Genomic DNA, 72,089 nt, shown 5'->3' on the forward strand with positions numbered 1-72,089 from the left:
GTAAAATTTTAAAAGAATAAAAAGATATACCGTGAAAAAAAGTATGTCTTCTTCTTTCTCAAGTCACACAATTCCTTTTCCCATAGACAACCATGGACACCAATTTCTTGATGTAATCTTCCACAGATATTTTATGCCTATACTATATTCATATGGCCTTCCAGAGATATTCTATGCAAATATAGGCAAATATGAATATTTCTATTTCTCTTCCCACAAAAATGGAAGGATTCTGTACATACTGCTCATGTTCTTTTTAATGGCTGCATAGTATTCCATTATATGTATGCATCAAAATTTATTTAACTTGTCTTTTATTGATGGTGTTTGGGTTCCTTCTAATCATTTCTATTATTCACAATGTTTCAAAAATGTATCTTGAACATACATAATTTGGCATATGTGTGGGTATATCTTACTACCCTTGAACCAAATTTTAAACCCAACTGAGAGGCTGCAGGAGGGAATGCTCTGGAATGTTATAGCTTAATTTTGCCTCTCTTTACCACTTTGCTTCTTTCCTTGATCTTCAAGCTGATGCATCTAAGTGCCATTCTGGGACATTAGAAGAAGTCAAAGCCTGGTAGGGGTCTAACCCAAATTGGCTAACAATGTGCCCATTGGCTAACAATTTCTACTTGGTCAAATTTTCCCCCCCTTGAACCACTTAAGCAGCAGCGGGATGATAGACTGATTTTAGAAACCAGATAGAAAATGGAAACCCATGAAATGACCTGCATGTAATATGATAAAAGGCCACTGACACCTCTCTTCAGTGTTAGGGACTACCAAATGGGAAGTCGTGGGGCTGATGCTGACCAGGAGAGAACACACCACCTACAGAGGGCAGATTCAATTCCAGCTGGCAATGGTGGCCCAGTACTTTCAGATCTTCCAAATTGTTAAGAAGCTAGAAATATGGATTATATGTGAACTCTCCTCAATTTATATAATAATAATGATAACAATAGCAAATACTCATACAGCACTTACTATGTGTCAGGCACCATTCTAAGTGCTTTAAATATCATAACTTACTAGTAGTATTCATTGTAACTCTATGAGGTAGAGTACTATTGTTTATCTCAGTTTTACAGATGAGCAAAGTGAGGCACAGAGAATTTAAGTAACCTTTTCAGAATCACACAGAATAAGTAACAGAGTCAGGATGCAAACCAAGGCAATGCTGTTAGTGACTATACTCTCATTGAACTTTTATTAAACTGAATGTCTTATTGAGGAAATATAAGTCAAATTTAAGCATTGCACCAAATGACACTGACTGCCAAGCCAAACAAAATGCCTCTGAAAGCCTCTAGTTGGAGACCTTGGTTTTGCGAGGCATCTGACTGGAGGCTGGCTATTGCTCTGCTGGTTCTACAAACTTCAATTGAGTCCCCGTGCCATTTAGACCCAGGCCAGGGATCAGCCTAGGAGGCAGGTGAAAGCCCTTTATGCTGCTTCAGTTACACTGCCTGAGTTTATATTCACTCTTGAGAACAGAGTGAGGGTACAGGGCTGGTTGGCCTAGCTTTGACTTCTCAACAGGTCATGAAACTGTGGGTGAAAAGACATTGGCACTAATCTTGGAGTTGGAATTCTTGGATTCTAGTCCTGGCTTTTTGTGCTGAGGTGTGTGTTTTTTTAAGTTTTTCTTTTTTTTTTAAAGTTATTCTTTTCTCATTAACCTTGGTTTCTTTATCTGAAAACACAAAATAATAATCCATACTACACAGGGTTATTTTGAGAAGCAGTGAGACACTGTATCCATGTGTAGTACTCATGGAAAAGGAATAGTCGTAGCAGTAGAGTTTGTTCAGGGGACAGAAAACTGTAATTTCCAGGAAAAGCTACCCCAAGATGGAGTCAGAGAAGATGAGCTGTCTCCTCTTTGCCCACCCTTCTTATGGTTATGTTTTTTATTACAAGCTCTTTTGTCCACCAGGCCACTTCTATGACTATAACTGAGCCATATTTAACTGGGAACAGATTCCTGGAGTCCAGGGGTGCAGGGCAGCCTTAAATTGACCATTAGTGCTTTGTTTGTCAATAAATCTGCCTTTGCCAATTTTCCTGTTCACTTGTATGCTTTTCCATATTGATTTACCTGTTTGTGTGCTGGATTCAACAAGGCTAAATTCAAATTCCGGTGTCTCCAACCTTTGCTCACGAAGAGCTACCCATAGTCTTAGCATCTGTGAATATTAGGCTCCTTAAGAAAAAAAAATAAACCTTCTGAAACTGAAACTCAGCATTATGGAGAAACCTGGTCATGCATGTCATCAACCACTTTGTGAAATAATGTTCTGTCCTTGTTGATAAAAAGCCTCATGCACCAGCAGGAGGATTATAGGAGAGTGGGCAACATGGATGGGAGAGGGACAGGGAGATTGCAGGAGAGCAGAACAGATCCAGGGGATGGGGAGACAAAAAGAGGGGTCAAAAGAATAAACATGGATGAGCTCCTGTGCTCTAAGGGAGGCAGGCTTTGTGTTCTCTGCATCTCTGCAGTCTGTGAACATGAGTTAGGGCTGTCCAAATAGATGCCTGTGGAGCCCTGTACTGTGTTCAGTTCCTGTTCTAGCTCTTCTACTCAAGCAACCTACCAGGGATAGGCCTTTTATTTCAGATTTGAGTAGAAGTGAGGCCAAAATGGTGAGGTCAGAGTATGCAGAGTCTTGAATGCCAGCTTTAGATTTTCCACGCAATTGAGCCATTGCTGGGGTATGATGCCAGGCCAGTGCTCCAGGAAGCTGCCCACACTGTGAGACGAAGTCTGGGGCTGGAGGCTGGAGGCAAGGGAGGCCAGGATCTGGGCAGTGACGATGGAGGGATCAGCTTGACAGCTGTGGGCAAACTACAGCCCGGGGGCCAGATCTGGCCCGTTTGAAATGAATAAAACTAAAAAAAAAAAAAAAAAAAAAAAAAAAGACCGCACCCTTTTATGTAATGATGTTTACTTTGAATTTATATTAGTTCACACAAACACTCCATCCATGCTTTTGTTCCGGCCCCCTGGTCCAGTTTAAGAACCCATTGTGGCCCTCGCGTCAAAAAGTTTGCCCACCCCTGGCTTAGGATATGGACTACACATAGAGAGAGAGTTAGGATTATCAGGTCATATAGTAGGGGAGTGGAAGGGACCAAAGCGGGAGTCCCAGATGACTGGCTTCTTGCTCTAGAAGCCAAGAAGAAAGGCAGTGGTATTAACATAAATGGTAAGTTGGCCCTTAATGGCTCAGGCCCCTTTTCATCAAAAGGCTGCCCCTGCAGCCCTCACCTCCCTTTAGTTCGGGCCTGGCTGGATCCAGCGTGTCCTTGGAGTCCAGGGAGGCCTGAGGCCTGGATGATTTGAAAAGAGAGAGCCATATGGCCCCAGCAGCTCCTGTGTCCTGTTCGGGCCCCCATCTCTGGCCCCACTTTGGTCTGGAGGGTCAGAAAGCCAAGGATCACCAAAGAGAGAGGGAAGCAGGCAATGGGGATGGGGTGGAGGTGGGGTGGAGCGGAGGCTGGAACTGGCTTGAAACGCCTGGCAGCACGGAAATGGGAGAAAGAGGCCAACAAGAAAGAGCCTGCTTGGCAGGCACACAAGGGGACCCCGCGCCAGGTCCCGTTAGGCGGCTGCTCCTCAGCCTGCCTGGTGTCTCCATCCTGGGTAAGAGGAGCCACAGCGCCACCCAGCGGCCGGTGGCGGGGAACGGCAGTCAGGGCTCTTGTGTGGCCCCAGAAGAGTGGGGGAGCTGAATAGAATGCATCCTTCAGATCCTCCGTGGAAGGCCTGGAGGCAAGTGAATGTAAAGGTGGAGCACATAGTAGTTGATGGACCCTTAAAGCAGGCCATCCATTCATTTTACCCACCAATCCATCCGGCACATGGCGTTAGATGAATCTTACTATAGATCAACTAATAATATTCCTCTTAAGCTCAACAATCTTCCATGGCTCCTAGTGGGTCTCTGTATAAAACACAAATTCCCTAGTTTGACTTTAAAGGCCTTCCATGTTTTGACTTCAAGCCATCTGTCAAGCTTCATCTCTTGCCACCCACTCCACATCCTGCCACCACTCACTTCTGCCCAAATAAACCTCTACTCCCCTGCATCCCCATCCATTCATTGAGTGAACCTTTACTAAAGCACTGGGGAGACAGAGAACACACAGATCTTTGTCTGCTCAGAGCTTATTCAAATAAAGAGGCAATGAACAAGAAAACCAATGTATAAACAAGCTCATTTCAAATAGTTACCAGCACTAGATCCTATAAAAATCTGGGCAATATGATAGAGTGTCCAGGGCAAGAAGGGCACTACCATACATACCTAGAATAGTCAGGAATGGCCTTTCTGAGAAAATAACATGTGAGCTGAGATCTGATAATGAGAAGGAGTGAGCCTTGGAAAGAATGAGAGGGGGGTACATTTCAGGCTTAGCAAGGGCACATACAAAAGTCTTGAAACAGGAACAATTCTTCTACATCAGAAGAAAACCAATAAGGCAGGGTGGCTGGAGGATAGTGAAAAGGATGTTCTGCGTGAGATTGGAAAGCAACAAGTCATGTAGGGCAGTATGGGCCATGGTAAGGACTTCAGATTTTATTCCAATCAAGATGGGAAATTACTGGAGGATTTTAGCAGAGGAGAGAAAGGATTTGATTTGCAGTTTTTAGAGATAACTCTGGGTGGAATGTTGGGTTGGTGGGGTGTGTGTGTGTGTGGGGGGGGAGATGGATTGGAAGCAGGGAGACCAGTTAGGAGGCCATTGCAGTGCTCCAGGAGAGAGTTGGTCTAGATCAGTGGTCAGCAAACTGCGGCTCGTGAGCCACATGTGGCTCTTTGGCCCCTTGAGTGTGGCTCTTCCTAAGCCTTAAGAGTACCCTAATTAAGTTAATAACAATGTATCTACCTATATAGTTTAAGTTTAAAAAATTTGGCTCTCAAAAGAAATTTCAATTGTTGTACTGTTGATATTTGGCTCTGTTGACTAATGAGTTTGCCGACCACTGGTCTAAATGATGACAATGGAGTGAAGAGAAACTGTCAGATTCTAGAGGTATTTTGAACAAATTTTGTTCATGTGTTTTCTTCCCAACCAACCCAGGAATGTGTTTCCTTTCCAACCAACCCAGGATCTTACTGAGGGCAGATTCCCTGTCTGAGTGATCTTTGGATTTTAATACACCTGCACAGTTAGTCTACGCAGTTAGTCTACGCCAGTGGTTCTCAACCTTCTTAATGCCGCAACCCTTTAATACAGTTCCTCATGTTGTGGTGACCCCCAATTTCATTGTTACAAATTGAACATAGTTAAAGCATAGTGATTAATCACAAAACAATATGTAATTATATATGTGTTTTCCGATGGTCTTAGGCGACCCCTTTGAAAGGGTTGTTCAACCCCCAAAGGGGTTGCGACCCACAGGTTGAGAACCACTGGTCTACGCAGTTAGTCTAATAGATGCTCGGTGTTTGGTGCATCTCCACAGAGAATATGACAAGAGGAAATGGCAATAAGACAGAAACTTTAGCCTGGGACAGATGTCCTGGGTCTTCTTTCTAGTTACACTGATGCCCTTCTCCCTTTTTTCTTCTTTGTCCTTAGTGTCATTTAAAAGAATCTAAAAATGTTTAGGGAGAGAAGGCAAAGCAGGAATTATGAGTTCTTCTTCTGTGCTAGGAACTGTGCTTAACACTTTCACATATATTATTTCATTTAAGTTAATTTATTTAATCTTTATAACAACATATAATCCTATCCCTTCATTTTAAAGATAAGCTGATAAAAATCCACAAAGGAAAAAGGACTTTATGAAAGGCCAAAGTTGTCATAGCACAAGATATTTTGTATCCTCCATAAGTCCCTCCCTTCATACCACACCCTAATACTATTTATCTATACCCATTATTTCAGCCTTTTGTTAATTGTTAGCATTATACAATGCAATAAATTTCAGAATGAAACTGTAGGTTTTGAAATAGACCTAGGTTTTCATGAAGTCAATGAAAGTGATGCTGTAGAAGAGGGTATAAGGGGAATAAATGGTGATAGGAAAAAAATCTTGTATTCTCAAAAAAAGTGATATTGAAGACCATCTCTAATGTCATGTAAAGTCCTTGGTAAGTGGGGATTTGGAAGAGATAGATCAGTTACCACAGGAAGAACAGAAAATTGACCTGGGTAAAGACAGGATCAAGGCTTCAAAGAGAATGATTCAACTCTTAAAAGATAACAAGAGGCCCTTGGAATAATTGAAGAAGCTCTCTAATTTTGGAAAAACAAAGCAAGACTATTCATGATTGAGTTACAACCAACACTGCAGAAATACAAAGAATCATTAAAGAATACTATGAACAACAAATTCAACAATCTAGAAGAATGGGCAAACTTCTAGAAGCGAGTAACCTCCCAAAGAACCAGGAAGAAATAAGAAAATCTAAACAGATGGATTATTAGCAATGAAATTGAACCAGTAATAAAAAAAAACTGATTATGTGATCATGATTGTATGTCAAAAGTCAATGTTGTGTTCTCATGCACTTTGGTCAGGAAAATTATGTTATTTCCCGAATGCTTGATTCCATTTTTGTTCATTCTAAGAATTAGTGCATATTTGCAATTATTCATTTTAAATTTAAACAAATATTTTCCACATTTTTAATTTTGTTTCTCAAGGCAAAGTCCCAATCAAACCCTTTCCTCTTTCTTTCCCCTATTCTGTTGTGAAATGTCAATCTCTGCTTCGAGTAGATTTATGGCAAGTGGCCTTTTTCTAGCACCACTTATCCTCAAATAACAAGAACTTCATGTAGCTCCAGCCTTCTCTTCATCCATGATTGGCAAGCCTGGTTGCACATTAGAATCACTGTGGAGTTGTTAAACAATACTGAAGCTGGGACTCCAACCTCGACTAATTAAATCCAAATCTCTGCTGGTAGGGCTAGAGTGAAAACTCTCCAGGTGACACTGTTGCACTTGCAGGATTATGAGCCACTGCCATCATCCTTCCTTGCAATGCTGAGGCTGGGAGACACTGAGACTGTCTGCAGTTAGACAGAACTAAAGGGAGAACATTAAGGCCTGGGCCTGGGTCGAAGGGGTTGCTCAGAGGGGTGGCTGCAAGGGTCAAAGGGCATGTGGCTGGTAGGGCTACTTCCTTGGCACAGCCATTGTGCCCTTTACTGCCTTAGAACTATGGTTATGCAGCCACCTCCAATTCCTTACATCTCTTCTCTATCCCCAAGACCAAGAAAGCTTGGGTCTCCTCATGGACATTTGGTGAGATAAAAACTTCAATGTTCTAGTAAGCATATCATGGTTGCCAAATGTATAACATCATGTTATCTTGTGGATCCCCAATATGTTTCTTTTACTGCTGTATTCCAAGCACCCAGCACAGTGCTTCACATACAGTAATAGCTCAATAGGTATATTGTAAATGAATGAATGCCTAAGTTGAATACAGGTAGAATGTAATAAGTGCCACGATCAAGGCACAAAATGTTATAGAAGTACAGAAGAGGATGAAGTTGTTCTCAGCTTGGGAGAGGGGGAATGTGGAAGTCTTCATAGCAGAGTGGTCATTTGAGCTGGACTTGAAAACTGGGTAAGGCAATGATAGGCAGAGATGGAAAGAAGGCATTAAGGGCAGAAGAAACAATGTGAGCAAAGGTCTTATGAGAAGGTGCAGAGCTCATTAAGTGAATGACCAGCAGTGAAATGTGGCTGGGACAAATGTGTGATAGCCTGTGGTGGAAGATCAAACTGGAAGGATAGGATCAGAATACTAAGAGCCTTGACAGTCATGCTAAGAAGTTTACACTTGAATCTACAGGCCATATGGAGCCATCTGATGTTCTTGATCACTGGAGTAATATGTTTGCTTTAGGAAGATGAGATGTATACTTTATGGCAGCAGTTCTTTCAACAAAGTATTTGTTGAGTGTCTCCTAATAGCCTAAGTGCACTGTGCTGGGTGAAGGTGGATTGGAGCCAAGTAATTGAACATGAGATTACTTGGTAGGTCATTGCAATAGTCCAGGCAGGAGCTACTGAGGGCCTAAAGTGGCTGAGTGGGAGTGGGGGTAGAAAAGAGAAGGACTGGCCCTTATTACAGAGGTGGAATTGATAGAACTTGGTGACTATTTTAGGTGGAGGTGAAGGAAAGAGAAGACATATTATGATGATGATAATAACCATCAGTATTTGAATAACCAACCATTGTTGTATTTTGTGTACATCATCTGATTTTCACAATAACCCTTTTGATAGATGAAGACATTAAGGCTCAAAGAAGTCAAGGAATTTGTGCAAAGTCATATAAGTAGGAGATGGTGGTACTAGATAGTGAACTCAAACATTCTGGTTGTGGAGACCAGTAATTAACCTCTATGTTATGCTGACTTTGGAGAGCTGGGGGATTTGTCTTTTCTTGGCAAAGGAATTCAGCAGTTCAGTGAGGACACCAGTTTCCTCTGAACTCATGCTCTCCTTTTCCCTGTTTATGTGAAGAGGTAGTTGTGGAGGGTTCTGCCTGCTGCTCTTCCATCAGTTCTTCCTGAGCCCCTTTCACTCCTGTGGTGGGAGGATGGGCCTGGTGAAGCAGTATAGGAGATGAAGCTGGAAGACTAGAACCAAAGGCTGAAACAAATGTACAAAACTGCTCATCCCCAGGCTATTTGGGGCCTGCAGATGTGTTTAGTCCCCTCAGAGGTTTGTTTGTTTTTGACTCAAACCAACATTTAGAAATTAGAAAGCTTCACGTAAAAACCCTGAGTCCTGATTTCCCCTAAAGAATGAGATCTGGCAACATTGAACCCACATTCCCAAAGACAACCTTGGGCTTCGGCTGCCCCTGTAGCCGGCAGTGCCCTTTATTCATCACCACTCACAATGCTGGGGTCTGCACTTCACCCCTTCCCACCTGATCCCGGCAGGAGGTTGAGTTTGTGATTCATTGTCTATAATGGCCTACTACAGAGTTTGCCACCCCTTGGCCCCCAACTTGAGCCATCAAGGAGCCAGGTACAGTGTCAGCATCCTCTTGTCCCACCTCCTCCCCAAGCCATAGACTTTTCCCTCTGGTAGCACTTGATTTCACAGAACACAACCATGAAGGAAGAGTTATCATCAAGTCTTACAATTTATTTCTTTATGGGGTTAAACAAGAGCAGAAAGGCCTCTGCTCCACAATGCAACAAAACAGAAAGCAGTACACATACAGAGACTCTCACCGAAACACAGAGGCGGGGAAAGGGGGACAACTGAATCAGCCAGGTAAGGGAGGAAGGAACAGGGGACTACTAGGAATCCAGCTTGGAGACTCAGTCATAGAAACTAGTGCAAGAAAGTCCTACTCATGAAGCACAGTGTAGAAAATGGCGTAAGAAAGCTGTCCAGCTCTGCTGCCTGTGATGGAGGGCAGGGCAGCTTGAGGAGTAGTGTAAGATCTGGGTGGTGGGGTGGATAGGGACAATCAAATGACTTTGAGGTGGAGTGAGGTGCCCCTTTCCCCTGCCACCGGGCAAGGCCCTGGGCTAGTCTGAGCCAGGGGTCTCCTGGGCACTTGGTGAGGGGGAAGAGAGGATGGGAGTCTCCAAGGATCCATTCCCTAGGGCCCTTAGGTCCCCCTTTACTTCCCAGTCCCCTTTTCCCCTCCTGAGGATGCAGGAGTTAGAAGGCAGTACCTAGGGTCTCTCATGTCTACATAAGCATCTCTGGAAAGGAGCCAGCACCTCTTTCCCTCCCCAGCTGAAAAGAGCACTCTAGGGATGGGGTATGTGGCTAGGCCCAAAGTGCTGAGGGCCAAACAGGGGAGTGTGTGGGCAGGGCATATGGGTGGAGGAAGGGGGCATGCTGTGAGAAATGAGAAAACTGGCAGGGAAGGACTCCCCACTCTCATGAAGTCTATTTGGGACACAACTGAGGCCCTTGAATGATTCCTTCTCTACAAGGGAAGTCTCCCATTTATCCCCCAGCCAATCAATTTCAGCTGTCCTCTCTCGATTCCCTTCTTGGTTTTACCTAATGTGGCTCCACGGCTACCCATCCCCTTAATTCACTGGCATCACATCCTAGGACACAGATTCTTCTGGCACCAAAGCCGCTTGGCCTGTTCCAGAACAGTTCTGGCTTCCTATTGGCTTTGAGATGTCCAGGCAATGTGGTCTCCCACTCCCAAGAGATCAGCACAAGGCTAATGGCTCCCAAAGGGCTCTTGATGACTCTTCTCTCACTCTGCCCTCTAACCTGGCTAAATAGTTCAAGTCTGTCAGCCAACAGATGACAGCACATTCTCTTTATTCAGTGGGTCCTTTTTGCCAGTTTCTGGATGTTCTCCAGCAAGGAGTAAGGGTGGCTGGATCAGCGGACCAGGTACAGGGTGAGGAGGAGTCTGGTTGTTTCACTATTGGAGTAGTGTATCATGGGGTCAGAGATGGGAAGAGATGAATACTCTTTGGTAGGCTGGGGATGGGGACAGGGTAGGGATGGGGGGTGGGGACTCATCTCTGGAAAGCCCTGGGGCAATGCCACCAGATTCTCCATCATGGAGGTCTGGGCTAGGGCAAGATGGGGGAGTATGGGGATCCAGGCCAGGTCTGACCTACTTGGGCTTAAGTCCCTCCTCCCTATGGAGATCAGAAATGGAAATGTCTTTGTCCTCAAGGCTAAGATCTCCAGGGCAAGAGCGGCCCTTGGGAGTATGTGCACCTTCTGTAAGATATGGCCCTCCAGACAGCGGCAGTCTGACCATATGACCTCAGCCTTCTGTTTCAAGGCCCAGCAACCCATTTCCTGCACTTTCCCCCAACAGGGCTCCTTATACATCATTTTTTGATTTTGGGAGCTGTCTTTGAGCCTGCCTCAACACTGATCATCCACCTCCCCAAAGCCTGGTAGCAATAGCCCATTTAGCCATCTCTCTAAGCCAGTGGTTCTCAACCTTCTGGCCCTTTAAATACAGTTCTTCATGTTGTGACCCAACCATAAAATTATTTTCGTTGCTACTTCATAACTGTAATGTTGCTACTGTTAAGAATCGTAATGTAAATATCTGATATGCAGGATGGTCTTAGGCAACCCAGTGAAAGGGTTGTTTGACCGCCAAAGCGGTCATGACCCACAGGTTGAGAACCGCTGCTCTAAGCCCTCTGCCTACAACTCTCCTCTCCCTCTTTCCTATCTCTACTCTCTCACCATTCATTCTGCATCCCATTCCTACCCCTCATTGCCTAGGGTGGTGGGGCAGTTAACTGGAGTCCTGACCCAGCTGTGACTGTGCGCACCTCATCCCCCAGCCTGGCACTTCCCTACTGTGGTCTCATGTGGGCCAAGGTGAACTGGAGGAGGGCCACTGCACCGTCCGTGTTGGGGTATGGGCAGAAGGGAATTAAGGATCTTGGCAACAAAAGGAATGTGAAGGGGGGAAAGAACTGCTCCTTTCTGGGCCCCCCAACATTCCCTGCAGGGCCAATGCCGGGATAGCAGCCTCTTTCCCTGGGGTGAGGGTCCTCAGCAGGGGTGGACAATGCCAGCCCCCACTCTACCCCTTTTTGTTTGCTAAGCCCCATAAATGGGGGCCTAGGATGGGGCGCCTGCTGCTCTTGCCTTCTCCTGGATGAGTTTTGCAGCTCCCTGGGGCCCTCTGGCCATTCTGCTGGGGCTGCTTTTGGAGTGGGAGTAGGTTGGGGACCATGTGTAGTCCCTCATTTCCCCCCCCAACCTGGTCCTATATCTCCCATGGGAGGAGCCCCCTCCCGCTGCCCCTGGGGGAGCTGGAACTGATGTCAGTGTGTGGTGGAGGTCTGTCTTCCCTCCCTGCTGTCACTCTTCCAGAGTCAGGCCCTCATCTAGGGCAGGCAGTGCCTCCAGCCCCAGTCCCCCACCACTCTGGTTGCTGGAGAAGGACACCATGGTATGGAGGAGCATGAGAACAAGGACATAGAGCCGGATCCTGCTGGGGCTGAGGCGGGAGCCCCCAGAGACCGGCAGCAGGGAGGGCTTGTGGCTGATACGGCCTGGGGGGTCATGGCGGGGATGGTAGTGGCGGTACTGTTTGTGGTAGTGGTGGAAATAGGAGTGGTGGAATTGCTGGTGGTGGGTTTTGGGGGCCTCAGACTCCTTGAACTTCTTCTTTTCCGACTCACAGGAGACCCACTGCACGTCACAGCACTTGCTTTCCAGCTGCTTTGGCGAAGTATCCAGCAACCCTGCCAATGGATAAGGAAGGTGTGGTGGGGTGCTCAGGGGGCTCAGGCTTAGGCCTTTCCTAGAGATGAGCTTTTCAAAGCTGGGACTGACTGCTCAGGTAGCCGTGCCCAAGACTCCTTTCCCCCTGCCCCTTACCACTTTCCTTTTCTGGAGTCTTCTCTCCCAGGGACTCCAGATCATTTCTCTGGGATAGCTCCCTGGATGGGCATGATTTGGATAGAGAGGACCACTCTACTCTCTGCCCCTATTCCACTTGCCCTTATCCCAACCAACTTGGGGACCTCATTGCCCGCTCCTCCAGCCACTTACCTTCTTCTAATCTGACTTCCCTGGTGTCCTCCCTGCTACCACACCCCGGACCTGGTGCTGCCCTGGGCTCTGGCCTCCTCCCTCCTCCCCAGTGCCCTGCCTTTACCTGTACAGATAAAACCAGGGAGCCCTCCGTACACCATTTCTTCATTGTCAGGGAGTATAAAGGGGCACCGGGTCTGCACCTCCAGGCAGTACTGCTTGCAGGGCACCCAGCGCTGGCATTCCTGCTGGGTCACGCTGAAGTATTCTGAGCACAGCCAGGCCTTGTAGACAGCCTGTGGGGAAAGTAAAGAGCATCAGCCCAGGAGTCAGCCCCTTCCCACCTCAGACAAAAGGGATGAGGAGGGTGTACTTGTACTCTGGGGAGGGGATGTATGTGCTCACCAACCCAACCCCAGGATCCAGGAGAAGAAGAAGGGTTTGGGTCAAGACCACTACATCCTACCCTAAGGTCTCCCATCTCATAGCCAGGACTCCTGAGTCCCTGAGTCTGCAATAATCCAAGACTTAGAATTTTTTCATTGGTAAAATCACAAAATGACTCCAATGCCTGAACTGGAATGGGCCTTACCAATCATCCCATCCAACCCTACCATTTTACAGTTGGTCCAAAGAGGTGTCCTGACTTGTCTGAGGTCACCCATAATGGGGTCAATTTGAGTTATATTCAATTCAGCAAACATTTATTTGGCTGTTGATGGTTAACTTTCAAGAAAGAGATATAATAATCCTTGCTCTACCTCATTAGGGTGTTATGTGGATCAAATAATATGACACAGCCCAGCTGTATGGCTCAGTGGTTGAGCATTGACTCATGAACCAGAAAGTCATGATTCCTAGTCAAGGCACATGCCTAGATTGAGGGTTCCATCCCCAGTAGGGGGTGTGCAGGAGGTAGCTGATCAAAGATTCTCTCTCATCATTGATGTTTCTCTCCCTCCCTCTCCCTTCCTCTCTCTCTGAAATCAATAAAAATATATTAAAAAAACAATATAACTCATGAAAATGTTTGGTAAGTTCTAAAGTGCAATACAAATGTGAGGGGTTATTTTTTATTTTGTGAGGGGTTATTTTTAATAAAAACAGGAATCTGCCTTACCAGGCATTACATGTGCCTTCAAGCTCTATTTAATCCATGCTAAACCCTGGTGTAGGGCAGACACCATGCTTCATTTGGAAACTTTGCTTTGCAGTTTCACTTCATGGGTATATTTCCTGTCCCTTATCTAGCCCACTCCTATCAGGTGCTGGATCTTAGCCAAGAAAGGTTCCCTGCTCTATACTCTTTGGCTATCATCAAGCCTAAAGTTTCTCAACAGTGACACTACTGACAGTTTAGCTGGGATAATTCTTTGTAGTAAGGACTGTTTTGTGCATTGTAGGATATTGAGTAGCTTCCTTTGCCTTTATCTACTAGTTGCCAGTTGCACCACCCAACTGTAATGACCAAAAAATATCTCCTGCCAAATGTCCCCTGAAGGGGGTGGGGGGCAGTGGCAAAATCATCTCCCATTGATAATCACTGATCTGCTCCTTGCTACTGAAAGTGTGGACCCAGGCCAGCAGCAATACTATCACCTATCTAGAAACTTGTGAGAAGTGCAGAATCCCTGGTTCTTCCCTAGACCCAAGTCAGCATCTGCAACTCAAGCTTAGGGTTACAGTCTTGCCCACACTCAGTCCTCATCTCTTCAGCACCTTCTCACAGCAATGGTTGCTTCTCACAGCAATGGTTCTCAGAGAGAATCCCTGGGGCACCTGTTAATATGCAACTGGCCCCTCCAATTAACCTTCAAAAGGACTGAGGTGGGTTCAGGGATCTGCATTTTGATAAGGATCTAGGTCAGTGATGGGGAACCTTTTGAGCTCGGCATGTCAGCATTTTGAAAAACCTTAACTCTTGTGCCTTGTCACATATAGAAATTTTTTGATATTTGCAACCATAGTAAAACAAAGACTTATATTTTTGATATTTATTTTATATATTTAAATGCAATTTAACAAAGAAAAATCAACCAAAAAATGAGTTCGCGTGTCACCTCTGACACGCGTGTCAAAGGTTCGCCATCACTGATCTAGGTTATTCTACTGCCTAAGGCCTTTCACTCACACTCTGAACAACATGGTCAGAGCTTCTCACACCGGATTTCAAACATTTACACTAAAATACAAATAATTCCACTGTGAACATGGACTCTGGCAATGTAATTTCACATTGGTCTTTTCCAAAGCCATCAGTGATGGGTAGTAGTGGGTTATGGTGCAAATCAACCCCGTGAAGAACAAAGCATTGCTTGGGACTTTGATATTTCACCGGCATCTGAAATTTAACATGCTCTAAATCTTAAAATGAAATTCTCTATTTTCTTTTTCATTCCAAATCTCTCTCACCCCAAAGTCTTGGCCATTTCAGGTAAGTACCACAACCATCTACCCGGATGTCCAAGCTGGAAACCTAGGTGTAAGCCTTCATTCTTCTTTCCCTGAGTCCCCACATGCAGTCTATCCTCTTGAACAGCTTTATGAAGGCCACTGTCATTTGTCACTTGGATGACAGTTTCCTATCTGGCCTTCCTGCCTCTACTCTTGGTCTTTCCAATCCACTGTTCACACAGGATTAAGAGTGATCTCAAAATGTCATTGCATCATGTTACTCCCTTGCTTCAACTCTTCAAAGCATCCTATATAATCCTATATAATAAGAGAGAAATATGCTAATTAGCCAGGACGCCCTCACGGATAATGTCTGGCAGGAGCAGGTGGGTGTGGCTGCATGCCACAAGAGGCCGGGCTCCTGAGGCTGCATCATATAAAATAAAATGCGTTTACATGCCTGAAGACGACAGGGTTCAAGGAGGAAGGGCTCCAGTTTCGTTTTCTCACACCCAGCTAGGAGGACTCCCTGGGGCGGCTCTCCCCTTGGAACCCTGAGCAGGACAGGTGCTCCGCTCCGCCTGGAAGCCCTGAAGGGAGGCGAAGCAAAGTGCTTTCCCTCCAGGACCCCACTCTCCCTGGGAGTCTGGCACGGAGGGCGCTCTCCCTGGGAACCTGGAAATCTGACTCCCAGGGCGACTGCACAGCAGCCAGGCCTGGCGAGCCACAGAGAGGGCGACCTACCTGGAGGCCACGCAGCTGCCATAGTTGAAGTCGCCCTCGATGGAGGAGCGGGGGTAGCTGGGATCAGAGTCAGCCATGTCAGCAATGGAACCCCAACTCCCTGCCGAAGACTAGAGCACACGGACCTCAATGGTCCTCAGTCACTTCCTGAGCAGCAGTCAGCCTGGACTGGGGATCAAACCCAAAACCTAAGTAGGTGCCCTGACAGAATGGAACCCCAAACCTTTGCTGTGGCAGAGGAGCTCCAGCCCACAGCAGGGGCTAGGGCAACCAGAGGGGTTTTGTTGAGGGGCCCTGATAGGCAGTGCACAGCGCAGTGGATTAGATCATCCTCCTGATACAGCAAGGTTGTGGGTTGGATCCCTGGTCAGGGCACAGACAAGAAGCAACCAAAGAGAGCATAATAAGTGGAACAACACACTGGTGTTTCTCTTGCTCCTTTCCTCTCTCTAAAATAATCAATCAATAAAAATTAAAATAAAAAATAAACCCTCTTGTATGCATGCATATAAGCCTAACCAATGAACACAGACAACAGGGGGGTGAGGGCATAAGTGGAGGGGTTGGGAGTAATAAGGGGATAAGGACACATATGTAATATCTTAATCAATAAAGAAATTAAAAAAATAAAAAAGACAAAAAATTAAAACAAAATAAACCCTCTGGCCCTAACTAGTTTGGCTCAGTGGATAGAGCATAGGTTGTGGACTGAAGGGTCCCAGGTTTGATTCCGGTCAAGGGCATGTACCTTGGTTGCGGGCACATCCCCAGTGGGGGGGGGGGGGGTGCAGGAGGCAGCTGATAGATGTTTCTCTCTCATCGATGTTTCTCTCTATCCCTCTCCCTTCCTTTCTGTAAAAAATAAATAAAATATATTAACAAAATAAAGTAAAAATAAACCCTCTGGCTTGCAGAGTTGCTAAAACAGTTAGAAAGTGAAGTCCCATCCCTTTCCGTTCATTCAACAAGTACTTCATATGCTCCTTCAATAATCACACTGGGAATGGGTGTTTGTTTGTTTGTTTGTTTTGGTTAATCCTCACCTGAGGACATTTTTGTATTGATTTTATTTATTTATTTATTTATTTATTTATTTATTTATTTATTTATTTAACAGAGAGTGGAAGGGAGGGAGAAAGAAACTAATGTGAGAGACATCAATTGGTTGCCTCTTGCTGAATCCCTGACCAGGGCCCTGGATTAAGCCTCCAACCCAGGTACGTGCTCTTGATCGGAATCCAACCCAGTACCCTTTAGTCTGCCTGCAGAAGCGAACCAAACCAGCATTTTTTTTTTCTTTTTAAGTCCTCCTCTAAGGATATGTCCTTTTCATTGATTCTAGAGAGAGAGGAAGGGAGAGGGGAAGAGAAAGAGAAACATCAATCAGTTGCCCAAGCAATCTGACAGGGATGGAACCCACAACCTGTGTATGTGCCCTCACCTGGAATCGAACTCATGACCCTTTGGTGTGTGGAAGGACACTCTAACTACTGATCCACACTGACCAGGGGCTGGAGGTACATTAAAAAAACTTTTTTTCAGATCTTCCCTGGCAAGGTGGCTCAATTGGTTGGAGTCTCAACCTGTACACCAAAGGATTTCTTGTTGGATTCTAGGTTAGGGCACATACTTAGGTTTAGGTTGGATCCCGCTGGGTCAGCAGGTACAGAGGCAGCCTACTGATATTTCTCTGTCACATGGATGTTTCTCTCTCTAAAAATCAATCTTAAAAACATCCTCAGTTGAGAATTAAATATATGTGTGTGTGTGTGTGTGTATAACACACACACACACACACACACACACACACACACACATACACACACACTAGAGGCCCGGTGCACAAAAATTTGTGCACTCAGGGGTGGGTCCCTCAGCCTGGCCTGTGCCCTCTCACACGCAGTCTGGGACCCCTCGGGGGATGTCCACCTGCTGGCTTAGGCCCGCTCCCCCAGGGGATTGGGCCTAAGCTGACAGTCAGACATCCCTTTGGCAGCCCGGGATCCCTTGGGGGATGTCCACTTGCCAGCAGGGACCAGGCCTAAGCTGCAGTTGGACATCCTTAGAGCTGCTGGGGAGGCGGGAGAAGCTCCCACCATCATTGCTGTGCTGGCAGCCATCAGCCTGGCTTGTGGCTGAGCAGAGCTCCCCCTGTGGAAGCGCACTGACCACCAGGGGGCAGCTCCTGCATTGAGCGTCTGCCCCCTGGTGGTCAGTGTGTGTCATAGTGACCAGTCATTCCCAGTTGTTCTGCTGATAGGGTCAATTTGCATATTACACTTTTATTATATGCCTGGTGCTGGCTGGTTTGCCCTGAAGGGTGTTCCGGATAAGGGTGGGGTCCCGCTGGAGTGCCTGGCCAGCCTGGATGAGGGGCTGAGGGCTGTTTTCAGGTTGGCCACACCCCCTTCAGGGACAGGGGTCCTGCTAGGGTGCCTGGCCAGCCTGGGTGAGGGGCTGATGGCTGTTTGCAGGCTGGCCAAGCCCCCAAGCAGAGACCCTCACCCCATGAGGGTGTGGCCATCCTGGGTGAGGGGCTGATGGCTGTTTTGCAGGCTGGCCACGGCCCCCAGCCACCCAAGCTCCCAGTGGAGGCTGGCTGGAAACAGGTATCTGGGATTTATTTATCTTCTATAATTGAAACTTTGTTGCCTTTAGCGGAGGTCACAGTGGGCCAGGGCAGGCAGGAAGCTTGGCTTCCTCCATAGCCAGGGCAACCAAGCCTCCTGCTTGCTCCAGCTCTGTGGCTGCCGGCCGCGATCTTGGTTGGGTTAATTTGCATATAGTCGCTCAGATTGGCTGGTGGGCGTGGCTTGGGGTGTTGCAAAGGTATGGTCAATTTGCATGTTTCTCTTTTATTAGATTAGCTATATTTATTTTAAAAAATTCAGATCTAAAATTTTATTTGGTTCTTTTTTAAATTTTATTTTTCATTTACAGTTCACATTCAATATCCTATCTTATATAATAAAACCCTAATATGCAAATCGACCAAATGGTAGATGACTGGTCACTATGAACTGCTCAACATAGGAGCTGCCCCCTGGTGGTCAGTGAACTCCCACAGGGGGAGTGCCACTCAGCCAGAAGCCGGGCTCATGGCTGGTGAGTGCAGCAGAGGTGGCAGGAACCTCCGCAGCAGCACTAAGGAGCAGTTAGCCAAGCAGTAGGGAGCAGCAAGCTGGTGGGCGGTAAGGAGAGAGGGGTCCTGGACTATAAAGAGGGCACAGGCTGGGCTGAGGGACCCTCGCCCCCACCCCCAGTGCACGAATTTCATGCACCGGGCCTCTAGTTTAGAATAATACTCAAACTTTTGACCACAGACCTCAAACCCCTGCAAAACTTGACCCCTCTGTCTCTCCAGCCTCATTTTCTACACCTCTCCCTTCAAGCTCATCATGCTCCACATGGAGAGATTTTCTTTTTCTTGAACATGACCTACTTCTTCCCAACTCAGGGCCTTGGCACATACTGTTTTCTTGGCCTGAAATGCTCTTCCCCCTGCTTTTGCCATAGCTAGGTCCTTCTCATTTTTCAGACCTCAGTTCAAATATCACCTCCTCAGAGGGGGTCTCCCTGACTAGTCTAGCTAGGATGCCCCCTCATCATTCTCCCTCTTTCTTAACTGTTCACCACAAGTATGACTTTGGCTTCATCCTTGTTTTGTTTTTTCTGTCAACCTTACTAAAATGTGAGATGCATGAAAACAGACATGGGTTTGTCATATTAACCATTGTGTACTTAGCAAAATATATGTAAAAAATGTCTGTTGATTGAATGAACAGGACAAGTAAATGAGGACAAGTCCCTACTCTCAGAGAAATTCCATTTTCATGGATAGACACATTTAACTTGAATCTCTGGCATATGATCCATACTATAGGAGAGGTTAAACGTTGGTTAAACATTGGAGGGAAGAAAATAGAAAAGTTGGTATTTTAGCTATTGAAAAAATTTTAAACATTTTTTAAAAGTATAAAAAAACAGAAAAGAAAAAGGATAGAAAGAAAAATATATTTCAGCCAGAGGACAATAGGACTCACAGTAGGATTTTAGATGGTTGGGTAGAGATAAGACAAAAGGGAATTTCAGGCAGAGGCAACAGCTTTAACAAAGCAATGGAGGTGAGTGAACACATGGTGTGCTAAAAGAACAGAGAATGATTTTGTATGAATGGAGTGAAAATGGTATCAATCTCCCGTGGATGGACATTTAAGTTATTACTAAGTGTTCACTATTATACTAAAGTATACTATACCAAAGTATATTATAGTAAACAGTGCTTCAGTGAATATCTTTGTACACATGTTTCTTGCATACCTGTGTTACATTTTATTTATATGAATGAACAGTGAAATTATTGGAATAAAAGATATTTACAAAGGAATGAGAAGGGTGTGAGAGGAAGGTGGAAAAGAATAGCTGGATGTAAGAGGCAGGGAAAGAGAGAGCTGGAGGTTCAGAGATGGGGACCAGGGGTAGGAGAGAGGGCCAGTGGGGTAAGGGAGTACAAGGATGTGTAAGAAAGAGAGAATAGGAAAGAGTATGGAATTTGAGGGTAAGAAATAGTGGTGATAACAGGGGTAGGAATAAACAGGGTTAAGGAGAAAGAACATGGGAATAAGAGATGGAGGGTGTACGGAAATAAAGAGGTACGGTGAGAGTGAAAGAAGATAAAGATAAGAAAGCAGAGGGTAAGAGGATGGGGTTAAGAGTGAGACTGTGAAGATGAGGGCCAAGAAAGAGAGAGTAAGAAAGATGGGGGTAAGAGTGAACAAGGGAAGAAAAATGGGTGAGGAAGATGGGAGTACAAGAAAGCAGGGGTAAGAGAGAAATACAAGAGCATAAGGAGACTAGGAGAAAGACATAAAAGTAAGGCAGGAAAGAAAAGAAAACCCCTAGAGTTAAGGGCCCCAGTACCTCAGAGACCCCTGCCACCTTTTGGGCCTGAGAGTGCCAAGATGAGGCTGTTTACACAGTCTCTGCCACAATCTCTACAGCATGGAACCAGAGTCCACCTCAAGCCTCACCCCAAACTCTGTGGAATCACCCCCTCTTCCACCAGAGGGGCTCAGAGACCCCTAAGGGATTCTCCCTCAGCTCTTCCAATTCAACATTTCTTCACCTAGGTGAGGAGGTTCCAGCCCTCCTCCCAGAAAACTGCAATTAGCCTAATGGCAAGCTGTGGTGGCTGGGCTCTCCCCTCATTTGCTAGGGGAAAGAGGGAGGAACGAAAAGTGAAATTATTGGAATAAAAGGTATTTACAAAGAAATGTAGGGAGAGAGGAAGGCGGGAGCAAGAGATGGATGGCTTGACGGTGGGAGTGTGACCTTTCTCCTTAATTAGACGACCCTCTATCAAACCCCACACCCCCAGCCAGAGTCACCATGGCAACAAGTAGGCGAGCAGATTGCCTGAGGAGGACACCAGGCTTGTGGGTGGTGAGGCAGGAACAGGCAAGGAGCTAATGAGGGGAATGGAAGAAGAAGATCAACAAGGGTCTGAGAGGTAATTCAATTCCTTGGTCCCACAGACAGCCATCTGAGGCCATTGCTGGCCCATCTGCTTCAAGGGTGGCCTGGGGTCCTTCTCAGATGAAAAATCTGGCTCTCAGTGCTACCACCTGGGCAGCCTCCTTAGTCTCTGCAGCCCTCTCCCCTAGATGGGCCTAAGTAGCTTGCCCTGTCTCATCAGTGTTAGGACTGAGCCACAGTGGGCTGGCTGACTTGTTTGCATAGGCACAGAGACCCTGGGCACTCATCCACAAGGATGGAGAAGAGCCAGGTTAGGAGAGCTGTGGTGCTTGTTGGAGTTGGGGCATGCAGGGAAAAGGAAATGTCTTAGAACCAGACAATAGGCAGTTGAGAGACCCACTGAGCCAATACTCGGGGCCAGAGGGTTGGATAATTTTTTTGCTTTCTAAGATGAAACTCTGGCTGCATATCAGAATCATTCAGACAGTCTTTTTAAAATGCTCCTGCTTGGCCCACATCACACTCCAGACCAACTAAGTCAGAATCCTTGTGGGTGGGGCCCACACATCTGTAGTTTCTCAAAACATCTGGGGTTATTTCAGTATGCAGAGAACTATCAGCTCAGCCCTAGTACCCCATTTTAGAGATGAGGAAACAAAGGCCTAGGAAAAGGGGGAGGACTTGTCTACAGTCATGTAAAATAATGGCAGAGGGAGAAAGTTGAAACCTGGTTTCTCCACTCCAACTCCAGAGTTCCTTCTACTGAGCAATCCTACCAGTGACTTTGAAGTTCAAACTCGGGGGGGCAGGACACAAGGGTATGTGTAGGTGGAAGAGTTAAAAACCAGGCCTGCCTGGATTTTCCAGCTCTTCCAACTCCAGCTGTGGCAGTGAAAGACTTCTTCATCAGGCCCTGTCCTCTGAGCTTACCCATCCTGGATCCTTGAGGTAGTGGCAGAGGATGGGAAGGGGTAGGAAGCCTTGGCTTGGCAGTGCCCTCCTTTCCCTATAGAACCCCTTTTCCCACTTCAGTCAGGCCACCGCTGGGCTCAATCAAGTTCTGGCTGCTACAGACAAGTTGCTATGGGAACTGAGATGGGAAGGAAGCAAGGAATAACTAGAGGGAACACCAATTAACCCAAAAAGGAAGCTGGAAAGGCTGTCCCACCACTCCTCCCAGTTGGGCTGTTAAGCCACTCTTGAAATGAGAGCAGGCAAGATGAAGGGGATCCCTACCCCTCTTGGGCTCTGTAGCTGCTAGTTTAGGGAGGAGCAGGGGACCTGGAGAGCCTCACCTTTCTGCTCCCTATCTCAAAGCCCTGGACAGGGCATTCTCATCCCTATCCTCCTCTGGAAAGAAGCGCCTGACTTCTGGCCCCCAGGGTGCTGCATGAATGCACACAAGTGCATGTGTATACACAGCCCAAAGCCAAGACTCAGGGCCAGAGGGTTTAGAAAGAGGCCATCCTGGACTTCTTGGTTTGGAGTCTGGAAAAGCCTGTAGAGAGGAGAGCGTCAGTTCTTGCCAACAAGGAAGTTGGAAGTTTCCTTCTTGGATTCCAACAAGCTCTCCTCCTTAAGGCCTGTTTCCCTATCCAAATCCTCCCTACAGACCTTCCCTTCACGGCTGCTTGCTTTCTTAATGCACCTCTGGGATCCTTGGCCAGGAGCTGCAGCTGCAGAGCCTGTGGAGGCAGAGCAGCAATCTGGGCTGGGCTTGGGAATGAAACTCACTGTCCACAGCACAGAAGTAACTACCCCACTCTCAGATTTTACCTAGGGGGAAACTGAGGCCCAGAAAAGCCAGGGCTGGAAGGGAGGTACTCTGATGATTAATCTGATGTCTCTTTGCACTGCATCCATCAGCACACCTAGAATTGTGCACCTACTCCTGATTCTGGACTTTCAAAGAGTTGAATCAGAACAGGGTAAAGTCAAAGTCAGTCTCTCCAATCCAGGGGAGATCATGGACATAACTCTGGTGACAGCAGTTCACTGGGATTCGCAGAGTCATTCTGGGATTAGAGGCATTACGAAGCAAATCCAGATGCATGACATGACTTTACTTAAGTGGCTATAAAAATAAGCAACAGCTTTCTGAGAATGAGCAGTCCTGAGTCAAAGTGATCTGGCCTGGTTTAGAGGAAAGGTGGGGAAGATGGCTTGAGAGGTAGGTGACAGCCTAGACCAAGTACAGTTCCAGAGAGCCCTAGTGCCTTCAAGCCCCTTAGGCCACCTGTTCAAAGGCCAGTGGCTGGGTGGGCCTGGCCTGGCCAGTGTCAGCCTGGTTAATGGAGAAGCAGTGTCCCTAACACAGGGGCAGCTCTTAAGGGGCCTAGATGATCCATATCAATCAGGTGAGCAGAGGAGGCAGGTCCATGAACACTCCAGAATGGAAGGGACTTAAGAGGCATCACTCCACTTCTCTATCTGCTTTTGGAATTTCCACTCCAACATCACCACAAAGCTCTATCCAGCTACTTATTGTGAACCTCTTGTCACAGTGCACTCAATGTCTCCTAGGGCAGCCCATACTTTCAGACAACTCTAGCAGTTAAATAAGTTCTTCCTCCTTCTGAGTTGAGAGAATGCCTCTGTGGCTTTACTCATGGCTCCTAATTCCTCTTCCAAGACCATACAGAATAGTTGGCTTCCTGTCCCCCATGCCAGCCCTGTAGATATTTATAAACTTATCTGAAAAATGTCTTCCCATCCATTTGTCCATGCAATGATCACTTTCTGAACATCTTCTGAGTACCTGACACTGTTCTTGGGAGCTATAGATCACAGAGATGAGTAAGACAAGATTACCATCTTCAAGGAGCAGGAGGGACAACCATGGAAGGCCATGCCCATATTATAATATGCTCTGGATGCTGAGGAAGAGCTGGGTTTCTCCCCTATAGGCAAGGGGAACCTTTAACAAGTTTTAAATAATTGCTTCTTAAAGATTGCTTACCACTTCTGTGACTAACTTTTCAGACTATATGGGGACTTTAGGCATCAAGATTGGTTGAGACCAGTTAGGAGACTATTACAACAATCTGAGGGAAAGGTGCTGGGGATCTCAATGAAGGCAGCAGCAGCAGAATTCAGAAATTGAGAGAAGGGGGTGGATAGAAGGAGAGATGTCAAGGAGGTATAATCAACATGATAACTTCTAGATGTGGGGAGTGAGGGAGAAAGAGGGGTCTGGGGTGACTACCAGGTTTCTGGCTTCAGTGGCAGGATGAATAGTAGTTTCATTCATTAAGGGTAGGAATCCAGGAAGAGGAATAGATTTAGGAGTGAAGAAGATGAATTCCGTTTTGGTCATGTTGACTTTGAAGCATATGTAGGTCAGCTAAGTAGAAATGCCAAGGAGGCCGTTGGACATACTGGTGTGAGCCAGAAGGAGGGTCTGAACTAGACCTCAAAATTTGGGAGTCATCAAGAATTAAGAGGTTAATCATTATGAACACAGTAGGGCTATACTTTCCCACACTCTTTGAAGTAGGCATGACAATGAAATGTGAATTGAAGTAACATGGATAACTCTTGGAAGAAGCTTTAAGAGCTGGTATATAACTGCTGCTGACTGTGTAAGCAGTGTTGAAATGAATCCTTTACTAGCCTGGGTCTCTTGGTGACTATCATGAGCACTGGTCCCTGCTGACGTGTTTTGGACATGTATTGTTAGCAAGCAATAACTGTTTGTTGTGTTAAGCCTCTGATATTTGGGAGTTGTTACCAGAGCATAAACTAGCCTTCCCCCTCCCTGCCCCAACTGATAAAGCAATAGTGAAGGCCAAGAAAGTTATGATATTGTCTAGGGATAGTGATCACAGTGAGAAATAGGATCAACAGTGAGTCCCTGGGAAACACTAACATTTAAGGGGCAGATGGAAGAAGGCAATCTGATGAAGATGGAGGAGTGGTTTAAGAGATTGGAAGAGAAACAGAAGAGAGTGACATTCTGTAAATTAGGGGAGGAGTTTCAAAGAATAGGGAATGGTCAACAGATAAGGACTTTGACAGTATCATGTTGGTAGTCTCACCATGGTGAGATCAGTTTCTGTGGAGCAGTGGGGACAGAAACCAGACTAGCCAATATAAAAGGGAGCATGAGGGAAGAAAAATGTATATAGCTAAATGTAGACTACTCTTCCAATAAGCCAAAGATTCCCAGTTTTTTTCTCAACTATTTCATGGAACATGGTTTCCAGTTCACTCTACACTGGTTGCCCACAGTCAGACGAGTTCCTATTTTCCTGTGTCCCTTGCAACTGTGTCCCCAGATAGAGTTTATCAACCCAGAGTCAAGTAGAATTATCAACCCTCCTGTCGACAGTACTGTTTTCTTCTGGTATTCATTTGAGATTGAGAGGGGAAGACCTCCCTAGAGAAGTGGTAGGCAAACTGCGGCTCGCAAGCCACATGCGGCTCTTTGGCCCCTTGAGTGTGGCTCTTCCTAAGCCTTAGGAGTACCCTAATTAAGTTAATAACAATGTACCTACCTATATAGTTTAAGTTTAAAAAATTTGGCTCTCAAAAGAAATTTCAATCGTTGTACTGTTGCTATTTGGCTCTGTTGACTAATGAGTTTGCCAACCACTGCCCTAGAGTATGGGATCAAAGACAGTTCGGTAAAAGTCCCTGCAAGAAGCCCAAGCCTTCTGATGAGATATCTGTATAAATTAAACATCCTTGAGACTGTAGGGTCCCTGAAGATAGGGATTGTACCTTATTTATCTGTGCATTGCCCTCAGCATTTCACACTGAACTGGGTCTAAAGAAGAGGTGTTTGCTATGTACTTGAAATCCAAGTACTTAAAAACCAAGCCTCTAGCATTGAGCCCACACTGGAGCAAGGTAAAGAGCTCCAAGAAAATGGTGGAAGTAATGGGTCATTTAATGTGTTTGCATGGATTTTGATAGCTCTGACGAAGACACTGGGGATGCACTAGCAAAACATCATGGGAAACAAAAAAAGAGGCAATTATTAACTCCAGAAAAACAAGATGACCAAGGAAGGAAATGTAATCACAGTATTCTACATGACTCAACTGCAAACAATACTTATAATCTTAATAATGTAAACATGGACTACTGTTAAAAAAAGAAATTGTGATACATCCATACTGGATGTCTAAGGGGAGGCGAAGTATGTGTGCACATATGATTCTGCTTGTAGTAAGACTGCTAAATCCTTTTAATAAAATAAAGTCAACAGATATTTAAAAAAATTAGCATTCCATTTTGAGTTGTTGAGGTAAATATCAGAAGTAACAGCTAAGAGATTTGGAAGTATTTAACTCTGAAGAGTGAGGCTCAGGGATGGAGCATAGGGCTTTTGTTTTAATTATAAGCACTGAGATCTATATTTATTATTTAAAAGATAGGTACAAGCTACAAGGATACACAGCTATCCCAAAAAATGTACACATACTTTGAATGATTATAAAGTCAGTGTTTATTAACATACAGTTCATTTTCAAAATTTACAGGAATCTACAGAATTAAAAACTTTTTTTTGTCAAGCCTGTTTTCTTTATATATATATATATATATATATATATATATATATATATATATATATATATATTTTATTGATTTTTTACAGAGAGGAAGGGAGAGGGATAGAGAGTTAGAAACATTGATGACAGAGAAACATCGATCAGCTGCCTCCTGCACACTCCCTACTGGGTATGTGCCTGCAACCAAGGTACATGTCCTTGACCGGAATCGAACCTGGGACCCTTGAGTCCGCAGGCTGACGCTCTATCCACTGAGCCAAACCGGTCAGGGCTCGCCTGTTTTCAAACTGATGACTATCTGGTCTAGGCACTGCTGATAACGCGAAACAATGGAATAAAAAACCTCAAGAATAATTTCGTTTGGTTTTTGGGAGCCCTCAATTCCTCGGCTGTTACCAGGTTTATGCCATAAACTTTATCTTTTATGTATCCTCATAAAAAAGTCTAGTGGCACTTTAGGATAAATTTTCTTTGTGGAAAGCTGGTAGCCTGGATTCACTAATTATTTCACATCAGTTAAATCTGAAAAGGAGTGAAAATTAAGTGAGTTATCAGCTGTTAAAGTGTGTATACATTTTTGGGGACACTCTATGTGTCATATATATTAGCACATATATATGCTAACAAGGATATATATAGGATAGATATACACATGTGTATATATGTATGTGTGTATACACACCCACATATACACACCCAGATATTTAAAACAGAAAAGCCAAGAAATAGGAGTACTGGTAGAAACATTGAGATAAATATCAAAATAAAAAGCTAAGAGAGTTTCAAATGTTTACTCTGAAGAGTGATTATATATATGTAGCTTATACATATCTTTTAAAATCATGAAAATATATCACTCTGATAAAATAAAAATATGAACTGTTTAACAGCCATGTACCTCAAAAACAATAAAAAAAATCCCTAAATCCCTAAGACTTGACCTGACCAATCTCACCAGACTCAGCTCCAAAACCCTAAAGCCCCATGTCCTGTACTGCCTGCCCAGTGCTGGATCAGTGCTCCATCACCACTCTCTGGACCACAGGCTTGGGCCAGGAAGCTTAACACACCAAGAGAATGAATGAGTGGTCCAATATCCAAAGAAAGGAAGTAATATGAGGGAAGAGGAGCTTTGGGGGTGTCTGTCCAATGGCTGTGTAGGCCACCACAGGAATGGTGCCTGTGTGACAGTGACAACCATCATTTCCTTTGAGCTGCACACAGATGTGCCTGGCATAAAATCCCAATGCCCATTCCAGGCATACCTGTCTGCCATGCATTGTGCATTGCTAGTCCTGAATCAAGTTCCTGGAAGCAATCTCCAGTCTTCTGCAGGGATCATCATAAAATAAGCTTCCTCTCTTTGCCTTACCACCTTACTCAAATGCGGTGCCTTGCTAGACAGATGAGAGGCTGGGGAGAGTAGAGACCTGATAACAGGACCTGTCAGCTGTGCTTGTCTCTAGGGGTTATGTAAATCAGGGGGGTAGGTAAATCAGTGGGGTAGGTAAGTCAAGGGGGTAGGTAAATCAAGGCGTTGGCCCACCTAAGCATATGTTTGTACCCTCACTCACTAGATTCTAGTGACTAGAATCTCTCCAGTTGCCTTCTGGCTCCTGACCTCTGACCCCCACATCAAATACTTCACCCCCTGCTCCCAAATTACCTTTCCTTTTTCCTAAGCAGTCCACTCCAGTGTTGTCAATCTCAATTGGGTATTAAGCAGTCATTTGGATTAAAAGATCTAATTAAGGTGAGAATAACAGGTACCATTTATTAAGTGCTTACTATATGCTAGACTTTGTTCTAAGCAACTGACATTTATTAACTCATTGAATCCTCACAACCACTCCCTGGGGTGGAGACATATTTACAGGTGAGAACAGGAATAAAGTTTAAGTAAACTTGCCCAAGGCCACACAGCCAATAATAATAAAGGTGGCTACTATTTCTTTGTGTGTGTGTGTTTTTAATTGATATTTTAGAGAGAGGGGAAGGGAGAGAGATAGAAACATCAATGATGTGAGAGAATCATGGATTGGCTGCCTCCTGTATGCTCCCACTGGGGTTGAGCCCGCAACCCAGGCATGTGCCCTGACCAGGAATCTAACCGTGACCTCCTGGTTCATGGGTCAACGCTCAACCATTGAGCTACACTGACTAGGCACTACTATTTCTTGAGCACTTTGATTTCAGACACTGTGATCTTAAGAGATCAGCATGTCGGGGAAACTGAAGATATATGTAAAACTTTAGACAATAATAAAAAAAGAGATCAGCATGTTGTATTTAAGCTTTGTAAATGGCCCTATTTCTTAGTTTTGAATACAGAGAAAGGAAGTTTTCAAGAGAGATAAAAGAATATATTCAAGGTGTCAACAACTATTTTATGGAGAAAACATATTTCAAACTGGAATTTGAAGCCAGGTTTACCTGGACTTCAATTGCCTAAGCTCTTATATGCCATATTGCTCCTCGGATGGTTCCTTTAATTTCACTATCACCATGGAAGTAATTAGCTTGTTATACAAACAAATCATTTTGATGGAATTTCAAGTCAAGTTAGGGAGAAATTTCTAGGACTGGATGGGAGGGTACTTTTCTAAAATCAGTATATTCAGCCCATTCCCTGTATGAGTAATGGTGTCTTTGTAAAGGTGTGTTTGTTGGGGGGAGAACATTTGGGTAGTAGGGAATACAAATGATCATTTCCTCCATCAAAGCACTCCCTTCCCTCCTTCCTCTAAACACATACACACACACACACACACCTGGGAGATAGAGATGTTTAAAGGAGGCAACTGCTGCTTTGTTTCTTCCAAACCCACCAGCTTCCTACTCAGAGCCCCGGGCTCATTATTCCTGCTATCATCTTTGGCAACTGGTGAAGGGAGGGCAGCTGTCTCCTTGTGAAAAGATCTTCTTGCCTTTGAAAGTGAGTTCTCCTGTTTTAGGTCCTATCATTTAGGGTCTTCTGAAACTGCCTTGCCTTGGAACTCTAATGCCAGAGTCTGTTTGTTCAGAAAGGTCTTAGGGCAGCTGCATACTCTACCTAATTGTTCCTTCTTCCCAGCCTGTCCCATAAATATTCTTCACTGCAAATCTTTTACTCCAGTTAAGATGGAGAGTTAGCCAGAGCTGGGCTCTGCCACTAACTAGCTGGGCCTGCCACCAACTAGCTGTGTGGTCCTGGACAAATCACCAATAAAGAGGCAGGTACTCAGCCACTAATTTGCTGTGTAGCTGGAAGAAAAATACTTTCTCTATCTGGGGCTCAATTTGGAATCAAAATGATGATCCCTAGGGGGGCAGCATGTATGGGTAGAAGACAGGATCAAACATTTTAAAACTCAAACAGTCCAGTAGGCAAATTTTGAATCTGCTCTTACTGGTTATGAAACCTCAAGCAAGTTACCTAAATTCCCTGATCTACACTTTCTTTATCTGTAGAATGGAGATAATAAAAGCACCTATCCTTACCTTTCTGTAAATGATGCCTGTAAAGCAACTAGCACAAGGCTTTACCTATAGTATAATTACTCTGACACAGATTGGGTAGTACCATTGCTTTCTGGCAATCAAATCCCTAGATTTGACCTTGATTCAATCCCAGCTCCAAGTCTTACTAGCTGAATGATTTTAGGCTAGTTATTTAACCTCTCTGATCCTGTCTTCCTATGTTATATGGAGAGAAATACATATGCACATCACAAGGCAGATGTAAGAATTAAGTGAGATAAAGTATGTAAAAAGTGGCTGGGATAGTTCCTTACCCCCTCCCCCTATTCCTTCCTTTCATCTCTATAACAAATAACAAATTAAAAAAAACCTACCACAAATGTGATCAGAAAAGGTTAAAACCATTAATACACATAAAAGAGTACATAGAAATCAATAAGAAAAACACAAGGCATGAACAGACAATTTATAAAACAGACAATAGAAATGGACTATAAGCAAGAAAAATGAATGTCTGACCCAAGGAATGCAAATTAAAAGCCAGCGCTATTCCATTTTCAACTCCAAATTAGTAAAACTTCAAAAATATGATAATGCTGAAAAAGAGTGGTAAATTAGTCTCACATTTTTGGCCAGGGTATAAACTAGAAATCCTTCTAGAAAGAAATTGGGTAAGAAAGCAATCTGTACGTCAAAAGCCTTAAAAAAAGGTTCTTACTCTGATTTTCTAAGACTAGTTCCAAATGTTCATCCTGCAGAATTAAAGTTTATGATCCCATTTGTATGCAAAACAAAGGAAAGGAAAAGGCATTTTGTGTGTAAATGTTTCTGTAGCTCTGAGAGAAGGGTTCCAAAATTTGTTAACATAAGTGACCTCAGGGTAGTGGGACTGTGAGGGAAGGGACTGGGAGGATTATTAATGTTTTCTTTATTAGCCTCTGTATTGTTATATCTGGTACAATGAGTATGCATTACTTTGTGATTTACGAAACTCAGCAAAGTAGAGAAATAAGAAAAAAAATAATTGAGATAGTATTATTTTAAAAAAGGAAACAGGTCTAAGATTTATGAACAAAAATATTCATCACAGAATCATTTATAATAGTAAAAGTTGGCAGTAAATATCTAACAACAGAGGACTATATTGCTATATATATATATATATATATATATATATATATATATATATATATGGCATTATATATTATATTCATGTGATGAAATATTGTACACTCATTAAGGATGATGTTTATGGCCCTGGCCAGGTGGCTCAGATGAGTGGAATGTCATCCATATACCAAAAGGTTGCAGGTTTGATTCCCAGTCAGGGCACTTACCTAGGTTATAGGTTCCATCCCGGGTTGGGGCATGTACAGGATCTCTCACATCGATGTTTCCGTTTCTCTCTCTCTCACTCAAATAAATAAAAACATATCCTCAGGTGAGGATTAAAAAAAAGAATGATGTTTACAAATATTTAATTACATGGAAATATACTCAGTATAATTTTAATATCATGTTAAAAAGACCAGAGTAAAAAACGATGTGATTTCAACTTGTAAAAACATATAGTCACACCTATTAGGATGGCTATTACAAAAAATGAAAAGTAACAAGTGTTGATGAGGATGTGGAGACATTGGAATCCTCTTGCATTGCCGTTAGAATGTATAATGATGGAGCCAATGTAGAAAACAGTGTTGTGGTCCCTCAAAGAGTTAAATACAGAATTACCATGTGATCTAGCAAGTCCACATCTAGGTATATACCCAAAAGAATTGAGAGCAGGGATTCAAACAAATATTTGTATACCAATGTTCATAACAACCTCATTCACAATAGAAAGAGGTGGAAGGAAATGAAAACATATGTCCACACAAAAACTTGTTCATGAATGTTCATGGCAGCTTTATTTTTAATTGCCCCAAAGTGGAAACAACCCAAGTGTCCATAGAGATGAATGGATAAACAAAATGTGGTATATCCAGACAATGTAATATTATTCAACCATAAAGAGGCATGAAGTACTAATTCATGCTATAAAATGGGGGCATCTTGAAAACGTGTTAAATGAAATAAGCCAGACATAAAAGGACAAATGCTGTATGATTCCACTTATATGAGGTACCTAGAGTGGTCAAATTCATAGAGAAAGAAAGTAGAATAGAGGCTATCAAGAACTGGGGGAAGAGAGGGAGGGATGTAATTGCTTAATGGGTAAACTAATAGAGTTTTTGATTAGGAGAATAAAAATGTTTTAGAAATGGATAGTGGTGATGATTATACAACAGTGCAAATGTAGTTCATGCCACTGGATTTATACACTTAAGAGTGGTTAAAGTCCCAAAATCCTCAACAAAATCTTAGCAAATCGGATCCAGCAGTACATCAGAAAGATCATACACCATGACCAAGTAGGATTTATCCCAGGGATGCAAGGATGGTACAATATCCGCAAATCAATAAACGTGATACATCACATAAACAAATTGAAAGAAAAAAACCACATGGTCATATCAATTGATGCAGAAAAAGCATTTGACAAAATTCAACACCCATTTTTGATAAAAACTCTCAGCAAGGTGGGAGTAGAAGGATCATACCTCAACATAATAAAAGCCATATATGACAGGTCCACAGCCAACATCATACTCAATGGACAAAAACTAACACCATTTCCCCTAAGAACAGGAACAAGACAGGGATGCCCCCTCTCACCACTCCTGTTCAACATAGTACTGGAAGTGTTAGCCATTGCAATTCGGCAAGAAGAAGAAATAAAAGGCATCCAAACTGGAAAAGAGGAAGTAAAACTGTCCTTATTTGCAGACGACATGATATTATACATACAAAACCCTAGAGATTCCATCAAAAAGCTACTAGACTTAATACATGAATTTGGCAATGTAGCAGGATACAAAATTAACCCCAAGAAATCTGAGGCATTTCTATACACCAATAGTGAACTTTCAGAAAGAGAGATTATAAAAACAATCCCGTTTACCATTGCACCAAAAAAATTAAGCTACCTAGGAATAAACTTAACTAAAGAGGTAAAAGACCTCGACTCAGAAAACTACAGGACGTTGAAAAAAGATATAGAGGAAGACATAAACAGATTGAAGAACATACCGTGTTCATGTATTGGTAGAATCAACATCATTAAAATGCCCATACTACCCAAAGCAATCTATAAATTCAACACACTTCCCATTAAAATACCAACAGCATACTTCAGAGATCTAGAACGAACTTTCCAAAAATTCATCTGGAATAAAAAAAGACCCCGAATAGCTGCAGCAATCCTGAAAAAGAACAAAGTAGGTGGGATCTCAATACCAGATATCAAGTTGTATTACAAAGCCACTGTTCTCAAAAGTGCCTGGTACTGGCACAAGAATAGGCATATAGATCAATGGAATAGAATAGAGAGCCCAGAAATCGGCCCGAACCAATATGCTCAATTAATATTTGACAAAGGAGGCAAGAACATACAATGGAGCCAAGATAGTCTCTTCAATAAATGGTGTTGGGAAAATTGGACAGATATATGCAAGAAAATGAAACTAGACCACAAACTTACACCATACACAAAAATAAACTCAAAATGGATAAAGGACTTAAATGTACGACAGGATACCATAAAAATTCTAGAAGAATCCAAAGGCAAGAAAATCTCAGACATATGCCGAAGCAATTTCTTCACTGATACAGTTCCTAGGGCACTTGAAACTAAAGAAAAAATGAACAAATGGGACTACATCAAAATAAAAAGCTTCTGCAAAGCAAAAGAAACCATCAACAAAACAACGAGAAAACCCACTATGTGGGAAAACATATTTGCCAATGACATATCTGATAAGGGCCTAATCTCCAAAATTTATAGGGAACTCATACAACTTAACAAAAGGAAGATAAACAATCCAATCAAAAAATGGGCAAAGGACCTAAATAGACACCTTTCAAAAGAGGACATTCAGAAAGCCAAGAGACATATGAAAACATGCTCAAAGTCACTAATCATCCGAGAGATGCAAATCAAAACAGCAATGAGGTACCATCTCACACCTGTCAGACTGGCTATCATCAACAAATCAACAAACGACAAGTGCTGGAGAGGATGTGGAGAAAAAGGAACACTTGTGCACTGCTGGTGGGAATGCAGACTGGTGCAGCCACTATGGAAGACAGTATGGAGTTTCCTCAACAAACTAAAAATGGAACTCCCATTTGACCCAGTGATCCCACTTTTAGGAATATATCCCAAGAAACCAGAAACACCAATCAGAAAGGATATATGCACCCCTATGTTCATAGCAGCACAACTCACCATAGCTAAGATCTGGAAACAGCCTAAGTGCCCATCAGTAGATGAATGGATTAGAAAACTGTGGTACATCTACACGATGGAATACTATGCTGCTGTAAAAAGGAAGGAACTCTTACCATTTGCAACGTCATGGATGGAACTGGAGAGCATTATGCTAAGTGAAATAAGCCAGTCAATAAAGGAAAAATACCACATGATCTCACTCATTCATGGACAATAGAGACCATTATAAACTTTTGAACAATAATAGATACAGAGGCAGAGCTGCCTCAAACAGATTGTCAAACTGCAGCGGGAAGGCCGGGGAGGGTTGGGGGGCAGGAGGTAGTGGGGTAAGAGATCAACTAAAGGAGTTAAAAGAAAAAAAAAGAGTTGTTAAAGTGGTAAATTTTATATGTATATTTTACCACAATAAAAAACTAAAAATATTATATATCTATATCTCTGTATCTTTCATATGTGCCACAAAAGACATAATACACTATAACATTAAGAGTGTTGCTGCGACCTTTTTTCAGTTGTACTTCTATTTTCCAAAGTTTCTCAAAGACCTTTTTTTATTATAAAAAAGACTCTGAGACTATAATAATTCTGAAGGATTAACATGGAAATTTTAGTTGAGTTCAATACTAAGCAGACAGGTTCACCTTTCACAAACCAGCCAGATGGCCATACTATCTTCTGAAAACCAAACAAAAAGACAGGAAATAATGGTACCTCTACCACTACCACATGTCCCTCTCCAGGCAAAACTTGGTGAGTTGGTACTTCCTTTTACCCCCAAGAGAAGCATAGCCATCCAAGACCAGGGCTCACTTAAACCCTGGCATGGGAACTAGGTGCCCAAAGCCCAGGCCAGGCCTAATCAGGCTGTGGGGTGACAAGTGTCACTCTTTCCTCTTTCAGCTCTCCCACCCAGCAGGTGGACGTGGCTCAGGCTTGCACTAGGCCTGCCTAGGGGACCTTCGTTTCTCCTGCCCCAGTTGATCCTTCTAGCAGATTGAGGCTGAGACTATAACAGATACCTTCTCTCTAGGGAAGAGGAGCCCAGCTTCTCCTATCTCATTTGCAGAGTCTGCAGAAAAAAAGAGGTAGTAAATATTCCCCTTCCTCATGCCTTCCTCCATCACCATCCTAGAAGGATACTGGTGATTGGCACTGGGTCTCAAAGACATGAGACTAGGGTATTGAACAAAGAGGATATTGGTGGGTCCCCATTCTCTGTCTGAAATGCTCCAGGGGCCCCCTACAAGCTATCAAAATGCCCTGCCGGACGGCACCTGCCGACAGTTCAGCTTTTTGCCCCAGTCTTTCAGGAGCCAGCCGGGCATTGATTGCCTTGGACAGTTGGAGGAGATTATTAACATTTTTATACATGTGTGCACTGGGGAAAGAACAGACAGACCTGGTTGTGTATCCCAGTCTTCCCACCTTTTAGCTATGTGGCCTGGGTAGGTCACGTTTCCTCACTGAGCTTCAGCTTCCTCACTTGCAACATGGGGATAATTATAGGACCATTGTCAGAATAAAATGAGTTCATGGACACATGCAAAGGCCCTGGCATCTCCTAGGCACATTGTGGGTCAAAAGCTTGCTGTTTCCTTTCCCCCTTCCCTTTTCTTACTCCCTTCTTCTCTGGTGCCAGCCTACCCAGCCTTCTGGCCCAGAGACTTGTGGTTTAGATTCCAGCTCCTTTCTCCAGAATCCACTCAAGCAGCCCTGGAATGGATTATATCACTCCATAATAACTACTTCCCTTTCCAGGGCCAGCTTCAGCTTACCTGGTTCCCTCGCTCTCTCTTCTAACAACCTGCCTGGCTCAAGGTGTCCAAAATTCAGGCTTTTCTGAACCCCCTCTTATGCCCACAAAGAAAAGTCTAGTCCAGTGTCCCTGGCCATCTGCACATACACTGGTCTGCATAACCATAGGAATATTCATTCATTACATGCCTGTTCCCCAGAGATCTCCCAGGTCAGCATCAGAGTACAAAGCCCATATTAGTCTAGATCCCTGTATGGCTTATAATGCACTCTCTCACACTCATGATGAGTTTGGAGATCCCTGACCCTCCTTTAATCTCACCCCCACCCACTGTCTTCCCTTTCCTCACTCCCTACCCCCACTGTGTTCAGTAGACTTCCAGCCAGGCCATGAGATTGGGTGGGAGGCTGCTAGGCTCCCTTCCTCCTTTTAATCCCCCTACCCGCACCTCCAGAAGATACCAGGTATCCTTCTCGGAAGTTCCCATTGCTATGGTGACTATAGTAGTTAAGAACCAGCCTGTGGGAAGGATGGTAAGTGGCAATGAAGAAGACTGCATGTCTGTGTGAGTCTATGTGGCTAAGTGTACGTGTATGCATGCATGTATGTCTGCCCTAAGTGGGGAAGAGAGAAGGGAGGGAAGAAAAAAGCAGAGAGAGAGGGAGGAGGGATAAAAGGGACAGGAAGAGAGGGGACCAGAGGATGAAAGGGGGGCAGGAGGAGGGATGGGGAAAGGGAGGTTAAGCGTGAGTGGGATATGAGGGATGCCAGGGGTAAGGAGGCATGTAGGTGTCAAGGGAAAGAGGTGCAGTGCCAGGAAAGTTGGGGGTAAGGGCTTGTGGTAAGGTTGGGATGGGTGTGAGGAAGAGGTGGGAGATGAAAGGAGTGGAGAGGGAGGGGAAATGGGAAAGGGCAGGGATGGGGGATGGAAGGAATAACAATTGTGAAGAGTGGGGGTAGGAGGAGTGTAGGTGTAGGGGTAAGGACTAGAGACTGAGATGTGGGATGTGGTTTGGATTTAAACGAGGCATGTGCCCCGCTGGCCACAAGTTTGACATGCTTGTCTAGGGTGATCTTTGAGTAGAAGATTAGGAAGGTTGTGGGGTCACTGGTATGTGGATGGGAGGTATTGAGTGTGGGTGAAAATTTAAGAGAAATATGAGGGGTAATAGTGGGGGGTCAGGATTGGGTCAGATGCCTGGAGAGGCATGGGTAGCATGGGGCCACTTTCCCAGTCCCTTGTTTGACCCACTGTATCCTTGTCTGAGCTATAAACATTGCTTCTTTTCTGTCCTTGCACCTTCTAGAAAACCCAAGGCTCAAATTCCTGGGCAGTAGGCTTCTGTGAATCTGGAGGGCCCTCCCCACAGGAGGCTTTGCCATGGTCCCCAGGAGGCAGCTTCTTGACTGCCGCCCCCTTCCTCCACCCCCAAACAGGGACCAGGGCACCTTCTCTGCCCACAAGAACCCTGGGTTGGGGAGGCTTACTGTGGGTACTAGTCCCCTCCTGTGAGCTTGGGTGACAAGAGGGACCACTGGCCAACTTGGGACGCCTGCTCTTTGCCCAGCACCCTGAGCCCCCTGCTCTCAGCACCAGCGTTAGCCCAGAAGTCCTGCTTGGCAGGAAAGCTGTGGCACATCAGAGAAGAGAGGAAGGCAGTGAGGCAGAAACAGCTGCCAGCCAGAGTGGAGGAAGAGCAGGGCCCCAAAGGGTATGGACAGAAGGCAAGGCACTGGATCTGGCAGACCCTCCCTACTGTGTGTGTGGGTGTTAGGCTTCCTGCCCCTTCCCATTCAGTGCTGGTGTTCATGGAGCAGGCTCAGCTCATGGGCCTTAACTCGGCTGAAACAGACCTCAGAGGTCACTTAGTCCAACTATCTCCATCATCTGGAATTAGAGTTATTTCCACAGCATTTCTTCCAGGGGTCTGACTGAATTAGGCTAGACATTTCCTAGAGAATAGGAGCTCACCTCCCCCTAACACAGTCTGGTCCCTCTTTGAAGAAAAAATACCTGTTAACTGAGTAACTCTGCTGTGCCTAGGTACCATTGTGGACTTCTCATTAATAATGACCTCACAGGGTTGAGATTCATTTTACAGATGAGAAAAGTGAGGCTTTGAGGAAAAAAGTCCCTAGCTCAAGGTCACATAGATAATAAATGAAAGAGCAGGGTCTGAACCCAGGACTTTCTAACTACGAAGTGCCCCTGGGGCTAAGTGGGACATGCCTCTTCTTTTGCACCATGGCAATTCTTCAGAGGTTTGAAAGCAGAAACCACAGCCTTCTGAGTGTCCTCTTCTCCAGGTGAAACAGCTTCTTCAACTTTGTCCAGGAGAACATGGGTTCCAGCCTCCTCTAGACCTGCTCAGTGTATGACCCAGAACCAAACACATGGTCTTCCAGGTGGGTTTGGGCCAGTTCAGAACAGAGTAGAACTATCACATCCTTCCTTGGCACTAACCTTTACTGTTGTCATCAAATGACTGGTAAGAAAGCTGAGAACTATCCTTCTCTTGAGTTTCCCCTCTTGGATCAGAGCTATGACAGAAGAAGCCAGAGATTTTTCCTATCTCCACCACTCCCCTCAACCCCTGAATGAGAGAAGGGAAGGACAGAGGTGGGGGAAGAGGCAATCAGAACCAGGCAGGGGCATGGCAGGGCTGGGAGGATGGAGAGCTGTGGGAAGTGAGGTGGCTGTCCAGTAACCCTAGGCAGGGCCAGAAGGGCCAAGGAGATGGAGAGGTAAGTGTTTTGGGTGTGCATAAGGAGATTAGGGGGTGGAGCATGGCCCCTGGGATTGGGAGAGGCCAGGGTGGAGATAGGCATGGCCTGCCTCAGTTAACATAGCCCTGCTGTGTGAGAGGAAGTAAGTCTCACATTAAGGAATGTTGCAACTGGTACTAAATTGGGAGGTGTCACAAGCAGCAGCAGTGAGGACAGGTATGATTTGTGGGGCCCTGTGGGGCCCAAAATAGGGGCAGACATTGCAAAGGGAGAGAAGAGGCTTTCTGGGGGCTTCCCAGGAAAGATCTGACTGAGACACTTAAGTCAGGGTCCCAGGGATGGGGGTCACCTGGCCCTGAAGCAGGTTCAGACTTGGCTTCCAGAAGTAGAGGAAGCCTCCTCATCCTGGCCTGGGGCTGTGGGCCCTCTACCCCGGAGAAGCTTTAAGGATGGTCATCATCTCCAAGGGATCCCATTTGGGGTAAGAGCTGAACAGGTAGGCTTGGAGCCTGGGGGTAGGATCAGGGATCGGCAGAAAAGGCCTGGGATATAAGTGGTGTGATAAGGTGAAGAGAAAGGGGCTGCAGGAAAAAGGAGTGCCCATAATACAGCCAGAATCAAGAGCCCTTTAGGTCTAGGCCTCAGTTGAGGGAGAGAGCATTGGAAAGGGGTGGGAAAGACAGGAAGAAAGCTATAGAGCTGGCACTGCCCTCCTGGCACAGCAGGCAGCAAGAGAGCAGGCAGAGTTCGCTTGAGAGGGAGAGCGAGAGAGGGAGAGCAACAGCGACAGACAAGGAGAAATAGCAGAGGAGGGAGCACCCTGGCCATTGGGAACTTGATGGGAGACACTGGAAAAAACATGGGCTTAGCAACAGAGCATGTGAGTTGGAGGCCTGGCACTCCTGCTCATTAGCTGAGAAACCTTAGGGCAAGCTGCTTGATCCCCCTGCACCTCAGTTTCCTCATCTGTGAAATGGGGATAATGGTGCTGGTATTACCAGTCTCCTTGGGCACTTGTGATCTCATAATATATGGGAGAACGATGTTGGATGTTATATTATTATTTTAAAATACGATCAGCTACCTCTCTTCCTACTTGAATCTCACACAAAAGACTCAGAATGTGGGCAGAGCAAGGATTATCCCTGTTTTACAACTGAGCAAATGAAAGCTTAAAGTGAAGTGACATGCCTAAGGTCACTCTGTTAACAAGTGGTAGAGGCTGATAAGGCCTAAATCCTGGAGATCAGTGGTCTTTCTCCTATACCAAACTGCCTGGTAAAAATAATCAACATGAGTGATTATTATATACTGTGGGATCAGACACAGCTTGAAGCTAACTATAACATGGGGATAACCCATGAGAAAGTTGTGGCATGGTCTCTCATTCATCCTGGTGATTGAAGAAAAGGAAAGGTTGGGGCCACGGGGTTGAATTGAGGGCCACAAAAGACACACATTCTATATTCCTTCTACTATTAGATCATATCCATCTATTCCCACTGAGTATATGTATGTCTCTATCTCTTTATGACAAAATGTGTCCTTCATGTGATAGGACTTCTGCCTTTGTGTTTCTAACATGGTGGGGAGATGTACATGTGGGTGTCTGCTTCTATGGCACTGTTTGGTGTGACAAACTCTCTATATCTGTGTGACTTTGCCTGGGGTAGTGGTGGTGGTGTATGACTGTGTGTGTGTGTGTGTGTGTGTGTGTGTATGTGTGTACACCTTTAAGAAATGAAATATCTCATTTGGTAGTGTGAGTGAGACAGTGAGTCAGCTGAGGCTGAGGGAGGCGGGAGAAAGATAGGTAGGTTACGAGAAAACGGAAAAGGAGAATGAGAAAGTGAAGTCAGAAGCAAGGAGCTACCCCTTTCCTACCCAACCATAGAAGGAGCCCACCAAGAGCATAGAATCCTACTGAAGTCCACAGGGGTCACATTGGATGGAAAGGGGCACTTTCTGACCCTCTCTAAAGCCTTGGTAGGAGACAAGCTAGACTAAGAGGCAACCATCTCCCTTTACAGCTCCCAGTCTCTCTCCCACTCCCCCCAGTCCTTGCTTGAGGATGGGTGAGGCAACCACCCCACCCTATCTCCTTATAACTTGACCCTTTGACCTTGCTGTTCTCTTTCCTCCCAAAGGCAGACCACCTGGCCAGGTTGAGCCAACAAAGCAGTAGCATGATGTCACCAATGTTTCCAGCCCCCATACACCTACTGCCCAGAACTACCCTGCTGAGGGTCAAGAAGTTTCTCAACTCAGCTCTGCCCTAGGCAGGCCCATTCTGCAGCAGCGTCGCCTCTCCTCTGGATTCCTGTTCCCATAAGCCAGAAAGCCAGCTGTCCCCCCTCTGCCACCCCAGGGCGCTGGGAAAGCACTGGGAGCTTGGTAATGCACCAACCTTCAGTGTCCCTCCCACAAGTCGTTGTGCTGTTTCCAGCTCCTTTTGTCAGGGAAGAGGAGTTGGCAAGGAGATTCTCCTTGGGAGAAGACAGGCTCCGCCTACCTAGGTTCTGACAGGCCACCTCAGGTCACATAAGGTCAACAGTGTGTTGTGCCCCACCAGCAGGGGTACCCCTCCTCTAGCCCATTCCCAGGGCCCAAAGGATGAGGGCTAGGTTGCCAAATATTCTTCTTTCCACCTTTGGCCTTCCCCCCCCCCGCACCAGCCACTCCCAAGACTTTCAATTCCAGCCCAGGAAAGAGGGTACCTATGGCTGAAGATGGAGGCCAGATCCCTCTTCCACCCCTTTGCCAGACAAGGGCCCCAAGACCCCTCCCTCCTCAAGCGGGGCGGGGCGCCAGGAGGCCCCAGTCAGACCTTGCCCAAACCTGGAATTAATAGAAGTTGGCCAGGTGGTGACCTGACCTGAATCCCTGAGGCTCCTCCAGGGCGGGTTCCAAAGCAGAGCTTGAAAGGTAGGGGTATTGGGAGGAGGTGTGGTGGGCAGAGGGGGAGACCTCCTTTTTTTTTTTCTCGGCCCACCCCCACTGCTCCCACCTCATGGCCACGGATGCCAGTCCCTACCTTACAGCCTTTTGTGCAGGACCGAATTGAGTACTCTTCCGCCTGTAAGTATTTATGCAGCACGAGGTCGAACTCGTCATATTTTTCCTGAGCATGTCGGTCAAGCCGCTGGTACGCCTCGATACAGTTGCTACACACCTCCCAGGCCCCGGAGCCCGGGCTGGCCACTATGGCCAGCAGGTCCCCCAGCAGGGTGTCCAGGCTGCAGTCCAGGCTGTCGGGGCGGTCCATGCCCAGCAGCAAGTCCCAGACCGTGTAGGTGTCGCAAAAGGAGAGAGTGAAGTTCCGAAAGTGGCCTTTGAGCAAGTTTTTTTGGGCGGAGGGGAACTCGGCCGGAGCACGGGAAGGGGAGTCAGGGGGCCGCAGAGGTGGGGCTGGGGTAGTCGGTTCGAAAAATCTCTGCAAAGATTGAAATTTGGTGCAAGCTGCGTCCAGCCCCGTGGGCTCTGGGATGCCGCTGCAGTCCAACCCGGGACCAGCGGAGGGGGCGGCTTTGGTCAGGTTGCTGTATCGGGGACCGCAGGTGCCTGGGGGCGCACTGGGCTCGCCGGGCGGCGGCAGCAGTGGCAGCACCGCACGAGGAGGGACTGGCTGCCGCTCACGGTTGGTCCCCCAGGGTGGCCGCATGGCGCTGCTCAGCTCCCTGGCCCGGGGCCGGGCCCCCGCGCACAGCCACAGATGGTCAGCGAGCAGCACGGTGAAGAAGAGCAGGGACGCCAGGGATAGTCGCCATCGCTGCGCCCGCTCGGAATCGGCGCAAGGTTTGTCGCTCGGCCTGGGAGCCCAGCAGCAGCAGCAGCAGCAGCAGATAGTCAGCGCGGCGGCGTCTTTTCCGGGCCACATCCAAGCGCCCCTGAACATATTTCAGGGGGGTCCGGGCTGGAGAAAGCAGGCAGGCACGAGGCCGGACGGCCGTCTCGGGCGAGCGAGCGGACTGCCCGCCGCTCCGCGTTCCTCGGCGCCGTCCAGGTTCTACCTCGGGGGCTGCATGGTGAGGCAGGCCGGCCGGCCCGGGGCCCCACTCAGGCCGGAGTCGCGGAGCGCTCTTGTGTCGTCCCCGCGCCCCTCCCGCGCTCCCTCGCTTGTAGCCCGGGCGCGGCCGCCCGGCCCGCTAGGCGCTGCCTGGCGTCCCGGCGGGGGGCGGTGCGGGGCACTGAGGCGGTGGCGGCTGCGGCGGCAGCGCCGCGCTCTTCATAGTGTCGGGCCCCTCAGCTGCCTTCTGCTCCGTGACACTCCACTCGGGGCCGGCGGCAGCCCTCCTCACACTCCGCTCTGGCCGTCTCGGCTGGGCTCGGCGCACCTCTGCGCCCCTCAGCGCCGCCGTGCGGGCCCAGTCGCCGCGTTTCGCTCCGCTCGCTCTCCCCGCGCTGCTCTGCTCCCGCCCGTCCGCCCGCGCTGATCCGCTCCGCTCCCTGCCTCTCTCGCGCCCTCCTAGGCCCGCCGGTCGGCCCGCTGCCCGGCCCTTCGGGATTCGCTCTCGCTCTGGCCGTTCGCCGGTGCCGGTCCTGGGCCGGCTCTGCTCTGGCTGCTCACAGGCTGCTCTCGGAGTTCCGGCTCCGGCGGGCCACCTGGCTCCCAGCAGCGCCACAGGCGCCGGACGCGGACGCAGACGCGGACGCGGACGCTGGGCTTTACTTAGAGCGCTTCTTGCTTCCGCCTCTCGTTCGAACCGCTGAGGTGGCCGCCAAGCGGCACGGCCCCTGGTTCCCGCTGGCCATGCCCCCTCAGTCTGTCGCCATCTTCCGCTGTGAGGAGAACACCTTGAGAGCCTGTGTGCGAGTGTGTTTGGTGGGGAGCGGGGCGGAGAAAGAGGCACGAAGAGGAGGAGGGAACGGGACTGGGGCCCCGACTGCGCCTGCGCCTTAGGACTCTTCTCTCCCCCCTCCCGCCCCCCAGCTCCCGCTGGCCACAGTCTGTGCTGTTTGGGGATGTTTCCAGTCCACCCCCAACTCCATTCACTTCAGTGCCTCCGTTCATCCACCCGCGTGCACCCGCCACACGCTGAGTCCCAGGTCCTGGCGCTCCCCCACCCCCACCAATCCAAGCGCCCTTTCCTCCCCGCGGGGGCTGCTCACTGCTCCCGAGGGTTCGGGGGCTTTCTGGAGGTGATTCTTGGAGGCAGGAGGCATCTCCCTAGCGTCTCACTGCCTCTCCCGTCCCCGTGACTAGGCGGAGCTGGAGCTGGCTGCGGATGGGACCAGTCCCTTGTCCTTAACTCCGCTGTCCTGCCCGAGGCCAAGGCGGCCCCTGGTGCTGAAGGATAGCTCCCAGCTTAGCAGCTGTGCCGGACAGAGCTTGGAGGGCGTCCTTGAGGGGGCAAGACAGTGGGCTAAGATGGTTATTAGTGATGGGGTGTCGTTTCTGCCCTTAGTAAGATTTCCAGCAGCCTCTTCCCCGTCTTAGCTTCCTGGCTCCCCCTATAGGCTGCTGAGAATAGCTGAGCAATAGTTAGGGAAGCAGTGCCGCCCAGATGGATCCATGTGCTTGGGGCCCTCAGAGTCACATGGCACTAAGAACTCTGATGAACAAACGTCCTGCTGTGCCACTAACCTTGTTTGGATTTCACCAAATCTCAGAGTGGTCTGGTTGTCTACTTCCTTTTCTCACTCCCTCCCACTCCCAGTAACTCCCACATTCTAATTTTTAATCAACCATTACCAGTAAGGATTTGCTAATATTGAGAATAAAAACAATAAAATACTCTTTATTGCATATATACTAGGTGTTTGATCACTGCTCTAGGCACTTTACACACATTATTTCATTTAATCTTCACAACAATCCTATAAAGTAGGCACTACTGTTATCTTTATTTACATATGAGGAAGCTGAGGTTTAGAGTGGTTAAGTTGCCTCAGGTTACACAGCTAATAACCAATGAAGCCAAGATAGAAACCCAGGCAGTCTGGTTCTAGAGCTCTCTTAACACTCCAGTAAACCCTGGGGGGAAAAATGAAGGGATGGAAGACACAGTCCTTCCTGCCTTACAGGAAATTATAGTCTATATGACGTAACAAGGCATATATGTTGGCTAGGGAGAGGATTCATGGACTAGACACAGCCGTGGGCAAACTACGGCCCGCAGGCCGGATTCGGCCCGTTTGAAATGAATAAAACTAAAAAAAAAAAAAAAGACCGTACCCTTTTATGTAATGATGTTTACTTTGAATTTGTATTAGTTCACACAAACACTCCATCCATGCTTTTGTTCCGGCCCTCTGGTCCAGTTTAAGAACCCATTGTGGCCCTCGAGTCAAAAAGTTTGCCCACCCCTGGACTAGAGACTTGGGTTCAGGTAATAGTTCTACCACTGAACATGCTATGTGCCCTAGAGAGAGTCATTTCTCTCACTGAGTCTTGGTTTTCCCCTGAGTAACATGAGGAAATGCCAATGGCTAAATAAGATGGATGTGAATCATTAGCACTATTCAGAGGTGGGCCAGGGTGGGCTGGGGCGGATGCAGGAAAAGTTTCTGGAAGAGGGAGAGTTTGAGCTGGTTCCTAAAGAAGTAGTGGGATTCACCCTAGCGGGTTTTGCTCAGTGGATAGAGCATTGGCCTGCAGCCTGGAGGGTTCACGGGTTCAATTCCAGTCAAGGGCATGTACCTTGGTTGCAGGCTCAATCCCTGGCCCTGGTCAGGGTGCGTTCAAGAGGCAACTAATCAATGTGTCTCTCTCACATCTATGTTTCTCTGTGTGTGTCTCTCCTCCTCCCTCCCACTCTCTCTAAAGATCAGTGGTGAATTAGGGATGCAGACATTTTAAAGGAGGCATTGCAATCCATTGAAATAAGAATGATATGAATGTAAGGGAGGAGAGGGCTTCCTCTCATAGAGGTGGGCACTGATCAACTCTGTCAGCTTTCCTCAGAGATGATTTTGCACACAGCCACTTGAGGTGGGGGTAGGGATCCATTCATTTATTTATTCAGCAAATGTCTATTGACGATATGTTATGGTCCAGATGCTGTATTAGGCATCCAAGATATAGAATTGAGTAAAATACCTGTCTTGGGCTGAAGGAGTTTAGTTGAAGTCTTAAGGACTGAGTAAGAATTGCCTAGACAAGAGAGAAGGTGGTGTGTGAAGGATGTCCCAAGCAGAGGGAATGTCATGTGCAAAGGTCCAGAAGCCAAGTCAAGAATGGCATGTTCAGAAACCTGCAAAGTAATTCATTGTGACTAGTTGTGAAAGGGAAGAACTTTCAAAAATGAGGATGAGGATTTAGCAGGAACCAATCATGAAAGGCCCTGGGTGCCATGCTAAGCAGTTTGGACTTTATCCCAAGGGTACTAAGAGCCACAGAAGAGGTTGAAAGATTTTCAGCAGATTTGTATTTCTAGAAGGTTGATTTGGCTGCAGGATGGAGACTGGATTGGAGTGGGGGGTGAGAGGAGACTTGAGGCAAGGAAACTGGTTAGGAGACTGGTTAGGGTAGTCCAGGTGAGAGGTGTTAAGAACTGAACAAAGAATGCAGCATTAGGGGTGCCGGTGGTCTTAATCCAGCATCTAGAAAGGGTTCAGGAATCTGGAGAAGGTGCTGTGTGTAAATTAATCAAGAGTCCAGAGACAAAACATAATTTTGGAAGGCATTTTGGGGAGCGAGAGAAAACTTAGCTAAAGAAACCAAGTTCTTCTGTCTCTCTGGACCCCTTGCTTTTTATTAACACAAATTGTCCTAAGGCAAGGTAGATATAGATATCAAAGACAAGGTTTAGTATACAGAATCCATTATTAGATTGGGGGGAAACTGCCTACAGCTGTTCAGGTGTTTGGCCAGCAGGAGGCAATAACATGTAGATTGAAATGCCCTCAGCTGTCTGGCAGCAAGCAATCATTTATGCATCCTTTTCAGGATTGGGGAAATGCCCTCAGACATTTCCAGATGATTCAGCCCTGCTGACATGCTGTAATTGGCTTCCGGCATAGGGGTAGGGTGAGGAAATGCACATGGGAGGGAAATGATAGAGGTAGAATGGAAAGGACCTGGGACTGGCCTAAATGTAAGGCATAAAGTAGAGACAGGGCCTGAAGAAGGAGGATGAAACCAAAGGGTTTGATTTAGTGACATTGGCACGACTGCCCCTGCCCACTTAGCAACTGTTTCTTTCTAGAATGATTCTTTGTTCAGTCCTTGGAGGGTTCAGTGTTCTGTATAACAAAGAATGCAAATCGCTTAGAGCAGCGGTTCTCAACCTGTGGATCACGACCCCTTTGGGGATCTAACGACCCTTTCACAGGGGTCGCCTAAGACCATCGGAAAACACATATTTTCGATGGTCTTAGGAACCGAGACACCACTCCTCTATCTGTCTCCAGGCGGGTCCGCCCACATGCAGATACGCCCACATACGAGTACCCGGCATGATGACATCATCGCACCAACCCCATCACATACACCCGGTACAAATACAGATGTATGTGACAGGGTTGGCGCCATAATGTACTTATGCGGACCAGCAGCTACTGTGTAGAAAGCAGCTGCTGTGTTGAAAGCAGCTACTCTGTTAAAAGCAGCTACTGTGTTGAAAGCAGCAGTATTGGAGGTAAAACGACACTTCATGAATTATAATTACTGGGTAAATGTAAAATCATCAACTACTGCAAAAAAAAAAAAATATCTGTACCATGGGAACTTAATCTGGGTGCTGATTGGTCTTTTCAGCTGTGGTTGATGTGAATACTGCCCTCTTGTGATAGTAGCAGGTATGTAAAAAACAACAACACAGAGAATGGTAAATCATAGGAAACTTCAATGAACTGTATTGACTGAACTATGCCATGTATCTTCTTTTGTATTATTAAAGCTATTGTTATATATTATTTTCATTAGCAGACCATCCCACGACAATGGATCGTGTAGAGAAGAATGTTAAGAAAAGAAAATATAGTGAAGATTTTTTACAGTATGGTTTTACCTCAATAATTACAGCAGGAATTGGGAAACCGCAATGTGTTATTTGTTGTGAAGTTCTATCAGCCGAATCTATGAAGGTGAACAAACTAAAACGCCATTTTGATAGCAAGCATCCGAGCTTTGCTGGCAAGGATACCAACTATTTTAGAAGCAAAGCTAATGCACTCAAGAAAGCCAGACTTGACACTGGTGGCAAGTACCACAAACAAAACATAGCAGCCATTGAAGCTTCATATTTGGTGGCACTCAGAATCACCAGAGCTATGAAACCTCACACCATTGCTGAGGATTTACTGTTGCCAGCGGCCAAACACATTGTTCGAGTTATGATCGGAGACGAATTTGTTACAAAATTGAGTGCAATTTCCTTCTCTAACGACACTGTCTGCAGAAGAATAGATGACATGTCTGCTGATATTCTTGATCAGGTAATCCAGGAAATTGAATCTGCTCCACTTCCAATATTTAGTATCCAGCTCGATGAATCTACAGACGTTGCAAACTGTTCACAGTTACTGGTTTATGTGAGGTATATTAATGATGGCGACTTTAAAGATGAGTTTCTTTTTTGCAAACCTCTTGAAACGACAACTACTGCACGTGATGTATTTGACACAGTTGGTTCATTTCTGAAAGAGCATACGATCTCTTGGGAAAAGGTTTGTGGTGTTTGCACAGATGGTGCTCCAGCTATGCTAGGATGTCGATCTGGATTTCAACGTTTGGTACTGAATGAGTCACCAAAAGTCATTGGAACTCACTGTATGATTCATTGGCAAATATTAGCAATGAAGATGCTTCCACAAGAGTTACAAGAAGTAATGAAAAATGTCTTAAGTTGTGTCAATTTTGTAAAGGCGAGCACTTTAAACAGTCGACTGTTTTTGCAACTGTGCAATGAGTTGGATGCGCTGAACAATGCTCTGCTATTTCACACTGAAGTGAGATGGTTGTCGAGAGGAAAAATTTTAAAACGTGTTTTTGAGCTTTGTTATGAACTCAAAACGTTTTTTAATCAGAAAGCAAGACCACAGTTCAAAGCACTTTTCGGTGATAAAAGTGAACTGCTGAAAATAGCTTACTTGGTTGACATCTTTGCCATCTTGAATGAGTTAAATTTATCACTGCAAGGACCAAATGCAACATGCCTCAATTTGTTTTAAAAGATCCAATCATTCTAAATGAAACTTCAGCTTTGGCAAAAAAAAGGGGGGGGAATGAAAATAAAATTTACATGTTGCCTACCTTATCTGCTTTCTTTGAGGAACATGACATTGAACCAGAAAAAGGATTACGATGATAATTTCTGTGAAAGAACACTTGCACATGCTTGCAGACAAAATTTCATCTTACTTTTATTTTATTTTTTTTAATTCTTTATTAGTTAAGGTATTACAAATGTGTCCTTATCCCCCCCCCCCCATTAAACCTCCATCCTTCCCACACTGCCACTCATGCTCTCATCACCCTTTTGTCCATGTCCATTGGTTTGGCTTATATGCATGCATACAAGTCCTTTGGTTGATCTCTTCCTCTTGCCCCCTCCCTCCCCTACTTTCCCTCTGGGGATTACTAGTCTGATCGCTATTTCTCTGTCTTTGGATCTGTCCCTGTTCATCAGTCTATGTTGTTCTCTATATTCCACAAATGAGTGAAATCATGCGATATTTATCTTTCCCTGACTGGCTTATTTCACTTAGCATAATGCTCTCCAGTTCCATCCATGCTGTTGCAAAAGGAAAGAGTTCCTTCTTTTTTACTGCAGCATAGTATTCCATTGAGAAGATGTACAACTGTTTTTAAATCCACTCATCTGCTGATGGGCACTTAGGCTGTTTCCAAATCTTAGCTATGGTGAATTGTGCTGCTATGAACATAGGAGTGCATATATCCATTCTGATTGGTGTTTCTGTTTTCTTGGGATATATTCCTACAAGTGGGATCACTGGGTCAAATGGGAGTTCCATCTTTAGATTTTTGAGGAAACTCCATACTCTTCTCCACAGTGGCTGCACCAGTCTGCATTCCCACCAGCAGTGCAGAAGGGTTCCTTTTTCTCCACATCCTCTCCAACACTTGTTGTTTGTTGATTTGTTGATGATAGCCATTCTGACAGGTGTGAGATGATACCGCATTGTCGTTTTGATTTGCATCTCTTATATAATTAGTGACTTTGGGCATGTTTTCATATGTCTTTCGGCCTTCTGTATGTCCTCTTTTGAAAAGTGTCTATCTAGGTCCGTTGCCCATTTTTTTGATTGGACTGTTTATCTTTCTATTGTTAAGTTTCATGAGTTCCCTGTAAATGTTGGAGATTAAACCCTTATCGGTGATATCATTGGCAAATATGTTCTCCCATGCAGTGGGTCTTCTTATTGTCTTGTTGATGGTTTCCTTTGCTTTGAAAAAGCTTTTTATTTTGATGTATTCCCATTTGTTTATTCTCTCTTTAGTTTCCATTGCCCTAGGAGCATTATCAGAGAAGAAATTCCTACGGCATATGTTTGCGATTTCACTGCCTGTGGATTCCTCTAGTATTTTTATGGTTTCCTGTCTTATGTCTAAGTCTTTTATCCATTTTGAGTTTATTTTTGTGTATGGTGTGAGTTGGTGGTCTAGTTTCATCTTTTTGCATGTATCTGTCCAATATTCCCAACACCATTTATTGAAGAGACTGTCTTGACTCCATTGTAACTTTGTTGAATATTAATTGGACATAGTGGTTTGGGTAGATTTCTGGGTTCTCTATTCTATTCCATTGATCTATATGTCTGCTCTTGTGCCAGTACCAAGCTGTTTTAAGTACAGTGGCTTTGTAATACAGTTTGATATCTGGTATTGAGATCTCACCTACTTTGTTCTTCTTTCTCAGGATTGCTGCAGCTATTTGAGGTCTTTTTTTATTCTAGATGAATTTTTGGAACGTTTGTTCTAGATCTGTGAAATATGCCGTTGGTAATTTAATGGGGATTGCATTGAATCTATAGATTGCTTTGGGTAGTATGGACATTTTGATGATGTTGATTCTACCAATCCATGAACACGGTATGTTCTTCCATCTGTTTATGTCTTCCTCTATCTCTATTTTCAGTGTCCTGTAGTTTTTCGCATATAAGTCTTTTACCTCCTTGGGTAAGTTTATTCCTAGGTATCTTAATTTTTTTGATGCAATGGTAAATGGGATTGTTTTTTTTAATCTTACTTTCTGTAAGTTCACTATTCGTGTAAGGAAATGCCATAGATTTCTTGGCAATAATTTTGTATCCTGCTACATTGCCAAATTCATTTATTAAGTCTAATAATTTTTTGATGGACTCTTTAGGGTTTTCTATGTACAATATCATGTCATCTGCAAATAAGGACAGTTTTACTTCTTCTTTGCCAATTTGGATGCCTTTTATTTCTTCTTCTTGTCTGATCGCAACGGCTAGTACTTCCAGTACCATTCTGAACAGGAGTGGTGAGAGTGGGCATCCCTGTCTTGTTCCTGTTCTAAGGGGAAATGATGTTAGTTTTTGTCCATTGAGTATGATGTTGGTTGTGGGTTTGTCATATATGGCTTTTATTATGTTGAGGTATGATTCTTCTATTCCTATCTTGCTGAGAGTTTTTATCAAGAAAGGGTGTTGGATTTTCTCAAATGCTTTTTCTGCATCAATTGATATGACTATGTGGTTTTTATCTCTCAATTTGTTTATGTGATGTAGTACTTTTATTGATTTGCGGATATTGTACCATCCTTGCATCCCTGGGATAAATCCTACTTGGTCATGGTGTATGATCTTTTTGATGTACTGGTGGATCCGATTTGCTAGGATTTTGTTGAGGATTTTGGCATGTGAGTTCATGAGGGATATTGGCCTGCAGTTCTCTTTCATTGTGTTGTCTTTATCAGGTTTTGGTATTAGGGTGATGTTGGCTTCATAGAACGAGCTTGGAAGTGTTCCTTCCTCTTGAATTTTTGGAATAGTCTGAGGAGGATAAGTTTTAGTTCTTCCTTGAATGTTTGGTAAAACTCCCCTGTGAAGCCATCTCGCCCTGGGCTTTTATTTTCTGGGAGCTTTTTGATGACTGCTTCAATTTCTTCCATAGTTATTGGCCTAATGAGATTTTTAGAATCTTCCTGATTAAGCTTTGGAAGGTTGTATTTTTCTAGGAATATGTCCATTTCCTCCAGGTTGTCTAGTTTGTTGGAGAAGAATTTTTCTCCTCTTTCATTTCTGATTTTGTTTATTTGGGTCCTCTCTCTTTGTTTCTTGGTGAGCCTGGCTAGAGGTGTATCAATCTTGTTTATCCTTTCAAAGAACCAGCTCTTGGTTTTGTTGATCTTTTGTATTGGTTTTTTGGTCTCTATGTTGTTTATCTCTGCTCTGATCTTTATCATTTCCTTCCTTCTGCTTACTCTGGGCTTTTCTTGTTGCTCTCTTTCTAATGCTTTGAGTTGTAGGGTTAAGTAATTTATTCTCATTGTTTATTGTTTCTTGCAGTAGGCTTGTAGTGCTATGAATTTCCCTCTCAAGACTGCTTTCGCTGTGTCCCATAAGTTTTGGATTGTTGTGTTTTCATTGTCGTTTGTTGCCATGATGTTTTTTATTTCTTCTTTGATCTCTCTGGTAACCCAGTCATTGTTTAATAGCATGCTATTTAGTCTCCATGTGTTTGATTTTTTGGATTGCTTTTATTGTAGTTGATTTCCAGTTTTATGCCATTGTGATCTGAGAAGATGCTTGATATGATTTCAATTTTCTTGAATTTTAAGAGACTTTGTCTGTGACCCAATATATGGTCTATCTTTGCAAATGACCCCTGTACACTTGAAAAGAATGTATATTCTGTGGCTTTGGGGTGAAATGTTCTGAAGATGTCAATTAATTCCAACTGATCTAGTGAGTCATTTGGGATTGATGTTTCTTTGCTGATTTTTTGTTTAGAGGATTTGTCCAATGGTGTTAAAGTCCCCTACTATGATTGTATTGCTGTCATTCTCTCCGTTGATCGCCTCCAGAAGAATTCTTATGTATTTGGGTGCTCCTATATTGGGTGCGTATATGTTTACCAGAGTTATTTCTTCTTGTTGTATTGCTCCCTTTGGTATTATGAAATGGCCTTCTTTATCTCTTTTTATGTCCTTCAATTTGACATCTAATTTGTCAGATATAAGTATTGCTACCCCGGCTTTTTTTTTTTTCATTGTCATTCGCCTGAAAAACCTTTTTCCATCCCTTCACCATCAGTCTGTGTGAGTCTTTTTTTCTGAAGTGGGTTTCCTATAGACAGCAGATGTATGGGTCATGTTTTCTTATCCACTCAGTTACCCTATGTCTTTTGATTGGGGCATTTAATCCATTTACATTTAAAGTTATTATTGATAGATACTTGTTAGTCGCCATTTTTATTCTTTACCCCTGTGTTCCTTCTTTTTTTCCTATTTTTTTCTTTTTACAGCAGACCCTTTAGCATTTCTTGCATAGCTGGTTTGGTGGCAATAAACTCTTGAAGTCTTTTTTTGTCTGTGAAGCACCTGATTTCACCCTCAATTTTGATTGATAGCCTTGCTGAGTAAAGTATTCTTTGATTCAGACGCTTCCTTTGCATGACTTTATATATTTCTTTTTTTAATTGTTTGATTGCTTAAAGGATTACAAAGAGTATCACATATGTCTCCTTTTTATCAAGCCCTTGACAATCCCCTGACCTCCTCTACCCTCCAGTGTCTTATGTCCATTGGTTATGCTTATATGCATGCATACAAGTCCTTCGGTTGATCTCTTACCCTCCCCTCCTGCCCTCCAACCCTCCCCGGCCTTCCCGCTGTAGTTTGACAGTCTGTTCAAGGCTGCTCTGCCTCTGTATCCATTTTTTTTCAAAAGTTTATAATGGTCTTTAGTATCCATAAATGAGTGAGATCTTGTGGTATTTTTCCTTCATTGACTGGCTTATTTCACTTAGCATAATGCTCTCCAGTTCCATCCATGCTGTTGCAAATGGTAAGAGTTCCTTCCTTTTTAGAGCAGCATAGTATTCCATCGTGTCGATGTACCACAGTTTTCTAATCCATTCATCTACTGATGGGCACTTAGGCTGCTTCCAGATCTTAGCTATGGTGAATTGTGCTGCTATGAACATAGGGGTGCATATATCCTTTCTGATTGGTGTTTCTGGTTTCTTGGGATATATTCCTAGAAGTGGGATCACTGGGTCAAATGGGAGTTCCATTTTTAGTTTGTTGAGGAAACTCCATACTGTCTTCCATAGTGGCTTTTCCAGTCTGCATTCCCACCAGCAGTGCACGAGTGTTCCTTTTTCTCCACATCCTCTCCAGCACTTGTCATTTGTTGATTTGTTGTTGATAGCCATTCAGACAGGTGGGAGATGATACCGCATTGTCGTTTTGATTTTCATCTCTCAGATGATTAGTGACTTTGAGCATGTTTTCATATGTCTCTTGGCTTTCTGAATGTCCTCTTTTGAAAAGTGTCTATTTAGGTCCTTTGCCCATTATTTTATTGGATTGTTTATCTTCCTTTTGTTAAGTTGTATGAGTTCCCTATAAATGTTGGAGATTAAACCCTTATCAGTGATAACATTGGAAAATATGTTCTCCCATGCAGTGGGTGTTCTTGTTGTTTTGTTGATGGTTTATTTTGCTGTGCAGAACCTTTTTATGTTGATGTAGTCCCTTTTGTTTATTTTCTCTTTAGATTCCAATGCCCTAGGAGCTGTATCGGTGAAGAAATTGCTTCAGTATATGTCTGAGATTTTGTTGCCTTTGTATTCTTCTAGTATTTTTATGGTTTCCCGTCATACATTTAAGTCCTTTATGCATTTTGAGTTTATTTTTCTGTATGGTGTAAGTTGGTGGTCTAGTTTCATTTTTTTTTGCATGTATCTGTCCAGTTTTCCCAATAACATTTATTGAAGAGACTATCTTGACTCCATTGTATGTTCTTGCCTCCTTTGTCAAATATTAATTGAGCATATTGGTTCACGTTGATTTCTGGGCTCTCTATTCTATTCCATTGATCTATATGTCTTTTCTTGTGCCAGTACCAGGCAGTTTTGAGAACAGTGGATTTGTAATACAGCTTGATATCTGGTATTGAGATCCCACCTACTTTGTTCTTTCTCAGGATTGCTGCAGCTATTCGGGGTCTTTTTTTTATTCCAGATGAATTTTTGGAGAGTTCATTCTAGGTTTGTGAAATATGTCGTTGGGATTTTAATGGGAAATGCGTTGAATTTATAGATTGCTTTGGGTAGTATGGCATTTTAATGATGTTGATTCTACCAATCCTTGAACACGGTATGTTCTTCCATCTGTTTATGTCTTCCTCTATCTCTTTAGTCAACGACCTGTAGTTTTCTGAGTATAGGGCTTTTACCTCTTTAGTTAAGTTTATTCCTAGGTATCCTAATGTTTTTGGTGCGATGGTAAATGTGATTGTTTTTTTAGTCTCTCTTTCTTCAACTTCACTATTGGTGTATAGAAATGCCATAGACTTCTTGGCAATAATTTTGTATCCTGCTACATTGCCAAATTCATTTATTAAGTCTAATAATTTTCTGATGGAGTCTTTAGGGTTTTTTATGCATAATATCATGTCATCTGCAAATAAGGACAGTTTTTCTTCTTCTTTTCCAATTTGAATGCCTTTTAATTCTTCTTATTGGCTAATTGCAATGCCTAATACTTCCAGTACTATGTCGAACAGGAGTGGTGAGAGTAGACATCCCTGTCTTGTTCCTGTTCTTAGGGGAAATGGTGTTAGTTTTTGTCCATTGAGTATGATGTTGGTTGTGGGTTTGTCATATATGGCTTTTATTATGTTGAGGTATGATCCTTGTATTCCCACCTTGCTGAGAGTTTTTATCAAAAATGGGTGTTGGATTTTGTCAAATGCTTTTTCTGCATCAATTGATATGACTATGTGTGTTTTTTTCTTTCAATTTGTTTATGTGATGTATCACGTTTATTGATTTGCGGATGTTGTACCATCCTTGCATCCCTGGGATAAATCCTACTTGGTCATGGTGTATGATCTTTCTGATGTACTGCTGGATCCGATTTGCTAGGATTTTGTTGAGGATTTTGACATCTATGTTCATGAGGGATATTGGTCTGTAAGTCTCTTTAATTGTGTTGTCAATATCTGGTTTTGGTATTAGGGTGATACTGGCTTCATAGAATGAGCTTGGAAGTGTTCCTTCCTCTTGAATTTTTTGTAGTAGTCTGAGGAGGATAGGTTTTAGTTCTTCCTTGAATGTTTGGTAAAACTCTCCTGTGAAGCCATCTGGTCCTGGGTTTTGTTTGCTGGGAGCTTTTTGATGACTGCTTTAGTTTCTTCCATAGTTATTGGCCTATTGAGATTTTTAGATTCTTCCTGGTTGAGTTTTGGAATGTTGTATTTTTCTAGGAATATGTCCATTTCCTCCAGGTTGTCTAGTTTGTTGGAGTAGAGTTGTCCATAGTATTTTTTATCAGTCATTTGTATTTCTGTGGGGTCTGTTGTTATTTCACCTCTATCATTTCTGATTTTGTTTATTTGTGTCCTCTCTTTTGCTTCTTGGTGAGCCTGGCTAGAGGTTTGTCAATCTTGTTTATCCTTTCAAAGAACCAGCTCTTAGTTTCATTGTTTTCCTGTATTGTTTTTTTGGTCTCTATGTCATTTATTTCTGCTCTAATCTTTATTATCTCCTTCCTTCTGCTCACTCTGGGCTTTTCTTGTCGCTCTCTTTCTAGTTCTTTGAGATATAGAGTTAGATGATTTACTACCATTTTTTCTTGTGTTTTGTTTGTTTGTTTGTTTGTTTGTTTGTTTTGAGATAGGTCTGTAGAGGTATAAACTTCCCTCTCAGGACCACTTTCGTTGTGTCCCATAGGTTTTGGATTGTTTTGTTTTCATTGTCATTAGTTTCCAGCATGTTTTTAATTTCTTTCTTGATCTCATTGGTAACCCAATCAATATTTAATAACATGCTATTCAGCTTCCAAGTGTTTGAGTATTTTGGGTGTTTTTATTGTGGTTTATTTCTAATATTATGCCATTGTGGTCTGAGAAGATGCTTGTTATGATTTCAGACTTCTTGTATTTGGGGAGACTTAGTTTGTGACCCAATATGTGGTCTATTTTTGAAAATGTCCCATGAGCACTTGAGAAGTACGTATATTCCGTGGCTTTGGGGTGAAATGTTCTGAAGATGTCAATTAAGTCCATCTGATCTAGTGAGTCATTTAGGACTGCTGTTTCTTTGCCAATTTTTTGTCTAGAGGATTTATCCAGTGATTTCAGTGGTGTATTAAAGTCCCCTACTATGATTGTATTGTTGTTGATCTCTCCCTTGATATCTTCCAGGAGGGTTTTTTTATGTATTTGGGTGCTCCTGCATTGGTTGCATATATGTTTATCAGGGTTATATCCTCTTGTTGTATTGATCCCTTTAGTATTATGAAGTGGCCTTCCTTATCTCTTGTTATGGCCTTCACTTCGAGGTCTATTTTGTCCGATATAAGTATCGTTACCCCAGCTTTCTTTTCCTTTCCATTTGCCTGAAAGATATTTTTCCATCCCTTCACTTTCAGTCTGTGTGAGTCCCTTATTCTGAGGTGGGTCTCTTGTAGACAGCAAATATATGGGTCATGTTTTTTTATCCATTCAGCCACTCGATGTCTTTTAATTGGAGCATTTAGTCCATTTACATTTAAAGTTATTACTGATAGGTACTTGTTTGTAGCCATTTCTATTTTTTGTGCCTGTTTTCTTTCTTAGCTTTTTATTTCTTCTTTTTACACCAGTCCCTTTAACATTTCGTGCATTGATGGCTTGGTGGTGATAAACTCCCTTATCCTTCTTTTGTCTGTGAAGCTTCTTATTTCCCCTTCAATTTTGAATGATAGCCTTGCTGGATAGAATATTTTTGGATTTAGTCCTTTGCTTTGCATCACTTTGTAAATTTCTGTCCATTCTTTTCTGGCCTGATGTGTTTCTGTTGAGAAATCATTTGATAATCTAATGGGAGATCCCTTGTATGTAACTTTCTGTCTCTCTCTTGCAGCCTTTAAGATTCTCTCTTTGTCCTGAACATTTGCCATGGTAATTATGATGTGTCTTGGTGTGGGTCTTTTCGGGTTCACCTTGTTGTGGACTCTGTGCTTTTGTGACTTTTTTCCCCCACCTCAGGGAAGTTTTCTGATATTATTTCTTCAAATAGGTTTTCTAACCCTTGTTCCTCTTTCTGTTGTTCTGGCACCCCTATTATTCGTATGTTGCTTCGTTTCATGTTGTCCCATAGCTCCCTTACGCTCTCCTCCTGTCTTTTAATTTTTTTCTCCAATTGCAGTTCAGTTTGGGTGTGTTTTGCTTCCCTGTGTTCTAATTCGCTAATTCGGTCCTCCTCTTCTCCTAGTCTACTGTTGAAACTTTCAATGGTGTTTTTTATTGCAGCTATATCACTCTTCATTTCTTCTCGGTTCTTACATAATTTGTTGACTTTTTTCATCCATTTCTTTTTTATTCTTACATAAGTTTTTGATTTTTTCATCTGTTTCCTCTTGCTTCTTGCATAAGTTGTTGATATTTTCCTCCATCCGGTTTATGCATTCTAGGACCCTTAATCTGAATTCTTTTTCTGTCATGCTGAATGCATCTGTTTCACTTAGCTGCTTTTCTGGTGAGTCCTCCTTTTCTTTCCTTTGGGGGTTTCTTTGTCTACCCATGTTTGATCTCACCAACATATCTAGATGTAGAGTCGTTCAGGGGCTGCTTCTTGGGTGGCAGTGGCTTCTCGGGCTATGGTTGCTCCATGGGCGGTTGTGGTAGCTGCTGCTCCTCAGTTGATAACAGCTCCTCTGGTGGGTGCTGTTCACAGCTGTGGTGGCTCCTCTGGCTGGTGAGGGGAGGCTTCACCCACAGCTCCTGTTCCTCAGACAGAGGGTGTGCTGATCACGAGGCTGCTGTTCCTTGGATGAGGGCGGGCTACACACACAGCTGCTACTCCTTGAACTGGGGGGGGGGGACTGCTCATGTGGCTGCTGATCCTTGGATGGGGGCTGGATGCATGCTGCTGTTGTTTCTGTGATGTGGTGGGCTGTATGTGGGGCTACTGCTCCTAGGACTGGTTGCTGCTCCTCAGACAGGTGCAGACTGTTGTGGCTCTGCTTTTCAGACCAATGCATGCTGCACAGTGCTGCCGCCTCGGATGTCGGCAGTCTGCTCATGTGGCTGCTGCTCCTCAGACTGGGGTGGGCTGCTGCTGCTCCTCAAATGGGGGCGGGCTACTCTCAGAACTGCTGCTCCTCAGATTCAGCAGGCTGCTCATGCGGCTGCTGCTGCTTGGACGAGGGCAAGATGCTTGTTCAGCTGCTGATCCTCGGACTAGTTCAGGGTGTGCACAGCTGCTGCTCCTCCAATGGGGGCAGGCTGCACAGGGCTGCTGCTCCTCAAACGTAGGAAGACTGCTCATGTGGCTGCTGCTCCTCGGACAGGTCGGACTGCTCGCGTGGTTGCTCCTCCTCGAACGGGGAAGTGGGCTGCTACACAGCTGCTGCTCCTTGGACAGGGGCAGGCCACATGAGGCTGCTGCTCTTAGGCTCGAGGCAGGCTGCTCACAGGGCTGATGCTCCCTGGACAAGAGCGTGCCACTCACGTGTCTGCTGCTCATGTGATTGAAAAAATAATGTGAAAAGAAGTAGGAAATTAAGGACCAAAAAAAAATGGAGAACAAAGAAAAAAGCAAAAAACAAAAAAACCTAACAAAATAATAATAAAAAAATAAAAATGAAAAATTGAAATGTCATTCCTTTTGCTTGCTTAAGTTCCCAGTTTTCTGGAATGTCTGTGATTTTGTTGTTGTTGTTGTTGTTGTTGTTGTTGCTGGGACTGACTTTATGTATTTCATTCCATTCCCTTCTTGCCTGATGTGTTTCTGTTGAGAAATCAGTCGCTAGTCTGATGGGGGATCCTTTGTAGGTGACTTTCTGTCTCTCTCTGGCTGCCTTTAACATTCTTGCTTTATCATTGGTGTTTGCAATTTAATTATAATGTGTCTTGGTGTCAGTCTTTTTGGGTTCATTTTGTTTGGGACTCTGTGAGCTTCTTGGATTTGTGTGAGTTTTTTCTTCCCTATATCAAGGAATTTTTCTGTCATTATTTTTTCAAACAGGTTTTCTATTCCTTGCTCAGTTTCCTCTCCTTCTGGCACCCCTATTATTTGGATGTTGTTTCGTTTTGTGTTGTCCCAGAGTTCTCTTAGGCTCTCTTCCTGCTTTTTAGTTTTTTTTTTTTTTTTTTTTTCTAGAAGCTGCTCTGCTTGGGTATTTTTTTCTACCTTGTCTTCTAGCTCACTGATGTGGTCCTCTGCTTCTTCTAGTCTACTGTTGATGCTTTCTATTGTGTTCTTTATAGCAGTGATGTCATTTTTCATTTCTTCTTGGTTTTTCTTCATTTCCTCTTGATTCTTACACATATTGTTGAATTTGTCTTCCATTCTTTTCATCCACCTTATGACCATTTCTCAATTCTTTCTCTGACAGGTTGCTTGCCTCCATTGCCTCCATTTTGTTTACTTCCTTTTCTGGTGATAGCTGTTTTTCTTTCATATGCGGGCTGGTTCTTGGTCTCCCCGTGATCTCTCTTCTCCAGGTGTTTGGTTATGTAGTTCTCTCTCTGCTTTCCTTGAGGAGAAGCAGGGCTCCACGTAGTCACGTTGTCCCAGATCAGGTGTTTCTGGGTTAGCAGCCGATCTCTGGATGCGGGGTCTTTGGATGTATACACTTCCAATAATAGCCACTCAAGATGGCGCAGTTTCTGCGGCTGAGCTGGCGCTCCGGGAGAGATTCCAGCTGCAGTCTCCAACTGTCCCCTTTCTCCTGGAGTCCTCTGCATTGCCCGGCTGCAAACTGTATCTCAGCTGAATATCCTCTGCTTATTGGGGCTGTATGTTACCCGCTTCAGCTGCTCACCTATCTGCTCCGGGACACTTCATGGGACATGTCCGTCTATACCTCCGCCATTTTTCCCCCTCTCCGTGTAGACATTTAAAATAAAACCTGAAGGTAAGTGGGAGTTGTCTAGGCAAAGATTGTGGGGAGACCATTCCAGGCAGGTAAAGACGAACGTTCATTGTATTTTTTAAAATCTACCTGACACCCTATTTGCACTTGCCAGAAGCCCATTCACAGTCAAAGTTGAAGATATTCCTGAGACAGCACAAGAAGAGTTCATTGAACTTATTATTAACAATGATGCAGCGAGAACTGATTTCTCTATGATGCCAGTTACAAAATTCTGGATCAAGTGTTTGCAGTCATATCCTGTTCTGTCTGAGACTGTGTTGTGCCTTCTTCTTCCATTTCCAACAACATATCTTTGTGAAACAGGGTTTTCCAGCTTGTTGGTTATCAAGTCTAAATACAGAAGTAGACTTGTTGTGGAAGATGATCTTCATTGTGCTCTTGCAAAGACTGCCCCGAGAATTTCTGATCTGGTGAGAAAGAAGCAATCTCAACCTTTGCACTTACGTTGGCTTTTTACGCATACTGTTGCAAAATGTAACAATGTAGTTTACTGTTGTTATATTAAGACTGTTATCCATGCTACACCATGCTTCAAGACAAAATTTCATTTATTTGTAATTAGAAATAAATATTTCACAATATATAATTACATATTGTTTTTGTGATTAATCACTATGCTTTAATTATGTTGAATTTGTAACAATGAAAAAATACATCCTGCATTTCAGATATTTACATTGTGATTCATAACAGTAGCAAAATTACAGTTATGAAGTAGCAAGGAAAATAATTTTATGGTTGGGGTCACCACAAAATGAGGAACTGTATTAAAGGGTTGCAGCATTAAGAAGGTTGAGAACCACTGGCTTAGAGATACCTAGTTCAGAGCTGATGGGCACAGCCACAGTGATTGACACCCTTAAGTGCCAATGAAAGAGCAGCCTGACAGGCCTAAGCTATCAGCTCTGAGCACTTCTGAAGCTTTCTGTGAGAAGTCACTCAGGCAAGACCTCTTCCTTCTCCCCAGAACACACAGGGCAAAAAGTGTCTCAGCAAAGTTCAATTTCTCATAGGAGCACAATATAACAATAACTTACCCACACAGTACCTGCTGCACACAAAAGAAAAGAGGTAGCACACCAGTGATCAGGAGAAGCTCTCATTCTCTCAATCTAGATGACACAAGAAATTGGGATGGGGGAAGGGAAGGCATTTGCTCCAAGCTTCTGAAGCAAAATAATCAGGTAGGAATGGGATTGCTGCTCCCCAGAACTGGTGGGTCCTGGCCAGCTTTCTTACCAGCCCTTTCTCTCCACCCACTTCCAGGTCAGCAGAGGCTAAAGGCAGAGGATAAAAGTGGGTCATTTCCCAAGGCACCCAGAGTGTTCTCAATCGAGGCAGGGGGAAGACTCCTTTGAGTAGAGGGGAGAAGGGAAGGTTTTCCACAGAGAAATTCTGACAATTAGGAGGAAGAAAAAGTGGTAGCCATTTAGAGAGACCAACATGGTTACACATTTGTTAACTTTCTGTTAAGCTCAGATCTTAAAAGGTCATGGGCAAAAGATGGTAACAAGAAATTAAAGGTGAATTTAAGAACCTGTAAAGAGTGTCAGGATGGCTAAAGCACAGCTTGAGCTGATGCTTACTGGGTTTTCCCTGGATCCCACCCTCTGTTCCACTCCTCCCTCCATAGTTGGAGTAATTTCCCCCCACCTGCAGGCTTCACCTGTCCTAAGACACGAAGGATTGAGATAACCCCACCCTACATACTGGAACTCGGCATCAAGTAATTCTTTTGCCCTCTGAGTCTGACCTCAAGTTTCCAATGAGCCTCTACCATATTGCTCATTTCTGATCACTGGCCATCTGTCTCATGTCCTATGTCTGAGTCCCTCAGTCAGAGATGCTGACTGGTCCCCTGTCAATGCCTAGACCCAGTCATGCTCTTTTGCTGTATCATCTAGGGAGAGAGTCCTGACCCTGACCCTTACCCAGTGACTGAGGCCTGATAGTCTAGTGACTTCTCTGATCCTAACTGCCCACTTGTATTTCTTTTTTTCTTTTAAATATATTTTATTGATCTTTTACAGAGAGGAAGGGAGAGGGATAGAGAGTTAGAAACATCAATGAGAGAGAAACATTCAGCAGCTGCCTCCTGCACACTCCCCACTGGGGATGTGTCCACAACCAAGGTACATGCCTTTGACCGGAATCAAACCTGGGACCCTTCAGTCCGCAGGTCGACGCTCTATCCACTGAGCCAAACCGGTTAGGGCCCACTTGTATTTCTTAATGGCTAAATTCCTGTAGTCATGTTTACCCTCTGATTGGATCCCCAGTTTTCCTATGTTGTAGCCCTATTTCAGTTAATGTACGTTTAGGCACAAAAACAAAGCAAACAAACAAAAAACAGGCAACTCTGCAATAGTGGCTTACATCGATAGAGGTTTATTTGTCTTATGCAACAGAAATTCCCTGGCATGGTCCAGAGCTGATGAGACAGTTCAACAATGTCATCAAGACCCTGGCTTTTCATCTCCACCATCCTGAGGGAAGACTTTTATCTATTTGCTTTTTGTCTCGTGGTCACAAGACATGTGCTGCAGCTCCAGGCCTCATGTCTGTATTATAGATAGGGAAACAGCTACAGGGCAGAAAGGCTAAGGAAAAGGATCTTCTAGAGAGGCTTTACCTTTTGTCCAGAATGGAACACTCTCCCCAGTGTCACCCACCTACATCTCTGATTAGAATTGTGCCATACTGACACTTCTAGATGCAAAGGAAGCTGGGAAAACTAATGCTTTTAGCTGAGCACATTGTTGCTCTGAACAAAGTTGGGATTCTGAAAGTAAGGAGGAAGAGGGAAATCCTTATTGGGCAAGGAACTGGTCGCATCTGCCATGAACCCAACCACCAACTGCTTGTTTAGACCACATTTCCTTTCTTACTAAACCCCTCAGTTACTGCACTTTGACTGATGAACTTTCTCCCAGTAACCAGCTGGTTTGTTCTTCTAGTGCAGGATAGAATAGACCTGCCTGGTTTAACAACAACATATATGAAAAAGACCTTGATTTGATTGTAAAGTCAATACGAGCCAACAGTGTTGATGATGCCAAAACAGGTAATTAGATTTTAGACTGCATTAATAGAAGTATGGAACCAGAACAAGAGAAAAGATGGTTCTACCCTTCTCTACACTTGTCAAATACCACTCAGAGAGCATTGTGCTCCATTTAAACAAGGATACAATGACAGAGTGCAAAGTGTCCAAATGTGAGTCACTAGACTGGTACATGAGCAGCCAAATCATATGAGGAACAGTTCAATGACCTGGACTTATTTGGTCTAGAGGTAAACAGGGAAGAGCCCCCACAGGAAGAGGATCAAAAGCAGTTATTCATGCTAGGATTTCAGCAAGCAGGTAGTATCAAGTGATTAAGTAGAAGGATGGGATAGTGAATTAATAACAATAAAAACAATCACTTATATAGTTGTTAGTATGTACTGTGTACTGTTCTAAGCATTTAAATACATTAAGTCACTTAATACTCCATGACAATAATTCTATGAGGTAGGAACTATTGTTGTCTCCATTTTCCAGATGAAGAAATTAAGGGACAGACAGGTTAAGTCACTTATCTAAGGTCACACAGTTAGCAAGTGGCAGAAGCAGAATTTGAACACAAGAGTTCATGCTCTCTTTACCTCCACTCAGAAGAGGTTAGTGATTCTGTATAATTGCCTGGATTTATACCAAATAGAATTTGCAGCTTGCTTGATTGTTTGGCTGTGGTAGGGGAGTTGGCACAGATGGGGCAGAGAGCTAGAGGGCTCCATTTTAAGACCTACAACCTAGGACAGTGGTCGGCAAACCGCGGCTCGCAAGCCACATGCAGCTCTTTGGCCCCTTGAGTGTGGCTCTTCCACAAAATACCATGTGCAGGCACACACGTACAGTGTGATAGAAACTTCGTGGCCCATGCGCAAAAGTTGGTTTTCGGCCTGGGCGAGTCTATTTTGAAGAAGTGGTGTTAGAAGAAGTGGGGGGTGTTGGTTGGTCGGGCAACCGGAGACGTGGCGCAGGTGGGCTGCAGGATAAGCAGCTCCGGGGAGGCTCCCGTGATTCATGCATGAGTTGAGTGAGCCAGTCAGTCAGCAGTCTCATCGTGTAGTGGTTAGTGCTAGTCGTGTCAGCAAATCCCGCGCGGGTGACAAAAGTAGCTACTCGAAGCATAAATTTACCTGTATTTTTCCAACCAGCTCAAATATTACAGGTATTTTTGTAATCAGTTTAAGAATTGTAATTATTTTGTGTTGGTGGCTTTATTATTATAAAATGAGGACGTGTTTAGCAAAGGCCAGCTTTACCCTAATTATGTTAATAACAATGTACCTACCTATATAGTTTAAGTTTAAAAAATTTGGCTCTCAAAAGAAATTTCAATCGTTCTACTGTTGATATTTGGCTCTGTTGACTAATGAGTTTGCCGACCACTGACCTAGAAGAAATGGACATATTCCTAGAAAAATACAACCTTCCACGCTGTAACTGGTTTGGCTCAGTGGATAGAGTGTCAGCCTGTGGACTGAAAGGTCCCAGGTTCGATTCTGGTCAAGGGCATGTACCTTGGTTGCGGGCACATCCCCAGTAGGGGGTGTGCAGGAGGCAGCTGATCGATGTTTCTCTGTCATCGATATTTCTAACTCTCTATCTCTCTCCCTTCCTCTCTGTAAAAAAATCAATAAAATATATTTTTTTAAAAAAAGAAAGAAAATAAAAATGCAACCTTCCAAAACTCAACCAGGAGGAATCAAAAAATCTGAATAGGCTGAAAACTTTGGAGGAAATTAAGCTGTAATAATAATAATAAAAAAATACAACAAACAAAAGCCTTGGACCAGACAGCTTTACAGGGGAGTTTTGTAAAACATTCAAAGAAGAAATAAAACTTATCTTCCTCAGACTATTCAAAAAAATTCAAGAGGAAGGAACACTTCCATGCTCTTTCTACAAAGTTAGCATTACCCTAACCCCCAAACCAGATAAAGACAACACAAAGAAAGAGAATTATAGGCCAATATCCCTCATGAACATAGACACTAAATTTCTCAACAAAATTCTAGAAAATTGAATCCAGAATTACACTAGAAAGATCATACACCATGACCAAGTGGGATTTACTCTGGGGGTGCAAAGATGGTGCAATATACACAAATCAATAAATGTGATACACCACATAAACAAACTGAGAGAAAAAAACCATATAATCATATCCATTGATGCAGAAAAAGCATTTGACAAAATCCAACACCCATTTTTGATAAAAACTCTCAACAAGGTGGGAATAGAAGGATCATGCCTCAACATAACAAAGCCATATATGACAAACCCAAAGCCAACATCATACTCAATAGGCAAAAACTAAAACCATTTCCTCTAAGAACAGGATCATCCTCTAAGACAGGGATGCCCATTCTCACCACTCCTGTTTGACATAGTACTGGAGGCACTAGCCATTGTGATCAGACAAGAAGAAGAAATAAAAGGCATCCAAATTGGAAAAGAAGATGTAAAACTGTACTTATTCACAGATGACATGATATTGTACATAGAAAACCCCAATGACTCCACCGAAAAACTACTAGATTTAATAAATAGATTTGGTAATGTAAAAGGATACAAAATTAACACCCAGAAGTCTATGACTTTTCTACACACCAATAATTAACTCACAGAAAAAGAAACTAAAAAATCAATCCCATTTACCATTGCAACAAAAAAAATTTAAGATACCAAGGAACAAATTTAATTAAGCAGATAAAGTACATGTTCTCAGAAAATTTCAGAATGCTGAAAAAAGAGATAGAGGAAGACATTAACAAATGCAAGAATAAACCATGTTCATGGATTGGTGGAATCAACATCATTAAAATGACCATACTACGCAAAGGAATCTATAAATTCTTTTTTTTTAACTTTTATTTTTTTGATTAATTAAATCTTTATTGTTCAGATTATTACATTTGTTCCTCTTTTTACCCCCATAACTCCCCTCCACCCAGTTCCTACCCCACCCTCCTCCCTCACTCCTCACCCACTGTCCTCATTAATAGGTGCACGATTTTTGTCCAGTCTCTTCCCACATCTCCCTCACTCCTTTCCCCCCGAAGAATAGTCATTCCACTCCCTTTCTATGCCCCTGATTCTATTATAATCACCACTTCATTCTGTTCATCAGATTATTCACTTGATTTATAGATTCACTTGTTGATAGATGTGTATTTGTTGCTCATAATTTGTATCTTTACCTTTTTCTTCTTCTTCCGCTTCTTAAAAGATACCTTTCAGCATTTCATATAATACTGGTTTGGTGGTGATGAACTCCTTTAGCTTCTTCTTATCTGTGAAGCTCTTTATCTGACCTTCAATTCTGAATGATCGCTTTGCTGGATAAAGTAATCTTGGTTATAGGTTCTTGGCATTCATCACTTTGAATATTTCTTGCCACTCCCTTCTGGCCTGCAAAGTTTCTGTTGAGAAATCAGCTGACAGTCGTATGGGTACTCCCTTGTAGGTAATTGAGTTTCTTTCTCTTGCTGCTTTTAAGATTCTCTCTTTGTCTTTTGCTCTTGGCATTTTAATTATGATGTGTCTTGGTGTGGTCCTCTTTGGATTCCTTTTGTTTGGGGTTCTCTGTGCTTCCTGGACTTGTAAGTCTATTTCTTTCACCAGGTAGGGGAAGTTTTCTGTCATTATTTCTTCAAATAGGTTTTCAATATCTTGCTCTCTCTCTTCTTCTGGCACTCCTATAATTTGGATGTTGGTACGCTTGAAGCTGTCCCAGAGACTCCTTACACTATCTTCGTATTTTTGGATTCTTTTTTCATTTTGCTTTTCCAGTTGGGTGTTTTCTGCTGATTTGTATTTCAAATCGTTGACTTGAGGAATCTATAAATTCAATGCAATCCCCATTAAAATACCAATGGCATACTTCAAAGACCTAGAACAAACTGCAAAAATTCATCTGGAATAATAAAAAAAGACCCCAAATAGCTGCAGCAATCTTGAGAAAGAACAATGTCAGAGGGATCACAATACCAGATATCAAGCTATACTACAAAGTCACTGTTCTCAAAACTGCTTGGTACTGGCACAAGAACAGACATATAGACCAGTAGAACCGAACAGAGACCCCAGAAATTGACACAGCCATTGTGCTCAATTAATATTTGTCAAAGGAGGCAAGAGCATACAATGGAGTCAAGACAGTGTCTTCAATACATGGTATTGGGAAAATTGGACAGATACTTACAAAAAAAGATAAACTAGACCACCAACTTACACCATACACAAAAAGAAACTCAAAATGGATAAAGGACTTAAACGTAAGATGGGAAACCATAAAAATCTTAGAAGAATCCATAGTCACCAAAATAGCAGACATTTGTCCTCGCAATATCTTTACCGATACAACTCCTAGGGCAATGGAAACTAAGGAGAAAATAAACAAATGGGCCTACATAAAAATAAAATGCTTCTGCATAGAAAAAGAAACCATCAACAAAACCACAAGAAAACCCACTGCATGGGAGAAAATATTTGCCAGTGTTATCTCCGATAAGGGTTTAATCTCCAACATTTACAGGTAACTCATATAACTTAACAAAAGGAAGATAAACAATCCAATCAAAAAATGGGCAAAGGACCTAAATAGAGACTTTTCACAAGAGTACATACAGAAAGCCGAGAGACATATGAAAACATGCTAAAAGTCACTTATCATTCTAGAGATGCAAATCAATACAATGAGGTACCATCGCACACCTACCAGAATGGCTATCATCAACAAATAAACAAATGACAAGTGCTGGAAAGGGTGTGGAGAAAAAGGAACCCTCCTTCACTGCTTGTGGGCATGCAGCCACTGTGGAAACAGTATTGCGTTTCCTCAAAAAATTAAAAATGGAACTTCCATATGACCCAGTAATACCATTTCTAGGACTATATCCCAAGAAAACAGAAACACCAATCAGAAAGGATATATGCACCCCTATGTTCATTGCAACACAATTTACAATAGCTAAGATTTGGAAACAGCCTAAGTGCCCATCAGGAGATGAGTGGATTAGAAAACTGGTACGTACACAACGGAATATCATGCTGCTGTAAAAAAGAAGGAATTTCTACCATTTTCAACGGCATGGATGGAACTAGAGAGCATTATGCTAAGTGAAATAATCCAGTCATTGAAAGATAAATACCACATGATCTCACTCATTTGTGGAATATAAAGCACATTATAAACTGATGAACAAAAAATAGATATAAACGCAATGAAGCATTGAACAGTCTTTCAAACTACCACAGGAAGGCAGGGGAAGGTTGGGGGGGGACAAGAGATAAACCAAAGGACTTGTATACATGCATATAAGTATAACCAATGGACACAAGACGCTGGCGGGGAGGGGGGGAGGTTTGAGGGTAAGTACCAGTGGGTAAGGTAGGCTTGGGGGAGGTGAATGGGTAAAAAGAAGACATATGTACTACTATTTTAATACTTTAAACAAGAAAATAAAATTAAAAACTATAATGTGGCTGTACCATTTTGCATTCCTACCAACAATGAATGAGAGTTCCTATATGCAGCATTGGTTATTTTCATTTTTTAAAATTTTTAGCCATTTTCATATGTATCTAGAGGTATCTCATTGTTGTTTTAATTTGCAGTTACTTAAGGAGGTATCATGTAGAGCATCTTTCATATGGTTATTTGTCATCTGTATTAATCTTATTTGGTGAGGTGTCTGTTCAGATTTTCTGACCATTTCTTAATTGGGTTGTTTGTTTTGTTATTGTTGAGTTTTAGGAGTTCTTTCTATACTTTGGGTATAAGTCCTTTATCACATATGTGGTTTGCAAATTTTTTTCTAGTGTGTGGCTTATCCTGTGATTCTAAACAGTGTCTTTCACAGATAAGTTTTGAATTTTAATGAAGTTTTATTTATTCATATTTTTATTTCATGGGTCTCATTGTCAAACTCCTCATCACAAAGATTTTGTCCTGACAGAACTTAAGAAGAGAGCCAAGAAGACAGAACTCAGAACACAGAACTTAGGAGACAGGACTAAGAAGACAGAATTCAGAAGACAGAACCTACACAGAACCTACAGATAGAAGAACTTCGCTGGAGAGAACATGGCAAAAGATCCTGGACTGAACCTGACTACAGAAAAATGGCAAGAGAACCTGACTAGAACCTGGTGACCAAACCTGGCTGGAGATCTCAGACAGAACCTGGCTGGAGAACCTAACGAGGGAACATGGCTACAGAACCTGGCTGGAGATCCTAAGCAGAACCTCTCTGGAGATCCAGACCAGAACTTGGCTGGAGATCCTGGCTAGAGATCCTGGCTAGGCTGCTGATCAACTGAACACTGTCTCCGTGTCCTTCCTTCTTCGCCGACTCCGTCCACACCTTTGGGGACCCCTGGACCTGCTGGGGTTGGACCCCAGCAACGAACCTAAAGAAAAAAGAGAACCTACAGAACCTGGCAATAGAACCAGGCAAGAGAACCCAACCATGCTGATCAACTGAACTCTGCCTCCGAGTCTTTCCCTCTTCGCCGACTTTGTCCACACCTTTGGGGACCCTTGGACCTGCTGGGGCTGGACCCCGGCATCTGGCGCCCGAACAGGGACCCCTAGGTAAGCGCCCCGCACTCGGGACAGATAGGACTCCACCATAGGAAGAGGGTGGATAGTCTTCGCCGACTCCGTCCACACCTTTGGGAACCCCTGGAACAGGATTCCCCTAGGTAAGCCCCCCCCATTGAGAACCCCACACTCGGGACGGATAGGACTCCACCAGGGTACTGCAGACCCCCCTATAGAAGATAAGTAGGGTAAGAAGGTGGATAGTACAGAACTTAGATTGAGAAGATGTGCCATACTGAGTCCAAAGAAAGAAGACTCTGTATTGATCTTTAGACTAAGAAGATGTGCCTTACTGAGTCTAAAGAAAAAAGACTCTGTATTGATCTTTTAACATATATGCTTGCTAGCAGAGGAATTAAGGTTACTCCCAGTCAGACAGAACGTTTTATACAAGAAGTATGTCCATGCTTTTCTGAGAAAGAAAAGGTAAATGTAAAGGCACGGGAGAAGGTAGGCCCAAGGAGCCTTATCCTTAACCCCACTGCAGCCTTTCTACCCTGGGAAAGTGCAGGATTGGCAAGCTCTCCCTGGGATGATAGATCAGGACTCAGGTAATAGCAGAAAGCGCCAATCCTACTCTTAAAATGGATACAAGAGAGCATTTGGGGTTTTTCTTTTTAATGCCTGCTTTTAAAAAATAAAAAAGGGGGAATTTGCCGGGAGCCGGTCCATGCTTGCTGTTTCAAGGGACCTGGCATATATGGCATACTTTTCTTAATATGTTTGCTCACCTTCTTGGCACTATGTGTTTTAACCAAGGTCTCTGAGAAAGGTTGTTTCCCCAGGTAGGGATTTTCCCCTGAAGTTAGGGAGGGAATAAAACCCCTCAACTAAGTGCCAGGTGGGTAATTAATCACTTTAACTACAAACAATCATGCTTAAGCTACATAATCTTTACTCCCTGGAATGGAGATAAGAAACGCCCTAACATTTGGAATAGAGATTGATAGGATTGAATCAACTGGTATAAATACAGATGTAACAAGACAGAAAGACACAGAACTTAAGAAGAGAGCCAAGAAGACAGAACTCAGAACACAGAACTTAGGAGACAGGACTAAGAAGACAGAATTCAGAAGACAGAACCTACACAGAACCTACAGACAGAAGAACTTCGCTGGAGAGAACATGACAAAAGATCCTGGACTGAACCTGACTACAGAAAAATGGCAAGAGAACCTGACTAGAACCTGGTGACCGAACCTGGCTGGAGATCTCAGACAGAACCTGGCTGGAGAACCTAACGAGGGAACATGGCTACAGAACCTGGCTGGAGATCCTAAGCAGAACCTCTCTGGAGATCCAGACCAGAACTTGGCTGGAGATCCTGGCTAGAGATCCTGGCTAGGCTGCTGATCAACTGAACACTGTCTCCGTGTCCTTCCTTCTTCGCCGACTCCGTCTACGCCTTTGGGAACCCCTGGACCTGCTGGGGTTGGACCCCGGCAAATAGGGTGTTAATTTTTTCATATAACATACAGACCAGAAATTTTGTCCATTAAATCA

General features: G+C 44.0%; 1 protein-coding gene and 1 long non-coding RNA gene across 2 annotated transcripts; both read right to left on the bottom strand.

Moving 5' to 3' along the window:
* Positions 1–9,117: 9,117 nt before the first annotated feature.
* On the bottom strand, positions 9,118–43,746 carry NALF2 (NALCN channel auxiliary factor 2). Its single transcript, XM_059679636.1, has 3 exons — positions 41,937–43,746; positions 12,620–12,791; positions 9,118–12,203 (listed from the first exon to the last, which is right to left on the bottom strand). The coding sequence occupies exons 1-3, from the start codon at positions 42,795–42,797 to the stop codon at positions 11,818–11,820; spliced, it is 1,419 nt and encodes a 472-aa protein (XP_059535619.1). The 5' UTR covers positions 42,798–43,746; the 3' UTR covers positions 9,118–11,817.
* LOC132224441 (uncharacterized) lies at positions 26,442–28,273 on the bottom strand. The gene is made up of 3 exons (XR_009450681.1): positions 27,890–28,273; positions 26,913–27,146; positions 26,442–26,629 (listed from the first exon to the last, which is right to left on the bottom strand). It is a non-coding gene; the product is annotated as an uncharacterized LOC132224441 (long non-coding RNA).
* Positions 43,747–72,089: the final 28,343 nt, after the last annotated feature.

This window comes from Myotis daubentonii, chromosome X (assembly GCF_963259705.1).
Source record: "Myotis daubentonii chromosome X, mMyoDau2.1, whole genome shotgun sequence".
Lineage (NCBI taxonomy): Eukaryota > Metazoa > Chordata > Mammalia > Chiroptera > Vespertilionidae > Myotis > Myotis daubentonii.

Coding starts and splice junctions, on each gene's coding strand:
- NALF2 (XM_059679636.1), bottom strand. CDS start 42,797: ATGTTCAGGGGCGCTTGGATGTGGCCCGGAAAAGACGCCGCCGCGCTG. Junction 12,792..41,936: donor CCTGCACAAAAGGCTGTAAG/GTAGGGACTGGC, acceptor CTTTCCCCACAG/GCTGTCTACAAGGCCTGGCT. Junction 12,204..12,619: donor CCCTGGTTTTATCTGTACAG/GTAAAGGCAGGG, acceptor ATCCATTGGCAG/GGTTGCTGGATACTTCGCCA.